The 70,565-nt window shown below is 42.8% G+C and overlaps 1 protein-coding gene across 1 annotated transcript; it reads right to left on the reverse strand.

The window, feature by feature from the left end:
* Window positions 1–1,147: 1,147 nt before the first annotated feature.
* LOC139584414 (metallophosphoesterase MPPED2-like) lies at window positions 1,148–24,126 on the reverse strand. The gene is made up of 7 exons (XM_071416200.1): window positions 23,735–24,126; window positions 22,520–22,779; window positions 21,025–21,206; window positions 18,506–18,731; window positions 3,364–3,479; window positions 2,568–2,681; window positions 1,148–2,353 (listed from the first exon to the last, which is right to left on the reverse strand). Exons 2-7 carry the CDS (start codon window positions 22,699–22,701, stop codon window positions 2,244–2,246), a joined length of 930 nt encoding a protein of 309 aa, XP_071272301.1. The 5' UTR covers window positions 22,702–22,779; window positions 23,735–24,126; the 3' UTR covers window positions 1,148–2,243.
* Between the last annotated feature and the right edge of the window lie 46,439 nt (window positions 24,127–70,565).

The following is a 70,565-nucleotide window of genomic DNA, read 5'->3' on the forward strand; positions in this document are numbered from 1 at the left end:
TTTAAAGCCACAACAACAAAATATGAAAAAATGATTCAGGGACCCTCTCATAAATAGAACAGAACTCGAGTGCGATAAAAACAGGGATTTTGACATCTGCAGCACATGGCTGGATGAACCAAGTCTCAGGTCCGGGAAAGAACATTTAAAATGCCTGCCTCTTGGGAATTGGATAGAAAATGTTGCTGTTTTCAAGCAAATTGGGGCAGGACAAAATGTGTAGAATTGCAGGAAATTAGCTTGAAAACTGCAACATTTTCTCTCCAATTCCCAAGAGGCAGGCCTTTTAAATGGACTTGAGATGTCCAGCTGGTTTCAACAACAATAAAACATATCCACAGTGATGAATGGTAAGTTACAGTATATTTGTAATAGTGAGAGGAAACACCAGAAAGACTAACTTCTGAAAGTAGCCGGTGTGTTAGCGACCACCTACTGGGTGTCTACGAACGGGGGAGAGTCAATATGACATCCATCAGGGCCAGGACCAAGGCCAGCCTGACAAATCTCTCCAATCAATAGGCTGCCAGGACAGCATAGGGTCACAGCCACCCGTATCAATAGCACCTATTATTCCATGGTGTTGTCAGTCAGGGATAATTAATAAGAGTTAATCAGTCTGGCCCAGGGAAGACCGGTGGGGGTGACATATACCTTCACCTCTATCCAAGGGAGAGCGAGAGGGAACGCATTAGCTAAGTCGCTTTGGACAAAAGTGTCTTAAATGTCATATATTATTATTATGTACTGTACTTTCCTTCGTGTGCATGACCACTTCTACAGTATACAAAGTGAGGACAATGTACAGGACACGTGTCAAACTCATTCCACGGAGAGCCGAGTGTCTGCAGGTTTTCCGCTCCTCCCTTGTAATTGATTGCTGAATTATGGTCACTAATTAGTAAGAAACTCCCAACACCTCGTTGTCTAGTGCTTAATTGAAAACCAGCCTGCAGACACTTGGCCCTCTGTGGAATGAGTTTGACACCCCTGGTGTACAGTATTAGGGACTATTTGTCATAATGATAAGCAGACATTTCCCAGACAAGTGATAAAGAGCAATAGGTCCAACTAAGTTTTAGAAATAATTTGGCAAATAAGACTTATTGATGATATAAAGAATTCACTAAGGTAAAACACAAAACAATTCAACAGGTAAAAATCTTGCAATTTTATTTGCATATAAAGGCAACTAAATTCATCAAGTTAAAAAAGTTTCATAAACCAGGAAACTAAACAGGCATTTACAATGACAGAAGACTACCGTTGGCAACTTGTTTTGTGCTAGCAAGATAGCATTTTCACATAGTGCAAAAATCTGAGAAAAAAACAAAACAATTAGCAAAATTGTACTTTAGAGGGCATCCCAAATATTTTACAGCTGTTGAATATCGATACAAATCTTAAAGTGAGATTAAAATGCCTGATTCGTGCATGTTGAAAACTCACACAAGCACTGACTCACATGTACTCCATGGAAGATGGGGTCATTAGGGAATATGCAGCATCTGTTTTCAATTAACATCAAGTGAAAGTGTTCTTTACAGCTGATTATTCATAAGATGGGAATGAACGGTTTGATGTCAAACAGTACCACAAGACTGGCCAGTCAATCAATGACCTTGACTAGACAAAAACACGGTTAAGTTCAGTAGCCAAATGTGGTCGAACGTTGCAGATAGTTCCACATATCATATTTCTCTCTGAACGTTCCAAAACGTTGCGCCCCAGATGAAGGGAGATGATGCACCAGTACACATAAAGCTCCTACACAAGTGTGAGAGCACAAGAGATTCATCTATACTGGGTATATAATAATTGGACCAATTTCATACAAATGTCAACATACAATTTCATTTCAAAGGCTTCATTTTTAACAATACACAGGCCTTTAACAGAGACCAAATAATTTAAGTTACAATGCCAAATGCATGTTCAATCATCATCATGAGGTCAAGTATTGCTTATGTAAAGAGTAATGTTACGGTCAGGCAGTGTACTTGCCTGTGAGGCAAGGCGCTTATCCATCTTTATAGAGGAAACAAAGAAAACAATGATACAGAAAACCAGCCACTTCAGCGAATGCAAACGAATGGAAAATATGGAATATTTTACAAAGATCATTTCATTACCAGAATCCGATTTTCATGCATTTTTACAAGCAGTTTACAAAAGACAAATATCTTGAAGATTAGCATTTCGTACAACTGAATTAAAAAAATGCTGGTTTATTTTACGATGCTCTATGCGTTGGGCAGGTCAAATACGATGGGGGGGTTTGTGGGCTGGAAACTGGCTGTACAGGTGGAAGAGTTGATGAAAGTTGTGCATCCATCCGTCATAATGCCGTACCCTGCAGACAGAGAACAAAGACATTAGACACCAGAGTCAAAACAGAGACAATAACAGGCACAGGTTCAGGATTAACTGATTCAGGATTAACTGTCATTCTTTAGAACAGCATACATGTTAAGAAGCGTTTTGCCTGAAATCTGACGACTTCCTAACATGGATGCTCAGTCCTTTATAGAACCAGGACCATGGAGGTCAGAGCACAGAACACTCACCCTCATGGATGCCCCCAAAGGCGTGGAGCTTGGGTCGGACCCTCTGCTGTACTGTGTTCAGCAGCTCCACACAGCCCACTCTCTGCAGCTCCTTGGGAACCCAGTCCCGGAAACCTGTCCCAAACCACAACAATAGACTAATTAACACACTTGATTAACCTTTGCAAAGACAAATGAACATAGCAGAAATAAATTGAACATTAGCGTCTTCATTCATGAAACAGGTCAGACAAACTAAGGGCGACATTTTCCATATCTTAACGTTGTTGTATAAATGCACAGATAAACGCAAAGTTTTAGACACAATCTGTGAAGTTTGCCATTATCCTCAAGCACTTTATCAGGAAGTGAAACTCTCTGCGAGAGTAAATGGATGGAATATTTCAATAACTCATCTCAATGATTTAATGTAATGAAGGTGTGCTGGAGAATCGGAATTACACTAGAAAACAATGATGCGGTATTATATGTGCTGTGAATGTTTGAATGGATCATATAGGCGATCTCAGTGCTGTAAATGAATTAGAATTTGCTGATGGTCACAAAGAAAACCTGTTCAGTTGGACCTGACGTGACACAGTCAAAAAATACCAAACTCCTCACTGCAGTCTTTGTAGCTTGTTGCTCATTTTAACGTAAGAAAAATTTCACCCTATCTCTGCTTCCATTTCTTCCAGTAGTTCAATGAATGAGTGACAGTAACTATACTGTCAAATTCATAAGTGCAAGCTGTTTTAGCAGTCTTTGGGAAAGGCTGTAGAATGGGGTGTTTTGGGGTTCTATGAAGTCAACTCACCGAGGGGAGGTCCGTGGGTCATGAGAACATCTATGCCCTCCGGAACCTGATTCCACTTGTCCAATAGAGACTGGCCGCGGGGAAGGTTAAAACCCCAGCCATTAAACCACGGTGTCCTGTAGGAACACACAGTAGAAACAGTTAAAAGAAATATACATCACACACACCTGCACAAGAGAGAGATCTAGGGGGGAGAGAGAGAGAGAGGGGGGAGACAGAGCGTGAGGGGAAGAGAGGGAGAGCGCGGGAGCAGGGAGGCAGAGCACCCGAGGGGGGGGGACAAGGAGCACGAGGGGGAGGCAGAGCGCCCGGGGAGGGGGGGGGGGGGACCAGGAGACAGCCAGCCATTGAGGGAGATAGAGGGTTATCGCACGACTAGGTCATTCATTCTGGCCCGTGCCACAGCATAACAGCGGTCATCCAAACACTGGAAATGGATTAAGCTGTCAGCACCAATGAGAAGAAGCATGTTAATAAGAGTTTCATGTCTCCCCTGGGACCCTGGCCTCCTGACACACAGCAGTATGTCTGTCTGACTACTGCCTTTATTTACCGACAGCCAGGGCACATGGAGGTAAAGAGATTGCCCCGGCCGTAATGGACAGACAGAACGGCACACGTCAGGCCAAGGTCACGGCTAATTCTGGCCAGAGCTAACTGGAAGAGGTTGGGGAGACGGGGGGAGGAGGGAGGGGTCGAAGTGGAAGCTATTTGGTCTGGACTAAATGAACGCTGATAGCGTATGACTATATGACTGATATGGCCCGCAGTGCATTCATCAACCTGTCTGAACAGTCTAGGCTATACCGTGATGCAGGGGGAGATCTCTCTGGAGGGTTCAACACAGGGCTGCTGCCTAGGGGGACATTAACCACATACAAACACTGCAGATTGATACTTCCCTTCAGATCAAAGATGGATTTCACGCCAAGAGCCATTCCAGTGCAGGTGAGGCTCTGGGCCAAGTTTGAGACTCACACACTGTCTGATTTAGCATTTTGCACATTTTCTATAGCTTTAATCAAGATGAAAACAAAACTAATACCATGCCACTATTGCCAAGTTCATTTCAAATGTACATAAAGATTTGTATGGTCTTGTGTTACATACAGTATCAGCATTTCTGTTACAGCCTCCACTGTGCGGTAGCAAGGGTCTGACATAGCCATGCACGGAGTAGCTCACAAACAGCCCATTCATATTGACTGCACCTTTATACACTATATATACACAAAAGCATGTGGATACCCATTCAAATATGTGGATTCGGCTATTACAGCCACACCCGTTGCTGACAGGTGTATAAAATCGAGCACACAGCCATGCAATCTCCATAGACAAACATTGGCAGTAGAATGGCTTTACTGAAGAGCTCAGTGACTTTCAAAGTGGCACTGCCATAGGATGCCACCTTTCCACCAAGCCAGCTCATCAAATGTCTGCCCTGTTGGAGCTGCCCCGAACAACTATAAGTGCTGTTATTGTGAAGTGGAAACGTCTAGGAGAAACAACGGCTGAGCCGCAAAGTGGTAGGCCACACAAACTCATAGAACGAGATCCCCAAGTGCTGAAGTGCGCAGAAATCGTCTGTCCTTGGTTGCAACACTCACTAGTGAGTTCCAAACTGCCTCTGGACGCAATGTCATCACAAGAACTGTTCGTTGTGAGCTTCATGAAATGGGTTTCCATGGCCGAGCAGCCGCACACAATCCTAAGAACACTATGTGCAATGCCAAGCATCGGCTGGAGTGGTGTAAAGCTCACCGCCATTGGACTCTGGAGCAGTGGAAACACGTTCTCTGGAGTGATGAATCATGCTTCACCATCTGGCAGTCCGACTGAGAAATCCAGGTTTGGCGGATGCCAGGTGAATGCATAGTGCCAACTGTAAAGTTTGGTTGAGGAGGAATAATGTTCTGGGGCTGTTTTTCATGGTTTGGGCTAGGCCCCTTAGCTCGCCCCTACAGTGAGCCAGGCCTAATCGTCCAACATCAGTGCCCGACCTCACTAATGCTCTTGTGGCTGAATGGAAGCAAGTCCCCGCAACAATGTTCCAACATCTAGTGGAAAGTCTTCCCAGAAGAGTGGAGGCTGTTATAGCAGCAAAGGGGGGAAACCAATTCCATATCAATGCCCTTTATTTTGGAATGAGATGTTCGACTAGCAGGTGGTGTCCACATGCTTTTGGTGATGTAGTGTATTTTCCTCCAGGCTGGGCTACACTGCCTTCTCCAACCCTGTGATTCAAAGCAGAACCTGTTCTGTGTTACACCTGGATCTCAGTGCTGACACCAGCGGGTAGATAAATCCTGCGTTTCCCCGGCGTCTCTCTTGTCGCTCTCCAACCCAGCAGAGCAAACATAGACGAGATATGAACAATGAGCTGTGCTGCTCAATATGGAAGCCAGTAATAGCCAGGATGTGGTGGTGGGGGGGCCTGCTCCCCAGGACCCGAGGGCGCTATTATCTTCCCATGCTGAGAGGGAGGGGGAGTAGGAGCAGAGGGAGCAGGAGGGGGAGTAGGAGCAGAGGGAGCAGAGGGAGCAGGAGAAGTGGGAGCAGGAGAGGGGGGGAGAAGAGGGAGCATGAGAGGGGGGGAGAAGAGGAAGCAGGAGAGGGGGGGAGAAGAGGGAGTAGGAGGGGGTGGAGTATGAGCAGAGGGAGCAGGAGGGGGGGGCAGGAGGGGGGAGGAGGGAGCATAAAAAGTGGGATTAGGAGGGGAGTAGAGGGAGCAGGGGAAGAGGGAGGGGAGGTGGCAGGAGAAGAGGGAGTGGGAGGGGGGTGGAGAAGAGGGAGTAGGGGGGGAGCAGGGAAAGTGGGAGCAGGGCGGAGGATAAGAGGGAGCACAAGGGGGGGAGGGCAGGGGGGAGGAGAAGAGGGAGCAGGAGGGGGAATATTGTGGGTAGGAGATTGTGGTTAGCTTGACCACGTAGACACAAGATTAGCTGTGTCTTCTCCCACCCTGGCTGTCATCACTAGGCTAACTGATTGACTACCTCTGGTCACTGCTGTTATCTCCTGCAGGGAATGATCCATCAGGATGTGGAAGTCTGGTCGCCACTGTCTGCCCTGACTGGGGCAGATAAAAAAATCGAACCCAGGGTTCTACACTAACTTTTATGACAACAATTACACGGTAGCCTGCTCTTCTGTGCTGACACTGACAAACAGATCCTAAAAACGAAGTTGTCTGATCCATATACAGAGCCATCAGAAAGTATTCAGACCCCTTAACTTTTCCCACATTTTGGTAGGTTACAGCCTTATTCTAAAATGGATTAAATCATTTTTTCCCTCATCTCCTCGTCTTCTCTTAACAGATATAGCCATTTGCTTTCCAAACTATGATGAACTATTGTGATATGCCCGGAAGGACCTCTACTTTTCACTGACAGTCGCAACTCAACAATCATGTGGTATTTGCCGTGTGCGCCGCCCAAATTGTGGGCCATTCCGACTGTAGGCATTGTGATTTAAAACATTGTTCTTTTTTAAAGCTAATGATCCTCTGTGACCAAATCATGCTTTCTGGTGTAGTAGCCTATTATGAATTATTTAATTTACTTCTGTATAGACAGGAGTAGGCTAATTAGGGTATACCATTTTTGCAATTTAATTCAATTTAGGCTACTTTAGGGAAAACTTAGCTGATGGACGTGCCACCTATGTTTGTAGAGCAATTGTGATGGTGTTTTCAAAACAAATGGCAAGAGCCCGACCGATAAATCGGTTGACCGATATTAAAAATGAGCCTTCACAGCAATGTTTGTATCGGTCTTTATTCCACCGATAAAGTGCTGATATTATATACATAGAATGAACAAATGTGTGCTCATTTGCAGTCACATTTAGAATTTTTCAATGGTTGCCTGAAGAGGGAGCTCTAAAAGCTGCTCATTGAACATCATTCACGTCGTGACTTACTGAATGGTGAGAGTAAGAGTGGTCATGGTGGTTTAACGTGAGTAGCTTGCCACAGCCAGCGACAGCATATTTGAATAAGTAAATAATCAAAAGTACACTTCACAAAGCAAGCAACCCTGTCCTCATCACACTCTCACTTGGTTAACGTTAGCTGGCTAGCTAACCAGCAATGAAGTAAGGCTCTATCTGGCCAGCAAGGTAGTTAGCAAGCAAGCAATCTGTGCTAGCAACTTACACTACAGTTCAAACGTTTGAGGTCACTTTAGATATGTCCTTGTTTTTGAAAGCAAAGCAAATTTTTTGTCCATTGAAATAACATCAAATTGATCAGAAATACAGTGTAGACATTGTTAATGTTGTAAATGACTATTGTAGCTGGAAACGGCAGATTTTTTATGGAATATCTACATAGGCGTAGAGAGGCCCATTATCAGCAACCATCACTCCTGTGTTCCAATGGCACGTTGTGTTAGCTAATCCAAGTTGATCATTTTAAAAAGGCGAATTGATCATTAGAAAACCCTTTTGCAATTACGTTAGCACAGCTGAAATCTGTTGTGCTGATTAAACAAGCAATACAACTAGCCTTCTTTAGACTAGTTGAGTATCTGGAGCATCAGCTAAGTTTTCCCTAAAGTAGCCTAAATTGAATTAAATTGCAAAAATGGTATTTGTGGGTTCAATTACAGGCTCAAAATGGCCAGAAACAAAGAACCTTCTTCTGAAACTCGTCTGTCTATTCTTGTTCTGAGAAATTAAGGCTATTCCATGCGAGAAATTGCCAAGAAACTGAATATCTCAGACAACGCTGTGTACTACTCCCTTCAAACTGGCTCTAACCAGAATAGAAAGAGTGAGAGGCCCCGGTGCACAACTGAGCAAGAGGACAAGTACATTAGAGTGTCTAGTTTGAGAAACAGACACCTCACAAGTCCTCAACTGGCAGCTTAATTAGTAGTACCCGCAAAACACCAGTCTCAACGTCAACAGTGAAGAGGCGACTCCGGGATGCTGGCCTTCTAGGCAGAGTTCTTCTGTCCAGTGTCTGTGTTCTTTTGCCTATCTTAATCTTTTCTTTTTATTGGCCAGTCTGAGATATGGCTTTTTCTTTGCAACTCTGCCTAGAAGGCCAACATCCCGGAGTCGCCTCTTCACTGTTGATGTTAAGACTGGTGTTTTTTGCGGGTACTACTTAATGAAGCTGCCAGTTGAGGACTTGAGGCATCTGTTTCTCAAAATTTGCTACATAAGTCAGAATCAAGGAGGTCGGTCACATATCGTCAGATATATTGGTGACCAGTGAAGTTTGCATCCCTAAAATTGGTATTGGACCTAAAAATCCTATATCAGTTGGGCTCTACAAATGGCCACTGGATTGATGCAAATAATGATGGTTTTCCCAGGTAGGCACAGGCTACTGGCATTTCCATATACCCGAATAGGATTAGGCTATCAGTAACATCGTTAACGGCTACGCAAATTGTACGGGCACTGCACACACGCAGGGGTATTCCTCTGCCGTTTTTTCCTCTTCAGAAAGTTGGTTTATTTTTGGTCAATTAAATATTACTGTTTGAATAAATAATGATAAACAAAAAATGTGTCGCACTGCCAGGTCAAACAGTCTTGGTCACAGTATCGAACCCTGAAATAATGCTGGGTCCTAATCTGCGTGCCTGGACCTCTTATTTAAGAGGCCAGTGGCAGCTTGATTGTGATTGATAGCAGAGTAAATAAAGCCCAGTGCCTGCTTTAGCACGCAGCGTGTTGGGTTATACACAGGGGTGCAATCTTTCACCATTGCTAGGCTAATGTTTCTGCTGGCTGACTCCCACCCTGACCCCCGCAGCAGGCAGGCAGCAGACATTAAAGCCCTGAAATAACAGCCACTGTCTGGACCTGCTGCTATATGATCATCACCTCTCTCTCTGTCATTACACAAACACACACACCTGTACGTGTGCGCACAACACAACACACACACACAAGCTTAGCTCTGACAAGGTCCTCTTATTCAATATGGCAACCCTGTTCAATGTACACAACAAGCCAGCAAGTCATCTGTTTGATTTGAGCTGTATCAGCACTTGAGCTTGGTGACCTGTCAGCTGAACCTGATACAGAATGCAGACATGGCCCAGACAGTGCCCAGACCTTTTTAACTCTAAAACAGTGCACCAACCACACCCCTAGCTTCAGGATATTTATGAAAGCGGCCAGGTCAGCTACTCTAATGCACTGCCCTGCGAGTACCTCAACTTTCTCCAATCTAAAAGGGCTACTGTAATCTTCAAATATTAATCACCTCAGTCAGGACTATGTGGGGGTTGTACTAGCACTAGACTACAAGAGAAGGGCATATGGCTGTCTGGCTGTAATGTTGAACAACTCAGCTGCAGTAGAAGTAGTACTGAGAGGGAAATGAAGGGCCTGGGGGATTACCGTCTGTCCAGTCTGTCTGTAATGCCATGGGCTGCTACACTACCTAGGAAACACGTGTACTCAGTCACAAATGTCGCAAATGCTGCATTCTGCTGTGCACTGGCCTGGACAGATGTCCTAGCTTCTGGCAGACACGAGTCACCTTACACGTCACCGTGCCATGTACTCAGCCAGGCTTGTTGTGACACTGCACTGGTCCAATCACCCACTCAACACTACTGAGAAGCTGCTATTCTAAAGCACCCTCCTCAGTGTCAATGTCCGTTTTCCTTCCTTCATTACAGCCTGGTAGTGATCATCAGTAGGCTCTACACCAGGGTTCCTTCATTCCAGCCTGGTAGTGATCATCAGTAGGCTATACACCAGGGTTCCTTCATTCCAGCCTGGTAGTGATCATCAGTAGGCTATACACCAGGGTTCCTTCATTCCAGCCTGGTAGTGATCATCAGTAGGCTATACACCAGGGTTCCTTCATTCCAGCCTGGTAGTGATCATCAGTAGGCTATACACCAGGGTTCCTTCATTCCAGCCTGGTAGTGATCATCAGTAGGCTATACACCAGGGTTCCTTCATTCCAGCCTGGTAATGATCATCAGTAGGCTCTACACCAGGATTCCTTCATTCCAGCCTGGTAATGATCATCAGTAGGCTCTACACCAGGGTTCCTTCATTACAGCCTGGTAATGATCATCAGTAGGCTATACACCAGGGTTCCTTCATTCCAGCCTGGTAGTGATCATCAGTAGGCTATACACCAGGGTTCCCCAACTAGCAGGCCGCGGGGCAGTGGTTTCATTTGGCCCCAGAGTTTTTTCATTTTCATTGTTGGACACCAGGAAATTAGCTCCAAGTGATTTTAATTGAAAATAAATATGTTCCCAAGTATTCCCACAAATGTAAGCAAGATTTGCAATGATTATGCTTTAGTCAAACATCATATATATTTGGGCTTCTTGCCGTCAATTTGCAGTCTACAAATTATTTGTAATTATGTTCTGTCCTCTTGACCATGCACTCAACAAAAAAAACTTGGCCCGCGTCTGAATCTAGTTGATGATCTCTGCTATACACAGTTCATACCACATCAGTCATCTCATCCAGGGTATTTTCTCCAGAGATAGCTCAGGATGGGTCTGGTTAGTCAAATTAGCCACTTAATATTCATTCTGGTAAAGGGCATCGCTCTGGTTGGTTATTTCACAGGTCATTACATTGTGGTGCTAGACGGAGGCTAATTAAAGCACTTGTGATGTCCTGTAATAAGCTGTATGGATGATGATGTTGTTGGGGTAACAAGCTCTGGCTGGCTCCTGGGTGGTGGATGTGGTTGGGTAATAGCAAGGCCTCTTACCCCGACTGACACATACATGGACTGAGGAGGGCAGGCTCACGGAAACACACTGCGTGGAGTAATTGGTGTAAGCAGTGGGATTTTTACCTGACCAAAGTGATATAGAGAAAAAGCGAAAAGGTACTGAGTAATATTAAGAAATGCTATAGATGGAAGGACTGTAGTGTGGAAACCTACCAAAAAACAATTAGGCAACAACAAATTCAATCCATTTTAGACAACTTCCTGGACAAAACGTTCCACTGTAATAGTGAAGGTGTAAACGTGGCAGTAGAAAATCTTAACAGTATATCTGACCTCTCAGCTTCCCTATCAAATCTAAAAATTTAAAACAGAAAACCGAAGAATATGAACAATAATGACAAATGGTTTGAAGAAGAATGCAAAAACCTAAGAAAGAAATTGAGAAACCTATCCAACCAAAAACATACGCCTTCACTATGGTGAATCACTAAAACAATACAGAAATACACAACGGAAAAAGAAGGAACAGCACGTCAGAAATCAGCTCAATGTAATTGAAGAATCCATAGACTCCAACCACTTCTGGGAAAATTGTAAAACATTAACAAACAACAGCACAAAGAATGATCAATCCAAAATGGAGATGTATGGGTAAATCACTTCTCCAATCTTTTTGGCTCACAAAGAACAAACAGCAAAAACATATACATGATCAAATACAAATTGTATAATCAACTATTAAAGACTACCAGAACCCACTGGATTCTCCAATTACCTTGAATGAACTACAGGACAAAATAAAAACCCTCCAACCCAAAAAGGCCTGTGGTGTTCATGGTATCCTCAATGAAATGATAAAATATACACAGACAACAAATTCCAATTGGCTATACTAAAACTGTTTACATCATCCTTAGCTCTGGCATCTTCCCCAATATTTGGAACCAAGGACTGACTGATCACCCCAATCCACAAAAGTGGAGACCAATTTAACCCCAATAACTACCGTGGGATATGCATCAACAGCAACCTTGGGAAAATCCTCTGCATTATCATTAACAGCAGACTCGTACATTTCCTCAGTGAAAACAATGTACTGAGCAAATGTCAAATTGGCTTTTTACCAAATTATTGTACGACAGACCACGTATTCACCCTGCACACCCTAATTGACAAACAAACCAAAACAAAGGCAAAGTTTTCTCATGCTTTGTTGATTTAAAAAAAAACTTCAACTCAATTTGGCATGAGGGTCTGCTATACAAATTTATGGAAAAAGTGGTGTTGGGGGAAAAACATATGACATTATAAAATCCATGTACACAAACAACAAGTGTGCGGTTAAAATAGGCAAAAAAACATTTCTTCCCACAGAGCCGTGGGGTAAGACAGAGATGCAGCTTAAGCCCCACCCTCTTCAACATATATATCAACAAATTGGCGAGGGCACTAGAACAGTCTGCAGCACCCGGCCTCACCCTACTAGAATCTGAAGTCAAATGTCTACTGTTTGCTGATGATCTGGTGCTTCTGTCCCCAACCAAGGAGGGCCTACAGAAGCACCTAGATCTTCTGCACAGATTCTGCCAGACCTGGGCCCTGACAGTAAATCTCAGTAAGACCAAAATAATGGTGTTTCAAAAAAGATCCAGTCGCCAGGACAACAAATACAAATTCCATCTAGACACCGTTGCCCAAGAGCACACAAAAAACTATACATACCTTGGCCTAAACATCAGCACCACAGGTAACTTCCACAAAGCTGTGAACGATCTGAGAGACAAAGCAAGAAGGGCATTCTATGCCATCAAAAGGAACATACAATACAACATACCAATTAGGATCTGGATAAAAATACTTGAATCAGTTATGGAACACGTTGCCCTTTATGGTTGTGAGGTTTGGGGTCCGCTCACCAACCAAGAATTCACAAAATGGGACAAACACCAAATTGAGACTGCATGCAGAATTCTGCGAAAATATCCTCTGTGTACAACGTAAAACACCAAATAATGCATGCAGAGCAGAATTAGGCCAATACCCGATAATTATCAAAATCCAGAAAAGAAACGTTAAATTATACAACCACCTAAAAGGAAGTGATTCCCAAACCTTCCTTAACAAAGCCATCACCTACAGAGAGATGAACCTGGAGAAGAACCCCCTAAGCAAGCTGGTTCTGGGGCTCTGTTCAAACACAAACAGACCCCACAGAGCCGCAGGACAGCAACACAATTAGACCCAACCAAATCATTGAAAAATTAAAATATAATTACTTGACACATTGGAAAGAATTTTAAAAAACTGCGCAAACTAGAATGCTATTTGGCCCTAAAAAGAGAGTACAGAGTGGCAGAATACCTGACCACTGTGACTGACCCAAACTTAAGGAAAGCTTTGACTATGTACAGACTCAGTGAGTATAGCCTTGCTATTGAGAAAGGCCGCCAAAGGCAGACCTGGTTCTCAAGAGAAGACAGGCTATGTGCACACTGCACACAAAATGAGGTGGAAACTGAGCTGCACTTCCTAACCTCCTGCCAAATGTATGACCATATTAGAGACACATATTTCCCTTAGATTACACAGATCCACTAAGAATTTGAAAACAAACCCGATTTTGATAAACTCCCATATCTACTGGGTGAAATATCACAGTATGCCATCACAGCAGCAAGATTTGTGACCTGTTGGCACAAGAAAAGGGCAACCAGTGAAGAACACACACCATTGTAAATACAACCCATATGTATGTTTATTTATTTTCCCTCTTGTACATTAACTATTTGCACATTTGTTACAGCACCGTATATATACACATAATGACATTTGCACATCGTTACAACACTGTATATATACACATAATGACATTTGTCCATCGTTACAACACTGTGTATATATACACATAATGACATTTGTAATGTCTTTATTATTTTTGGAACTTCTGTGAGTGTAATGTTTACTGTTCATTTTCAATGTTTAGTTCACTTTGTATATTATCTACTTCACTTGCTTTGCCAATGTTAACATATGCTTCCCATGCCAATAAAGCCACTTGAACTGATACAGACAGAACCACTGGTCTAGTGGTTGTCATAGCTAGTTACTACTGTGTCATAAGCAATTTGATAGGCTTGGCCATTACATTTGACAATTTAATCATCTCGATTGCTAATTTAAAAAAATATATATGAAAGCGGTTTTGCAGATATTTTTTTTTTTGGGGGGGGGGGGCATTGAAACCAGATAAAACCCTAACCATTATTCAACCTGCCAAAGATAGGTCAAAAAGCCTAGCCTTCTGAATCCACTGTGGCCTTGTGGTAGGCTGGAGCTCATCCAAAATGGTAATCCTCTGAATAGAGGGCAGGCATCTCCTCCTCTGAGGGTGTTCATCCCACTCCTAATCTCAACCTCTCCCCTCCTCTACCTCTCCCTGGGCTATGCTTATTGTCTGTCTGACCCGCTCTTCTGCCTGCCCCCTCCCTTTGCCTGCCCCCCTCAGGCAGCCTGGCCTCTCTTCCTGTGCCCCAGTTTGGCCTGCCTGACTGCCTAATGCTGGGTGAGCGTGAAAGCCTCCAGCGCTGCACTGCAGTCAGTCAGTCAGTCAGTCAGTCAGTCAGAGCTGGGGCCAGAGCAGGGCAGTGCAGAGAGATCTGAGAAGTGCAGCACTGGCGACATGAGCAGCTAATTAACACTGACGTGCAGTTTGCACCTCCGGGCCAAAAGTCACTTTTACAATCAGTGATGTCAGCACTCAGCAGGTAAGGCCTCGCAGGGGCCTGTAGGGCAGGGTAGAGTAGAGCCGGGTAGAGCACGGTAGAGTAGAGCAGGGTAGAACACAGTAGAGCGGAGGGTAGAGCAGAGCAGGGTAGAGTAATACACACACACTAGACCGAAAGTAACATGCACATATATTGCGCTGACTGTTGCAAGACACTGGTTGCCACAGTATCGGTGAATCCCAAACCATCGGAGGGCCCTCCGAGTGAGTGATTTGTGATTCAGCCTATGACTTGAGGTCAGTCCCAAGTTGTTGTGACTAGAAAGAGGGTTTTCACACATTGAGCAGTAGTAGGAATTTCCACCAAGTAATGCTGAAACTGGAGCCCTTACCTAGGGAGTTACAACCTCATTTCAGAGTCAGATATGGCCTTATTTATTTCCATAAACAGACAGTTTATTTGTGGCTAAGCTCTCACACTGTTGGCAATTAGTCAGGCAGCTTTCCATTCCTATCTATCTGCTACACAAACAGACAGGAAATCAAAGCTACACATGACAGTGAGACCAGTCTCCCAGTCAATAAAGTACATTACCAGCCCAGCATGGGTGTCCATGTGAGAGATTGGGGGAGATGCAGGCTCAGAGCTATGCTGTCCTCACTGACCCACACACACACAGTGGAAGTGCTTTAATGGCAAACACACACTGAAGCGACACACACACACGACTGCTATGGTTTCCATGGCAACATAGATCCACACTTTCTTTGTGGCTCTGCCTGACGGGCTCTCATCCAATGTAAACCCAAAAGGTCACATGACCAGTGTGTGTCTGCCGCCATAAGAGGATTAGAGGAAGTCTTTGATTTTCTAAAGCCAGACTCAGACTGCCACCCTGCTCTGAGCTAGCCATGCTGTCTATAGTATAACACCTCCCCCTGGTCTGAGCTAGCCATGCTGTACATCCAGATCCTTGCCATCCAGGACCTCTATACCAGGCGTTGTCAGAGGAAGGCCCTAAAATTGTCAAAGACTCCAGCCACCCAAGTCATAGACTGTTCTCTCTCCTACCACACAGCATGCGGTACCGATGCACCAAGTCTGGAACCAAAAGGACATTGAACAGCTTCTTCCCCCCAGCCATAAGACTGCTAAATAGTTAACCAAATAGCTACCCGGACTATCTGCATTGACCCCTTTTTCAATAACTATTTTGAATCATCACATATGCTGCTGCTACTGTTAATTATCTACTGAATTATGTTGCCTAGTTACTTGACCACTATCTATATACAAATATTTACCTAAATTACCTCGTACCCCTGCATATCAACTCGGAACTGGTACCCTATGTATATAGCCAACTTATCGTTACTCATTGTGTATTTATTCCTTATGTTATTATTTTTTAAATGTCTCTCTGCAGTGTTGGGAAGGGCCCATAAGTAAGCATTCCACTGCGTCCTGAGCCCAACTCTCATTCTCAGGGGTTATGAGGTATTAGCTATTCAATTCTACTAGGAGACAAGGAACATTTAATGTAAATGTGAAGCTTAAGTCTGCAGACAGACATGCTATCTGGCTAAAGTCTGTTGCAGTGCTATCAGAAGTGTCTAGAAGTCAAGGTCTTGAATTTCTGGCTTTGACAATCACCCCCCCCCCCACAAAAAAAAAACGATTCATTCAGACGGTGTCAGTCAGTCTTGACTCAGACCTAGAGCAGGCCTGCAGTGTCTGTCAAGCCTAGCTGATCTGTTTGCGGGCGGGGGAAATGACCTCTGATCACTAGGCTCTGAGGTGACAACGGTTACTGTGGCCTCCTGGGAGTGCAGTCCCTAAAGGGGGTGCGGGGGTCAGGCCCAGGGTTTGATCCGTACGCTCCAACAAAAGAACCAGAACGTGTCGGAACAAAAGCCACTTCCTGCTGGAGAGGCTCAGAGATCTGGAAAATAGCCCCTGTAATGACGACCACAGAGCTCTACCACAGACCTCCCATCATGCATCTGGGTAGCTGGTTTGCTCCTCTTCCAAGATAATCATTTGATTCAGCACTACTCTGTGACTGAAAAGCTATGTTTCTGCCTTCATTGTTGCCCTTTCCTTTCTGCCTGCAATGTGAGAAACATTTCTTTATCACCAGGATATCCAGCATCTTTGAAGTGGCAAATATATGATTAAATCATGCTAGAAGAGCTCCCACCTCAAGACGGGAGGGTTAACCCCTGAGAATGAGAGTTGGGCTCAGGACGCAAATATAATATAATAGTGACTGAGCCAGGTTAAGGTATGAAAACCTAAAAGACCAATTCTCTCACTGTCATCATCATTACGTTACACCTGGTCAGACTGTCATTGTCAGGGTAGTCATACCTATTCAGCTGGGACTTGAAGAGACAAAAGCCCCCTAAACCCCTCTCTCTCTCTCCCAGAACACACGTCCAGCGACTGATGAAGAACAACACGGGCAGAGGGGGGCGTGTGGTTCACAGAACATTATTAGATCTGGGATTGGGGGAGAGAGAGCCTGTAAAAGGAGGTGTGTGTGTGTGTGTGTGTGTGTGTGTGTGTGTGTGTGTGTGTGTGTGTGTGTGTGTGTGTGTGTGTGTGTGTGTCAGCCAGCAGGGAGTTGTGGAGGCCAGACTGGGGTCAGTCAGACTGACACACAATGGCCTGATTCCACTGCTCTGGCCTCGACCCTCTCCAGCCACCCAAGGCCTTGGTACAGCTAGCCAGCCAGCCTGCCTGTCCCTGTCCCTGTCCCTGTCCCTGTCCACCCTACTGGGGAGAATACGAAAGAAATACCAGGAATGGGGATAACGTTCGGTTAGCTCTATACATTACGTTACGTTTTGTAACTATAGCCTCAATATCCCCTTTTGAAAAAGTGTCTCACAGGAATAAATATAGAAAATATGTAGCAGACACAGCATTCTAAAACGTATCAAAGCATCATGCGATAGGCCTACATCGAAACTCTTCGCTTGATCTCTTAGAAACCCCTCCGTCTGACTTCCTAATCCAAACAGAGATCACTCATTCAGCAGTGACACCGTAGTACGGAGGGAAACTAGAAAAGCAGTGGGTGAAGGGTTAACTGGGCCCCAGACTCAGCGGTGTGGCTGGCTGAGGATATGGGTGTGTGATGACATAACAGTCTGGAGCCGAGTACACTGTAAGTACATGTCTGTCTCCACGGCAGCCTGTAGCGTGTCAGGACATGCCCCAAGTCTAGGACAGGAGGAGAGGACACGGCTGGCACTGACCCACACCCAACTAACCACAGACGTCTCTCTCTCACGCACTCTGTGTCTAATAAAAGACATGGAGTCCCTGTCAGGACTCAGGACAACACAAGGCAATCCCCTCAATGAGGTATGGAAATGGAAGAAAGCAATAAGGAATGTAGAACTTAGAAGCAGTGAATAGCATGGGGTAGGTCTGCAGTGTTTCATATCCACCATGGACACACACGACTAAGAAAAACTCAACTAGACTCATTCAGGGACTTAATAAGCAAGCAAAGAGAGTGGCCACACAAAGTGTCATGACCTCTACTGTATGTAAATAATATTTGAGCAACCCTGGCAAACTCAGGTACAGTGATCAGTGTCACTGAGGCCATATTATGCAAAAGTCTGTCACTCAGCGATTAGCCTCTATAGTCACTGTATCGTAACACTATCGACTACACGTAAATAAGTCATGATACTTATCTCAAGACAAGAGAGCAACTTACCATGGTGCCCCATATATGCGGAATCCCTTGACTGTGATCTCAGAGTCCTGCAGGTAAGTACAGTTAGAGAGAAGGGCCTGAACATCGTCAAAGTCCTCTGGTCTCAGCTTAGAGACGGAGGGAAAGCGATAGTAATCCTGCTTGACCAGCTCAGCCATGAAGTCCTTGTCAAACGTCAGTTCATGGTTCCCTGCAATCACCACCTTGAATTGATAAGGTAGACTCCCTGCAGGAGAGACAGCAGGAAAGACATGTTGAATATGGATGGGATAGATAGCTTTCTGTTACTGTTCAACATAAGGCAAGTAACATGTACAGAATATAAACACTACATAGCTTTGGCCAGTAGCATGGTTTCTGGGAATACCCCAGTTGGTGAATCAATATTCATTCACTAGAATAGAAACTTGCCTTTGAGATGTTAAGGGAATGGTCCATGAAAGTAAAACGCCACAAATGAAAAGGTTAAGGCTTCTTGACCTCCTCAGACCAGGGTGAACTTTTCTCCCCTCTTACAAAAGAGCAATAACTGCAGATAAAGACCTCAGTTACCCAGCCAACGCACATCTCAGTCAACAAAGGGGAATTTTACAATTTGACCTTTTTACTTTCTTGGAGAGAGGTCCTTTGTCCCAGTTACCTCTTATATTACCGCATCAGCTCTGTATAGGGCTCAAATTGAAAGCTCAACTCAATTTTCTCTCGGCTGTAGGCTAAAATGTATTTGAAACTGAGGAGGATGGCAGTGTTTTAATGTGTGGCCTTCAAGGAAAGTTACTTCTTCCTTTCTGCGGATTCTTAATTTCAAATGTTTAATTTACAGTAGTAAATATTAAATAACGTCAAAGCAGACAATTTTTATGAGGAGAATAGTTTTTGCTTAAATAAGGAAGTCCAAATTATACCAAATACGGTTGGTATAGTAACTTACAGCAAATAACCTTTTTAGTCAAGATAGAGGTTACTGTACAGTATGCTGAGCACGGCCGGCACGCTCATTAGGCAGGATTAGGCCACCGCCTATGGCGGCAGATTGACGAGGGAGACATTTTCTGAGCTAAACTGACCAAGACCTCCAACAACAACAACACATAAAACCTCACATAATTCTGCCATAACCCAATGACAATATATCTCAACCAGTGGCAAAATGGGCTTTTAAGCCCACTGATGCCGCCCTGTGATAAACAGTGCCCACTTTGTCAAAGGCAGGGGCGCAAAATATTTTGCTTGTCCATTCTCAGTTTGTCTCTGCAGGGTGCTGTTGGAGAGACACATCGTTCCGGTGCTCCTCCACGTTACGTCAACAAAATGATCAAACATCAATCATGTAGCAGATACAGGATATAGTGGAAAGAGTATGGGGCCTTCTCTGTAGTCTATAGGCTGGAGATAAAATCTATGACAATATAATGAGACGCACACTTTTTACATCATGCAGGTTTCTCCAATCAAACGAGGGATGGCGCCCAATCAAATAAAAAATGTGCTGTCATGTTAACAAACATATCCTTAAAACAGGCCAAAGTAAAATGGATCATATGGAATGGACAATCAACTGTTGTCCAGGAGTTTCACCCAATTGACATGATCAGTTGCATTTTTTATTTGACCTTTATTTAACGAGGCAAGTCAGTTTAGAAGAAATTCTTATTTTCAATGACGGCCTAGGAACAGTGGGTTATCTGCCTTGTTCAGGGGTAGAACGACAGATTTGTACCTTGTCAGGTCAGGGATTCGAACTTGCAACCTTTCAATTACTAGTCCTACGCTCTAACCACTAGGCTACCCTGCCCCCGCATCAAGCTTGTATCCGTACATTTTTGGACAAGCTGATCATAGCAATAAAAAAAAATACTTCTGCATTTCCCGCTGTGTAAACACATCGCAAATAGGCTCACGATAACTCCTGATAAAGTTGGGCAGCTGATATTCAGAGCTTAAGTAGCCAAATTGATTAGCCACATGAATCAGGCCTAATAAAGCCAATGCAAAAGCATGTTTTACAAATGGTGGGCCTACCATTGCAGCTGACAAAATTCAATTTCAGGCAAAACTGTAGGCTACACCTCAGTAAGCACGGACCGCCGCCAATACCTTTTGGACTTCTCTTTTTGGTTCAGATTTGGTGCAGTCTAGACCGGTCTTCATTTGAATGTCCAGGGACATTGATTTATGGTCCGGACTAAATCTGAACCAAACATAGACGTCTATGATTGGTTCAGATTTAGTCCGGACCATAAATCAATGTCCCTGGACATTCAAATGAAGACCGGTCCGGTCTGGACCAGCCTTGATTTGGGCCAAACATAGACGTCCATAAAATACATAGACGTCCATAAAATACATATTTTCACCTTTCATTCAGAACCTAAATTTAACCTAATTTCAACATCTGGAAAATACATATTTTACACGTCTTTTCAACATCATTTTTGGTCTGGCCTAGGGCGGCAAGGACCGTCCCTGATGCTGAGGGCTCAGAGCAAAAAAACAGCAGTGTGTGTGACTCTCTTTACCTAGCCAGTCATTGAATTTCTTGACCTCAGAGGGTAGGCCCAGTTCAGTGAAGTCCCCAGTATGAAGAAGGACATCCCCGTATGGCATCTGGATCCCATCCGTCCTGGAGTGTGTGTCCGACACGCAGACGAAACGTGTATGACCGGAGGGTTTAGGGGTGTCATAGGGAATGGGCTCCACCCTGTCATCGAAGAGGGACAGCAGAATCAGTGTATGAGTTTGTGTCAAATTATTAAAGCAGCCCTCCATTTGAAAATGTAACCTAGGTTGTCAATGTGTCATGTGCAGCAACCTCCAATAGAAAATAATATTACAAATAAAACAGCCTTCTCTAAAGATGTCTAAGGAATCCCAAACTGGAATTGGCCATCCAACCTTTAAGTTAGTGCAGGTCCCTCATAAAGTCTCACAGTTGCCTTGTCATTGGGAGCCAGGCAGTGATTGTGAACTCATGTGGAATTTTGGGCTGCCAGGGCTGGCCAACTGCCCAGCTGCGATGCATGGAATCATGCTGGCAAATTATAGATTAAGTTGCTAGTTTGAATGAGTCGACCAAAGTGTTTTAATGCAAATCATCACAAAATCCAGGAGGTTATTCATTACTCCCTACTCTTGCCATGTGTCCATCATATATTAATGAATTACCGTACCTATATCTCTATCACTGCTGACTTTGGCTTCTTCCGTTAATTACACTCTCCTGTTCTAAAATGCTCCATCCAATTTGATTACTATAGCTTCAATAAACAATTTAACTGATACAAGGTCCACCTCGCTGTTGTACTGAGACATCTGTCCATGGTCTAAGACAAACAAAGAGAGCGCAGATGTGATTTAAAAACTGCAATTTAAAAAAAGGTTAATCGTGGACTAAGTGAAAAACACTGGTTAACAGAAGTCCTGACTTCTATAAAGACAGCATCTGTCTTACACCTTTGTTTTGTCTCTGCTGGAAAAGCTAGTTTTGTGTGTCAGTCAGCCAGCCAGTCAGCCAGCCAGCCAGCCAGCCAGGAGCGCCTGCCTCCCACTCTGACCACCCCAGGCCCACCCATCCCATCCACAGCAACACTCATTACATCCTAATGATTAGAAGTCAATAGGGAAGTTACTTAGAATTGAGCTGTGACCCAGAGGTCAAAGGAGCATTGTTAAATAGCTTATAAACCCACCTCACCTCTGACCTCCGTTACGTTAATAACATGAAAGGTGGCTTCCGCCTCACACACTTTAACCTCACACACTGTAGGTTATTTGACAGGGCACTGAGGATAACCAAACATGTTTAAGTCATACTCCATCTATTCAAGACGAGCTAATGTGCGCTGAGAATAGAGCACACAGAAGGTATGGTGGTGGATGTTATGAGGCCAGATGTCCATATATTTACTCTTTTGTTTGAACACATTCATCAATCAATCCTCTGTGCACTGTAATGGCCCATCAGATGAAAAAGAGATAGATACAGTGCAGGTCTGCGGCTAGATAGATACTCACATGTGGACATGGGGTGGTTGGAAGCGACTCTGGTTAATGTTGTAGTGGGTGAAGGCCTGTGTGGGGTTGGAGCTGTACTCGTCCACAGTGACAGTCACCTTGCCCTGAGAGGGGGGGTTTCTGTGAGCCATGGCTCTGCTGCTTGGGACATGGGCAGTTAGTTTACCAGGATCCAGAACCATTTTAGGGAGTGGGCATCATTCAGAACAGCCCCGTTCACTAACTCAGACCCACCGGCCCTCTGGACAACTGGCCACAATCTGTACCACCGCAAACAAAAAGAGAGGAGCACACCTCAAAATACAGTAATTGTGCAGCAGACATGATTACAAATAATGTGTTGCTGTAAATGACAGCTTTAAGTGAACCACTTGTGTTGTACAAAAACAACATCAAGAAGACGCCCAGATTATAAGAATTATTCAACCACTAATATCAGAAGAGGTGATACACTTCCATATTTCTCGCTAATGTCTTCTGAAGTGTTGATAGATTTTAACTACAGTAGATAGGATACAAAACAAGCTTGAACATTAAACCTTTAACAATACTGTAACGTCAGTAGAAAATATATAATATCAAACTACTGTAAGCATTGTGTTCCAATCAAAAGGCTTGAAATAACCCAGGCCTACATTTTTTTTACAAATGTAAAAGTGACAGAGTGAATTGATACAATGTAACCACACGAATTGTATTTGCTGTATTGGCCAGATGACAAAACAGTGAACTTAAACCACACCACTTTCGTTCAAGACATTGGAAACTGAAAATTAAAACATAAAAACTACCCAGACGAATTTAACATTAGCCGGTTAGCAGCGGTGCAGAGTGCAGACAGACATTTACTATCAGTCAACTGTAACAAGCTGATTATCTACAAGCTGAACTGTAACAGGATATTTGACATAAAAACATATGTTCCCTCTAATTTTGGTTTCACGCTGCAACATTTGGAAACGGTGATTTTTAAATATATGCACCATTTCTACCAATCAGCCTAAAGACACAGAAGAGACTAAATTGAACCTCTCACCCGATATTACAAGATCGTGTTCTTCCTCATTTATTGTAGGCCTATTCTGCATTACAGAACAAAATACAAACATAAACCAAGCTCTCTCATCTACAATATTACGAATAACAACATTTACAGGCTCGACAGAAACCTCTGTATCCGAATGGCTCGTAAATGACAAATCACCCCTAACCCACCGCTTTGTGCCTCGTTATTTTTTCCCAGCGATGTTCTTGCCAAACGGGTGGCGAGTTCCGTTCATCCGGTAGATATGTTCTCGGGGTTAGCTCTCTGTCTATGTTGTCAAAAACGCGGTCCCATAGATAACGCAGACAACTTGGAGGTCTTGAGAGGTGGAGGTCGTGGCTAGCAGGGCAGAACCTTCGACCCTGGGAGACCCTCGGCTGGCTCTTGAGGAAATGCGACAGAAAGGCAACGAGCGAGATAGGAGCCTCGATGTGAGAAGAGAAGGGGGGGAGCCCGAGAGAGCCGAGCAGTGCAGCGCGAGTCTGCGAGAGGACTGCCACCGGGGTCAGAGAGCACACAGTAGGCTACAGAAGCTCGGAGCCAAGGAGGGGACTGCACTGGGACAACTGTTAGTAGAATTGTAAATAGGATTAAAAGCAAGCTATTTTTGAACCATTTATATTTTTGGATAGCCTACAAATGGGCTCACATAGCCATAGACTACCTTTGTTGCCTAAGAAGTTTGAGGGTATTCTTGCACGTCTGTTTTAAAATAGTCGGTGTTGTATTGCACTATATTTTAATTGTTAAAACGTATTATACAAAATACGACAATAATTAACATTATACAGAATAAAATACACATTTGAACTGTTAAATGTAAGGTCCTACATATCAGTGTAAATTAAAACAATGATGTGCACTTGGAAATGATAAGAAAACAGGCTATACATTTGTGAATCAACTGTTATGACCTGTTGTACTGCATGTTGCTTTCTTAATGCATGTAGTGTCCTCAATCTCAATAGCAGCAAAGGAGAAAAGAAAAAGTAACACTATTCTTCAACTAGTCTATATGTATACATGAACAACAGTGCATAACGTACAGTATGTTGGTGTGCTGTATGCAGAGTCTTGCGATCCTATGCAGTAACAGTTGAGGTGGTCTAATCTCCCAGAGGAAGTGATTAGGTCTAAGTGCTGTTATGTGGCCCTGTTCCTTAATGTAAGGCCCCTTCAGCAAACAAAAGATGCATTATTCTGCTTTTCTACTGACACACGGGTGCATGACCTGACTCCATGCAATTACCTCATACTTATATATTTTTATTTAGTTGTAACGTATTGTAGATGAAAAAATGACCTTTCCTTGTTCTTACAAGTTTTTAAATGTATTTCAGTTTTACCTTAGTGTTGATTCACACTTTAGCACTTCCTAGATAACAATATCTGGTGCTTTTCGATGTAGGTGTGTGTAAGTGTGTATGTGACAGATTGTGTGTGACAGTGTGTGTTTGTGTGAGTCATGCAGTGTGCACAAGGATGGGTATTTCTCTAAGCCTTCATATCCTCTCCTCCTTTTCTCCCTCTTTAACTGTTGTCTTAGTGTGTGAGGATAGGCTGAAGGGAATCAGTTCTATGGCAACCAGACTGGTGAGTATTTCATGCCGTCTGTCCATGTCAAGTGATGGTATGCCACCGTCAATGCTCTTTTGAGTAATTTGTGGTTTCGCCGAGGGGTTGCATGGTTCAGTTGAATCTGTTGATGGCAGAAAATGCTCCTGAAAATGGACAGTACAGTAATTGGGGCGGCAGGTAGCCTAGTGGTTAGAGCGTTGGACTAGTAACCGAAAGGTTGCAAGATCAAATCCCCGAGCCGACAAGGTACAAATCTGTCATTCTGCCCCTGAACAAGGCAGTTAACCCACTGTTCCTAGGCCGTCATTGAAAATAAGAATTTGTTCTAAACTGACTTGCCTAGTTCAATAAAGGTAAAATAAATCTAGAACATAAGGAACAAAACCTGCGATAAAACAGCTTAGCAGAAAAGCCAATCTTAGCCTTGAAACCATGCTACGCCACGTTATATTTCTTCAAAGCTATCTACATCAGTGACAGTACAGTCTCCTGTATGGGAATAGATGACCCTCAGTTGACCTCAAAAATAATAATTAAGTGAACTTATCCATAATGCTAGGTAGAGAAATCAATAGGCTTGCTGCTCACACAATGCAGTGTGGCTCTTTCAAGCAGCAGTGGTCTATGGGTTAAGGAAAGCCCTGGCGGATCCCAGTGAATGCAGCAGCTTGGATTGAGCCCACCCTCTGGAGCCATATTGACTGATTCAGCAACTGAGGTAATCAGTGGAAGGAGATACAAATATCTCCCCACACACACAAGCACACACCAACCAATTTCTCTGCCAGCCCCATATGCTCTCCTCCATTGTCTACCCCACCTCAGTTGTGAAAATCCCAATGTTCAAATAGATGGCAGTATATGTACTCTGGTTTCTTTGCTAAAAACAGCCTATGGATATTGGTTTACTATTGACAAATGGTCAGACATTCTAGTTTGTTTCTTTGCGGCAATTACTTCTACTTTGGGAATGATATCACATCTTAGGAGTGAGGCAGCAGTGCTTTTTCCTTGGCCTTTGTGACCTCACCATCACCTTTTGACTCCTAAGTGGAATTTTTTTGTTGTCAATTTTGACTTGTTCAATAATTAAAGAGGACAGTCCAATACAGTGGCATCATATACTGTACAGCCCCACCTTCAGAGCAGGATGCAGGAAAAGACTAGCTAGCATCACTTTGAAAAATTGCATTGTTTTGAAAAGTCAAGACAAGACACCAAATTAAACAATTGAGTCCAATGTTACTTGTCTCTATAGACTTTGCCTGGACAGAGTTTGTCATTTCAAACCTAGACTATATATTTTCTTACCTGATCAAGGAACCTCACCAATATAAACAGTATATACATTATATATGCTGTTACCAATTTAGCGCAGGTGGAATTAGTAATCACCCTGTGGCACACTGTCATTTTATATTTGTTCAAAGACATAGCCTTTCTAAGGGGGTGCCACTTGATATTTAGTGGCACCAGCCTTGTTTCCCATGTCAGCTTTGTTTCTATCCAGTCTGAGTAAATAGGGCTTTTTTAGGCTGACACATTCCCCACACCAAATCATGGTCCATAAAACAGTATTCCTTGTCCTATTACTTTTCACTGCAATGCTACACATGTACTCTTGCTAGGGACTCTCACAATTGTTGCATGTTTGTACTAGTAGTAATTGTTACGAACAGGGACGTCATGAACCCCAAAAATCGGAGGGGTCACAAAGTACATTAGGATTGCTGGGGGGTGGTCTGTAGGGGGTCTATGCCCCCCCCCCCCCCCCATCGCAAAGTTGAAGAATTTTTCAAACACCTGAAACAGCTTTTTTCCTGCAATCTAGAGACATACTCATTATGCTTAATTAAAGGTAAAACATTTTTTTAATGCGTATCTAAGCATACCTCTTGAGCTATCTGTATCCGGAGGCCAGGTAAGGAGGTCAGGTAATATATCTCTGTGAAAATAAAAGGAGGCCAGGTAATATATTTCTGTGAAAATAAAAGGAGGCCAGGTAATATATCTCTGTGAAGATAAAAGGAGGCCAGGTAATATATCTCTGTGAAGATCAAAGGAGGCCAGGTAATATATCTCTGTGAAAATAAAAGGAGGCCTGGTAATATATCTCTGTGAAAATAAAAGGAGGCCAGGTAATATATCTCTGTGAAGATATCATCAAACAACTTACAAAGATATCATCAAATGGTGTATTTTTTCCTAATTGGGATCCAATTGAAGAATAAAGTACAGAGTAGTTGTGGAAAGTGTTAACCTGTTATGTAAACATACTGAGTAATAAATAAATGGTATATTGCAGTGGTGAAATGGCAGCAGTTGTGTGTTGTAAGGAGGCCAGGTAATATATCTATGTGAAGATAAAAGGAGGCCAGGTAATATATCTCTGTGAAAATAAAAGGAGGCCTTGTAATATATCTCTGTGAAAATAAAAGGAGGCCAGGTAATATATCTCTGTGAAGATTAAAGGAGTCCAGGTAATATATATCTGTGAAGATAAAAGGAGGCCAGGTAATATATCTCTGTGAAAATAAAAGGAGGCCAAGTAATATATCTCTGTGAAGATTAAAGGAGGCCAGGTAATATATCTCTGTGAAGATTAAAGGAGGCCAGGTAATATATCTCTGTGAAAATAAAAGGAGGCCAGGTAATATATCTCCGTGAAGGTTAAAGGAGGCCAGGTAATATATCTCTGTGAAAATAAAAGGAGGCCAGGTAATATATCTTCGTGAAGATGTCATGTAGGACTCAACGTCCAACGCCTGTCTTCATTTGCCCCATGTCTCTCTCAATCCTGGTTCAATGATTTCTCCTTCCATTTACCATTAGTGTTGTCAGGGGATGTTTATCAAAGGTAGAAGGTTAGAAGGGCTACGCATGGTCTCAATTTACCCATGGAAGGAAAGGAGACAAAGGTCTGTCATGAGAGATTTGGTAATGATTTGTCTTTGTGATGTATATGGCTGTCAGATTAGGTAGAAGGATCCCTTTAGCGGGATCATTTTCATCAACAACCGCTGAATTGCAGAGCGGCAAATTAAAAAGAAATTGCTAAAAATATTTATATTCATGAAATCACAAGTGCAATATAGCAAAACACAGCTTAGCTTGTTGTTAATCCACCTGTCGTGTCAGATTTTGAAAATATGCTTTACAGCGAAAGCAATCCAAGCGTTTGTGTGAGTTTATCGATCACTAGACAAAACATTACAAACACCTAGCAGCAATGTAGATTGGTCACGAAAGTCAGAAAAGCAATAAAATTAATTGCTTACCTTTGATGATCTTCGGACTCCCAGTTACACAATAAATGTTCCTTTTGTTCGATAAAGATTATTTTTATATAAAAAAACCTCCGTTTGTTTGGCGCGTTATGTTCAGTATTCCACAGCCTTAGGCAGGTCATCAAGGGTTGACGAAAATTCCAAATAGTATCCGTAAAGTTCGTAGAAACATGTCAAACGTTTTTAATAATCAATTGTTAAATTGGTTGTTTTTAACATAAATAATCGATAATATTTCAACCGGACGGTAAACTATTCAATAACAGAGATAAAGAAAATGTCGAGCTACAACTTTCGCGCGCATGAACTAATGGAAGGACATTCAGCTATCCACTGACACGATTTGATAAATCTCGCTCATTTTTCAGAATAAAAGCTTGAAACTATGTCTAAAGACTGTTCACACCTTGAGGAAGCCATAGGAAAAGGAGTATGGTTGATATCCCTTTAAATGGACGAAAGGCAGCCAATGGAACAGTGATTTTTCTAAATAAGAGTCACTTCCGGGTTGGATTTCCTCAGGTTTTCGCCTGCAAAATCAGTTCTGTTATACTCACAGACAATATTTTTGAGAACTTGTGTTTATCCTACTCTGTCAATTATATGCATATTCTAGCATCTGGACCTGAGGAATAGGCAGCTTACATTGGGAACGTTATTTTTCCAAACATAAAAATTCTGCCCCCTAGCTTCAAGAGGTTTTAAGGCGGAAGGTTCTGTCATAGACAGTGGAATTGGCAGTTTGTTGTACAGTGTGAGCCTACATGTACCAATTGTGGTGAAGGTCACAGAGGATGGTCGATGGTTGAACAAAGGTTTGTGGATGCGGTATGCGTCACTGTGACTGAATGCACATTATTTCCAGATAGCCCACTCACTGGCCTAGTGTAAATACACATACTCCTCTCTGGAAAGAGCATTAATTAAATATTTACTTTGGGAATAATAAACAATTAATTTGGTCCCAGCATGATTTACGTTGTACATACCTATATCAAAGAACAGATGCTGACTGGACGTTAATCATTTTAATCTGATGTAATTATATTCTAATTAGAGTGTGCTACACATCCAAAGCAAGCTAAAATAAGTAAAATTTATTTTTTAAGGAAATGATTAAATCCATGGAATATGTATAAGATTAAATGGCCAGATAATGGGAACTGAGAAAGGGATGTTTTTTAAAGATGGATTAAGCTGAAAGTATTTACATACAGTACTGGTTAAAAGTTTGGACACCTACTCATTCAAGTTATTTTTTTTAATACTATTTTCTACATTGTAGAATAATAGTGAAGACATCAAACTATTAAATAACACATATGGAATCATGTAGTAAGCCAAAAAGTGTGAAAAAATATATATCTTTTAGGTTTTAGATTTTTCAAAGTAGCCACCCTTTGCCTTGATGACAGCTTTGTACACTCTTGGCATTCTCTCAACCAGCTTCATGAGGTAGTCACCTGGAATGCTTTTCCAACAGTCTTGAAGGAGTTCCCACATATGCTGAGCACTTGTTGGCTGCTTTTCCTTCACTCTGCAGTCCAACTCATCGCAAACCATCTCAATTGGGTTGAGGTCTGGTGACTGTGGAGGCCAGGTCATCTGATGCAGCATTCCTTCACTCTCCTTCTTAGTCAAATAGCCCTTACATAGCCTGAAGGTGTGTTGGGTGAATGTCCTGTTGAAAAACGAATGATAGTCCCACTAAGCGCAAACCAGATGGGATGGCGTTGCGCTGCAGAATGCTGTGGTAGCCATGCTGGTTGTGTGCCTTGAATTCTAAATAAATCACCGACAGTATCACCAGAAAAGCACCCCCACACCATCACACCTCCTCCTCCATACTTCACGGTGGGAACCACACATGCGGAGATCATCTGTTCACCTACTCTCTGTCTCACAAAGATACGGCGGTTGGGACCAAAAAAATCTAATTTGGACTCATCTGGCCAAAGGACACATTTCTAATGTCCATTGCTCATTTCTTGGCCCAAGCAAGTCAGTTAAGAACACATTCTTATTTTAAATGATGGCCTAGGAACAGTGGCTTGACTGCCTTGTTCAGGGGCAGAATGACAGATTTTTACCTTGTCAGCTTGGGGATTTGATCTTGCAACCTTCCGGTTACTAGTCTAATGCTCTAACCACTAGGCTACCTGGCACCCCAGGTGTGCTTTAGTAGTGGTTTCTTTGAAGCAATTCGACCATGAAGGTCTGAACAGTTGATGTTGAGATGTGTCTGTTACTTGAACTCTGTGAAGCATTTATTTGGGCTACAATCTGAGGTGCAGTTAATTGCCGATTTCTGAGGCTGGTAACTCTAATGAACTTATCCTCTGCAGCAGAGATAACTCTGGGTCTTCCTTTCCTGTGGCAGTCCTCATGAGAGCCAGTTTCATCATAGTGCTTGATGGTTTTTGTGACTGCACTTGAAGAAACTTTCAAAGTTATTGAAATTATCCTGATTGACTGACCTTCATGTCTTAAAGTAATGATGGACTGTCATTTATCTTTGCTTATTTGAGCTGTTCTTGCCATAATATGGACTTGGGCTTTTACCAAATAGGGCTATCTTCTTTATACCACCCCTACCCTACCTTGTCACAACATAACTGATTGTCCCAAATGCATTAAGAAGGAAAGAAATTCCACAAATTAACATTTAACAAGGCACACCTGTTAATTGAAATGCATTCCAGTTGACTACCTCATGAAGCTGGTTGAGAGAATGCCAGGAGTGTTCAAACAAGTCAAAGGGTGGCTACTTCAAATATATAATATATTGTGATTGGTTTAACACTTTTTTGGTTACTACATGATTCCATATGTGCTATGTCATAGTTTTGATGTCTTCACTATTATTCTACAATGTAGAAAATAGTAAAAATAAAGAAAAACCCTTGAATGAGTAGGTGTATCCAAACTTTTGACTGGTACAGTATACACAAAAGCTCTCTAGAGAGCACACAGTATAGCTTGCAGTGGGATCTGAGTGCTTCTGAGGCTATAGTCTGTTGGGTCTAGTGAAAGTAGCACAGCACACACTGGTTGAATCAACCTAGTTTCCTACTAATTTAAATGAAATTGCATTGAACCAACATGGAATAGATGTTGAATTGACGTCTGTGCCCAGTGGGCAGGTTCATAAATTGTAGAAGACATCCAATCAAATATCCCCTGCACTCTATGAAATCAATTTCTCTGAAGCTCCTAGTTAAATCCTCATTATGTGTTACCTCTCTGTGTCCCAACTCACACCCGGATGCTTTATAAACACTGAAGCATGTAAATATACAGCTCCAGGAAACAATGCCTGAATTAAACCCAGATCTCACTCAGGGATTTTTGTTTTCTAATGTACTTCCAAGATGCATCCCATATAGCTGGGGGCACTTACTGCAGGGATATCCATCTTTTGTAACAAAGACAGAGGCCCGAGACTGTAAATGATCATGCAGGGCTGACAACTGTTAAAACTATTACAATATTGCATTGGCAGAGCGTAGAATGAGTCCTGTAGTGAAGCGGGAGGTGTTGTTAAAAAAATAAAAAATAAATAAATAGAGTAACTACATTAACTAAGAAGAATGCTGATTGTGACACATTACTCCCAAAAAGGAGTTTATAAACTTTATCTCCACTATAAAAAGTATCTAGACATTATCTCACATTTCTTTTAGACTAACGTTTTATTTTCAACAGCAGAGATTTGTATAAATCTTACTGTTTGTCTCTGACATTTGCAACATTGTTTCAATATTCAAATTGAAACTCCAGCTGTCCTACAGTAACGAACGTGTCGGGAGTCGGGACGAGAGGCAGGCAGGCAGCTTTTCTCAACCAGTCGAAATCATGAATCAGCAAGCATCATTTTTATGGATATTTTCAAAGAAATGTCAATTGAAAAAAGGTCAAACGAAATGAAGTGCAGCTAGTTTGCAGTCTTTCCAGCTTCAGTTTGAAGTGATTGTCTTACCTGTGTTGTTGGCTAGCAGCTCTTAACAACAATGTCCTGATTAGTGAGCACATTTTCTATGCCAGGCGAAATCGCGCTTCATTAGCTCATTGTTATGGATGTGTCCAAATAAATGTCTCTAGAAAACAGCTTAAACAAATGCAGCTACTTTGCTGTTATTCTGGGTGCACTTTTTGACGTGACTGTAAATTAGCTGTAGTTGGCTAGCTAGCTAGCAAGCAAGGGATAAGAAAGTTGCCAGGCAGCATGGTAATGAACATTTAAAATGAACGACTGGGTCGCATCTATAGATACAGAGCAAAAAGACTGAACGACTGGGTCGCATCTATAGATACAGAGCAAAAAGACTGAACGACTGGGTCGCATCTATAGATACAGAGCAAAAAGACTGAACGACTGGGTCGCATCTATAGATACAGAGCAAAAAGACTGAACGACTGGGTCGCATCTATAGATACAGAGCAAAAAGACTGAACGACTGGGTCGCATCTATAGATACAGAGCAAAAAGACTGAACGACTGGGTCGCATCTATAGATACAGAGCAAAAAGACTGAACGACTGGGTCGCATCTATAGATACAGAGCAAAAAGACTGAACGACTGGGTTGCATCTCTATCAATAGCAGACAAACCGATAGAATGAACAACCAGCCGGCTTGGGTAGCAACCCTAGATTTGTGTCAGGACTATATCTTGCGGAAGGATAAAATGGTATGAATAAATTCATCAAAATAAGGTTTTTAATGAAAATATGTCAATAATTATTTGAATATGTTGGTAAGCCATTGTATAAAGGGGATAATGCCCTCGAAACTGATGTTTGGAGGATATATTGGCACGGTTTGCCAATATTGGCACGGTTTGCCAATATATCCTCCAAACACCGGCTTCTCTGGCATTATCAGTTAATTAAGATACCGATACCAATTATCAGTGGACCAAAAAAAGCCAATACCGATTAATCGCCTGATTTTTTAATATATATTTGTAATAATGACAATTACAACAATACTGAATGAACAATGAACCCTTTTATTTTAACTTAATATAATACATAAATAAAATCTATTTAGTCTCAAATAAGTAATGAAACATGTTCAATTTGGTTTAAATAATGCAAAACACCAGTGTTGGAGAAGAAAGTAAAAGTGCAATATGTGCCATGTAAAAAAGCTAACATTTAAGTTCCTTGCTCAGAACATGAGAACATATGAAAGCTGGTGGTTCAATATTCCCATGTTTTTCAATATTCCCAGTTAAGAAGTTTTAGGTTGTAGTTATTGCGTCGACTATTTCTCTCTATACCATTTGTATTTCGTATACCTTTGACTATTGGATGTTCTTATAAACACTTTAGTATTGCCAGCCTAATCTCGGGAGTTGATAGGCTTGAAGTCATAAACAGTGCTGTGCTTAAAGCATTGCTAAGAGCTGCTCGCAAACGCAGTAAAGTGCTGTTTGAATGAATGTTTACGAGCCTGCTGTTGCCTACCACCTCTGTCAGACTGCTCTATCAAATATCAAATCATAGACTTAATTATAATAAACACACAGAAATACAAGCCTTTGGTCATTAATATGGTGAAATCCGGAAACTATAATTTCAAAAACAAAACGTTTATTCTTTCAGTGAAATATGGAACCATTCCGTATTTTGTAGAACGAGTTGCAACCCCAAGTCTAATAATTGCTGTTACATTGCACAACCTTCAATGTTATGTCATAATTATGTAAAATTCTGGCAAATTAATTACGGTCTTTGTTAGGAAGAAACACAGTTCGCAACGAGCCAGGCGGCTCAAACTGTTGCATATACCCTGACTCTGCTTGCACTGAACGCAAGAGAAGTGACACAATTTCCCTAGTTAATATTGCCTGCTAACATGCATTTATTTTAACTAAATAGGCAGGTTAAAAAAATATATACTTCTGTGTATTGATTTTAAGAAAGGCATTGATGTTTATGGTTAAGTACATTTGTGCATCGAATGTGCTTTTTTTGCGAATGCGCTTTTGTTAAATCATCACCCGTTTGGCAAAGTTGAAGTAGGCTGTGATTGGATGATAAATTAACAGGCACCGCATGGATTATATGCAATGCAGGACAAGCTAGTTAACCTAGTAATATCATCAACCATGTGTAGTTAACTAGTGATTATGTGAAGATTGATTGTTTTTTATAAGATAAGTTTAATGCTAGCTAGCAACTTACTTGGCTCATTGCAGCCACAAGGTCCTTCTGACACTGCACTCCCATAACAGGTGGTCAGCCTGTTTCCTCATGGATTCAATGTAATCGTCCATAATCAGCGTCCAAAAAGGCTGATTACCGATTGTTATGAAAACTTGAAATCGGCCCTAATTCATCGGCCATGCCGATTAATCGGTCGACCTCTAATTTTTACCCACAAGGCTATTGTAAGAAAGTGCAGACACATGAAGCTCTTTTGCTGGTATGCATTTTAAATCCTTTTGCATTAACACCATGGTCATTTCTCTCCAACTAAGCAATTCAAATGAAATTAAATCACATCTTATCACATGCTTCATAGACCACAGGTGTAGACTAACAGTGAAATGCTTACTTACGGGTTATTTTCCAACAATACAGAGTTTAAGATGAAATATGGAAATAGTGACACAAGGAAAAAGAGAGAAACTAGATTCTAGAGACATCCTACATTTTATTGATCTCCAATTGATTCCAACATTTCTATTGATCATGCAGTTTCCAGTGGTGTAAATTACTTAAGTAAAAATACTTTATAGTACTACTTAAGAAGTTTTTTGGGGTATATGTACCTTACTATTTATATTTTTGACAACTTTTACTTCACTACATTCTTAAAGAAAATAATGTACTTTTTACTGTGTACATTTTCCCTGACACCCAAAAGTACTCGTTACATTTAGAATGCTTAAAAGGACAGGAAAATGGTCCAATTCACACACTTATCAAGAGAACATCTCTGGTCATCCCTACTGCCTCTGATGTGGCAGACTCACTAAACACACATGCTTAGTTTGTAAATGATGTCTGAGTGTTGGATTGTGCCCCTGGCTGACCGTAAATTTAAAAAAGCACAAACATTCGCTCTCTGGTTTTAAATAATTTATACTTTTGATACTTAAGTATATTTCAGCAATTAAATTTACTTTTGATACTTAAGTATATTTTTACCCAAATACTTTTAGACTTTTACTCATATTTTACTGGGTGACCTTCACTTTTACTTGAGTCATCTTCTATTAAGGTATCTTTACTTTTACTCAAGTATGACAATTGGGTACTTTTTCCACCACTGGCAGTTTCTGTCCCAACACTGTGATAAATTGTCACATGGACACGTGGTAAGCCCGTCGATGTCCATGGCCACGTGGTAAGCCCGTCGATGTCCATGGCCAGGACCTCAAAGCCGATAGCCCACAACAGAGGACCCAGAGGCAATAGAAAGGAAAGTGGTGAAAACAAGCCAATAGAATCATTAAAAGTCATGGAAGGCAGGCCAGCAGAGTGGTAAAGGCCTAATGTCCTGTCTATATTAATTAGGCTGTGTAGAGTCAGTCTAAGGTGCAGCAAGGCAGGTAGTTGTGCAGCATAGCCAGGCTGTCTCACTATGTAGCAGCCAGCTGCTCTCCTCAGGCCTCTCCTGGCTGGACTTCTCCATCTACATTCAGCTTCATTAGAATTGATCACATTAACATTGGGGCTAATTAGGTGGGGATCCCTTCCTTAACGTCACACAGGTGTATTGTAGATGTAAAGCATTTCCCCAGGGAAGAACCAGGACAAGGATGAAAGTCTTCTCTGTGTTTTCACCTAGCCAGGTCCCAGATATCTTTGTACTGTTTTGGTAAGCCTTATGGCTCCCAGAGTGGCAGCCCCCCAAAATCTATATATATGCCTTTTGGAGTGGTTGGGTTAAAAGCAGAAGTCAAATTTCGGTTGGACCTTGTGTGCAATTGACCAATAAAGTGATCTTAATCTTGATTTTAATGAGTTGGCAAGACAGCACCAACAGATCTGAGACCAAGCCACCATTCACCTGCTTGCAAGTCTGAAGTATGCCAGTTTGGAGGGGATCAACTGACTTGACATTGTATGTACAGTACCCTCTCTGCTTTCATTGGTTGGTGGGATTAAAGGTTTCGACAGCAGCATACCACCCTGTATCCCACTACTGGCTTGCTTTTGAAGCTAAGCAGGGTTGGTCCTGGTCAGTCCCTAGATGGGAGACCAGATGTTGCTGGAAGTGGTGTTGGATGGCCAGTAGGAGGCACCTTTTCCTCTGGTCTAAAAAAATATCCCAATGCCTCCAGGGCAATGATTGCCCTGGGTAGGGGGACGTTAAACGAGTGTCTGACTCTCTGTGGTCACTAAAGATCCCATTACACTTTTGTAATTGATTTTTTAATTTCACCTTTATTTAACCTGGTAGGCCAGTTGAGAACAAGTTCTCATTTACAACTGCTACCTGGCCAAGATAAAGCAAAGCAGTGCGACACAAACAACACAGAGTTACACATGGGACAAACAAATGTACAGTCAATAACACAATATAAAATTCTATATACAGTGTGTGAAAATGTAGTAAGATTAGGGAGGTAAGGGAATAAATAGGCCATAGTGGCGAAATAATGACAATTTAGCAATTTAACACTACAGTAATAGATAGTGCAGTAGATGAATGTGCAAGTAGAGATACCTGGGTGCAAAGAAGCAAAAAATAAATAACAATATGGGGATGAGGTAGTTGGGTGGGCTATTTACAGATGCAATGATTGGTAAGCTGCTCTGACAGCTGATGCTTAAAGTTAGTGAGGGAGATATATAAGACTCCAGTTTCAGTGATTTTTGCAATTCGTTCCAGTCATTGGCAGCAGAGAACTGGAAGGAAAGGCGGCCAAAGTAAGTGTTGGCTTTGGGGCAAAGACTTATAGATGACCTGGAGCCAGTGGGTTTGGTGACGAATATGAAGCGAGGGCCAGCCAACGAGAGCATACAGGTCACAGTGGTGGGTAGTATATGGGGCTTTGGTGACAAAACGTATGGCACTGTGACTACATCAAATTTGCTGAGTAGAGTGTTGGAGGCTATTTTGTAAATGACATCGCCGAAGTCAAGGATCGGTAGGATAGTCAGTTTTACGAGGGTATGTTTGGCAGCATTTTTTTATTTTTTTTATTTCACCTTTATTTAACCAGGTAGGCAAATTGAGAACACGTTCTCATTTACAATTGCGACCTGGCCAAGATAAAGCAAAGCAGTTCGACACATACAACAACACATAGTTACACATGGAGTAAAACAAACATACAGTCAATAATACAGTGAAAAATAAGTCTATATACAATGTGAGCAAGTGAGGTGAGATAAGGGAGGTGAAGGCAAACAAAATATATATATAAATAAATAAAAATATAAAAAGGCCATGGTGGCGAAGTAAAGACAATATAGCAAGTAAAAAACAACAACACTGGAATGGTTGGTTTGCAGTGGAAGAAAGTGTAAAGTAGAGATAGAAATAATGGGGTGCAAAGGAGCAAAATAAATAAATAAATACAGTAGGTAAAGAGGTAGTTGTTTGGGCTAAATTATAGATGGGCTATGTACAGGTGCAGTAATCTATGAGCTGCTCTGACAGCTGGTGCTTAAAGCTAGTGAGGGAGATAAGTGTTTCCAGTTTCAGAGATTTTTGTAGTTCGTTCCAGTCATTGGCAGCAGAGAACTGGAAGGAGAGGCGGCCAAAGGAAGAATTGGTTTTGGGGGTGACCAGAGAGATATACCTGCTGGAGCGCGTGCTACAGGTAGGTGCTGCTATGGTGACCAGCGAGCTGAGATAAGGGGGGACTTTACCTAGCAGGGTCTTGTAGATGACCTGGAGCCAGTGGGTTTGGCGACGAGTATGAAGCGAGGGCCAGCCAACGAGAGTGTACAGGTCGCAGTGGTGGGTAGTATATGGGGCTTTGGTGACAAAACGGATGGCACTGTGATAGACTACATCCAATTTATTGAGTAGGGTTTTGGAGGCTATTTTGTAAATGACATCACCGAAGTCGAGGATTGGTAGGATGGTCAGTTTTACAAGGGTATGTTTGGCAGCATGAGTGAAGGATGCTTTGTTGCGGAATAGGAAGCCGATTCTAGATTTAATTTTGGATTGGAGATGCTTAATGTGAGTCTGGAAGGAGAGTTTACAGTCTAACCAGACCCCTAGGTATTTGTAGTTGTCCACATATTCAGAGTCAGAACCGTCCAGAGTAGTGATGCTAGATGGGCGGGCGGGTGCGGGCAGCGATCGGTTGAAGAGCATGCATTTACTTTTACTTGCATTTAAGAGCAGTTGGAGGCCACGGAAGGAGTGTTGTATGGCATTGATGCTCGTCTGGACGTTTGTTAACACAGTTAACACTTATTGTAAGAGTAGGGGTGTTAACCCCAAATCTGTCTCTAATACCATCATGGTCACCTAATCATCCCGTTTACAATTGGCTGTTTCCTCTTCCCTGTAACTATTCCCCAGGTCGTTGCTGTAAATGAGAACGTGTTCTCTGTCAAATTACCTGGTAAAATAAGGGTTAAATAAAATAAATACAAATTCTTCCAGATTATGCAACTGTTGTCCTGATTGTGATTAAGTAGAGCCAGCATTAATCCAAACCTGGCCAATGGCACCAAGGTCATCGTGCCTGCACCTGCTCTATGAAATCAAATGTATTTTATAAAGCCCTTTTTACATCAGCAGTTACAGATACCCAGCCGAAAACCCCAAAGAACAAGTATTCCAGATGCAGGAGCATAGTGGCTAGGAAAAACTCCATAGAAGGCAGAAACTTAATAAGAAACCTAGAGAGGAAGCAGGCACCGAGGGGTGGCCAGGCCTACCTAAACTGATGCTTTAACTGATGGTCTCCAAGTGATTACAGCAGAAATCCAAGTGAAATGTTCACCTCAGGAAATCAGGAGTAACAATATCAACTGTGGGGTTGGAACAGTCAGTACTGGTGGTAGGTGACATAGAGGTGCAAAGGGTACACAACTGGACTCAATGGTCATCGTAACGTCCAACTAAAACGCCTATTACATCATACTGTACAACAGCTGAAAATAAATTGCATGTGTCTGCAATATCAACACGTTAAGATCTCAATCTAAACTGTCATTTAAGCAGTATTTAATGAATCCAAACCATGAAAGAACATTTTAATCTTTGAGATTTAAAGTAATTAAATAGAGAGACAGCACCTGAATCAAAAATGTGAGGAATTACTTTGAAGAACACTCCCAATTATCTGAGATTGTTTGCTAAATAACATATAAAGCAGATGATCATCTAAGCCCAGAGTAAAGCTGGGGTAAACAGTCCACTTCTGTTCTCTCTCAACACTCTAATCCTCCAATTACCAGCCCTAAACCTCCAAACGGGCCTTTTCTTAATTGGAACTGCTCAACTCCTGCGTCCTCTCTCTTCCGTCCTCTCTCGCCTCCTTTTGAAAATCGAGGAGAGGCGAAGAGAGGCGGCGAGGAGAGGGAACGTGGACAAAAATGCATTTGTATGAAATGAGACTCTCATTTTTGTGCGACTTCATTCGTAGGAAAAGACAGTGTTTTGGGGGCAAACTTCGGAAACAATCTTTTGTAAGTTATTAGAGCAATGCATGGTGGGCAATGGTGTTCTACACTGCCTTTTTTAGTGTCCCACATTTATTTATACAAACAAACAAACGTGTTAACAACCCAATATTGTTTCATGAAATAATTTTTTATTAATGCCAATACTGTTTCTATGCTTGTTTTCACATAATACTTTGGGATACTGGTGCAGGTTTTTCATGTAGGCAACAGTAGGCCTAAATAATTTTCTTCATAATGTATTTCATATTTTGTGGAGCATACATTACACCATTTTCTTCATAGTGCATTTTATACAAGGCTATGTCGAAATCTATGAGGGTTGCCAGATTGAAGAAAAAATACTGATTCTTCTTTTCTTTTTTTTGGTATTGACGAAGGAATTTGATTGGGGATTGGGGATACATTTTTATGATGGGAAATTATAATACACACCATCTGAAATGAATGAAATACCCTAACCCTAAGCTATGTTCAATGTCAGCAGCAATTTCCAGTGAGAAATGTTCCGTCTGAAGCCATTTGGCTATGGGTTTCACAGCCCTATAACAATGATACAAGTTATATCACCTTAAAAAGGGTTTATTTACAACCTCTGGGATATAACATGTTGGGCAAAATGGTATAGGAGAGTCACAGGTAATCCCTAACTTGAGTTCAGTCATCGCCAATGAGAACCAAGAGGGGCCTAGCTTTGTCCTTCATGATTGGGAAAGGCCTTGATTCTAGGCTGTAGAAAATCCTCCCTCCATCTCATTAGATCAGAACAGGATGAATCAACAGTGATTCATATTACTGGTTTGCATCCTAAATAAATGATAGTTGTGTTTTGCTGCATAACACACATTATTTGTCTACCCATATGATGTGGATCATTGTCAGGTTATTAGATATATACGTTTCAGTAACAACAGAACACCATGGTTGTCATAACAATTTAAACAGGTAGTTTGTAAATAGGTAGAATGTGTTTGTTATCAGTCCACATTGGTAAAGGAACTGATGTAAATTAGACAGTCACACAGTATTTTCTTCTGAATAACTGGTCAGGCAATAGCACTTTCCATTCAGCTTCAGGCTACTTTGATGTAAGGCTTGATCACACCTGTAGTGACTACTTCTATCCGTCATGCCCAATGCTGCTTATCCATTGTTCACTAGATATATCAATGTAGTTACACACAGCACAGTGTGGAAAAACCACTAGATCACATAACTAGACGTGAGCTGGATGTGATCCCACCGCTGCCACCAATGTAGAGGAAGAAAGTGAAATCTGCAACAGGGACTCTAACCAGGGTTCATACATTGCAAAGTGAACTCTAACGGCTGTTGTCATGAAAGCCTAGTGGGCCTCTGGGCAGAGGCAGTAGGTCTACAATGCTGGCATATGCCTTGTGCCTAAATACTGCATATAACATGATTCACAGGACCGTAATAATCATTATGAAACGGCCTTGGAAGTGCCATAAGTGTAAGCCAACATAATTCATTATTTACATGAACCTGTTTAACTGCATTGATATGGCTTAATTGATCATAGCCTAGACTTGTTATAGTTGCAAATACCATACAGTTGCACCTAGGGAATTTAAACCAAACAGACTTCTGTTTTCCCCAAAGTATTAAGTGAAAACAAGCATAGAAAACATCATTGGCATTAATAACAATAAAAAACATAAGGCTACTATCATAAGTATTTCAGTAACAACCTGGTTGATAACTGTCAGGACCCGGTGCGAGAAACAGTCACTTAATAATTGGCAGAACCCAGAAGATGAGGCAGACACAGCAGTACTAGAGATGGTGGTTTAATGAAAAATGGATATCCTCCAAAATACAACGAAAAATCCACAAAGTGGTAAAAAACAGCAGGGAAAAACAAACCTCAAAAGACTACTCAAATAATAAACAAGAACAAAACCAGAGAACCTCTGGAAAATCCAACAAGAGAAAAGTCTATATAAAACAAGGCTTGGGCTGGGGCTGGGTGCTAACTTACAAACACTGAGCAAGGAACTAAGGAACACACAGGGTTTAAATACTAACAAGGGAATGACTTACAGGTGCAAACAATAATTGGAGCAAGAAAAACAAAAGGTACAAAAAAGGTGCAAGGGGGACATCTAGTGAACAAAACCTAAACAGTCCTGGCCAAAACCTGACAATAACAATATTTTTTGATTTTTTTTTATATAAATAAATGTGGGACATGCAAAAAAGGCCCAAAATGCATTGCTCCAATGACTTTCAAAATATTGTTCTGAAGTTTTCCCTCCAAAAATGTATTTTCCTAGGAATGAAGTCGCACAAAAACGTGTGTATTTTCACACAAATTAAGCCACACAAAACCTGCTGAATTACTTTCTGTACACATTTGCACAAATTGAGATTGTGTTGTTTACAGGTGTGGATCCCTAAATAAATGTGTAAAGTGATAAAAACAAATTCAGTTAGTTGTGGAAGACATTTATAGACAAAACAATAAGTAGCATATTGTTTTTAAATGTGTGCATGCTTTTCTCCTCTGACAAAATAAAAGCTGATTTCAAGGGGAGTGGCAGATTTCAAAACACTTCTGTGAAGGACTCAGGTAAAAGGATACAGATGACTATCCTCAATGAAAGGTGGCTCTCGAGGAGGGGAGGACACTCTTCCGTTCGCCTACTAATGAACTGACTCAATCACGTATCGGTTTCAGGGGTCACGGAGGAGAGAGGGTGGAGGACGGACTTTTGCTCAAATGAGAAAAGGCAAGGGACACCATTACCCACAATGCCACCAGCAGCAGTCACAGCTTTTTAACTGCTGTTGGTTGTTTAAAATCACAAGTTTACAGAGATGGGCAGCAATAAAGGCTACTGGGGTACACATATGCAACTCTGTTGCATTAGCGCCATCTGCTGGTCGTTTGAAGCACCGGCTGACATGCATTGTAACATAAGAGATGCATTCCAACCAAAGGCCACACCCACTTTTGTATAGTATGTAGGTGTATCCATATAGAATGACAGAGGCCTCTAGTGGCCAAAAGGCTGTATTAGCATGGGCAGCGCCATTGAGGGCCATTTTAATGTAGTTTACTTTACTTTATTAATTTGACCATTTTAAAAAACAAGCACACATAAAACTTAAAGGGCATACATGCACATTAATAGACAAGATGGCTAGACAAGATCGAACACAGTATGGCAGAGAAATAATAAAACAAAAACATTAAAGAAGAACATCTATCATCATTCCAGTTACATCATAGGGGTTATTCATATGGGTACAGAGGACATCAAACATATTATTACTTTATTTTTTAAAGCTATCCAGAGAGGACGTTGTTTTTATAGTCAGAGGCAACTCATTCCATTCTGAGGCTCCAGTATACAAGAAAGTACCTTTCCCAGCATTACTGCTGAACCTGTATAAGCACACATCAGCAACACCTGATCTGGTGCTGTGATTGTGTGCATCCCTAACACAAGGAAAGTAATCACTTAGATATCTGGGCGCAGGACCATAAATACTCCTGTAAACCAAACCTAGTCTAATCTGGGACACCCTAGCCTCAACAGTTCCTGAAAGTAGCTCCTGCCTATGTGAATACGTGGACTCATGTTCAATACTACCCTGATCAGCTAATTCTGGGCTATCTGGAGCTTCCCCTTCATAAGTTTAGATAAGCCCCCAAACCAGGAAGTACTAGCATAGTCAAAATGGCATTGAATGAGGGCAGTAGCTAGCACTTTCATGGAGTCCTTATCAAGCAGCTTGTACTTTCTAGCCAAAAACTTAGTCCTGGCATTAACCTTCCCTAGCACCTTATTGGCCATGCTCACACCTCCAAAGCTTCCATCAAGGATACATCCCACGTAGGTAACAGAGGTTTTAGTAGTCAGCACCTCACCCCCTAACTCCACTCTGATTTCAGACGACCTACACAATTTAGGTCTGGATCCAAAAATAATTGCTTCAGTTTTCCCTAAGTGCAGAGATAGCTTATTATCTCCAAGCCATTTGCTAATGTTAGTAAGCTCTGTGCTAAGTATGCTCTCTAACATAGTTTTACTTTTGTGAGACACCAGAAGTGTAGAGTCATCCGCATAAAGAAAAAGACGGCAAGAACAAGCATCTTTCATATCATTAATATACAATAAAAACAGCAGAGGCCCAAGCACGCTCCCCTGCGGAACGCCACAACTCATTGGTTTTGCCTGAGACAGTGAACCATTAACCTCTACTACTTGCTCCCTTCCTGATAAATAGGACTTTACCCAGCCTAGAGGGATACTGCTTAACCCCAGTGCCTCCAGTTTGGAGATTAGGAGACAGTGGTTAACTGTATCAAAGGCCTTCTGTAGGTCAAGCAGTACCATTCCACACAGATTTCCCTCATCAATCTCTTTCCTGATGAAGTCAGTCAAGTAAAGTAGACATGAATCAGTGGAGTATGTTTTTCTAAAACCCGACTGAAAATCATACATTAGACCCTGTTTGTTAACATATTCATACATTTGCTCATGTACAACTGGATGGGACTTCCACCTTCATTGGCTGATCATTCCTGGTGATCCTGTTGGAGTCATGTCCAACCTGGTCATCAGGAGGGATCAGCCAATCATGAAGAAGAAAATGGAGTACTTCAAAATGGAGATAGCCTTAATGGCTCTGCCCATGCTGTCAGATGCTATATTTGCACATATACAAAGATGAGTCCGCTATCTAGCTCTATGGGTGTATGAAATAGTGTTCCTCCTTTAGATAAAGTGCCTTTAGGGGCGCTGTTGAGGCACTATCCAATCATACAGCAATCAGCAGTTCACGTCAGATGCGATTTGAAATCAGCTCAAGCTTACAGAAGAATATATGGATCATATACAGTCAATTCATTTAATAAAATCTGAACAGAAGACAAATCATACATTATTCCTCTTTGGTTCTGAATAGTGTTCAGACTATTATTGTTCATATTCAATTTTAATACATTTTTAATATTTTAGTCATTTAGCAGATGCTCTTATCCAGAGCTATTTAAAGGAGAAAATAGGGTAAGTGCCTTACTCAAGGGCACATCAACAGATTTTTCACCTAGTCGTCTCGGGAATTCGAACCAGCGACCTTTCAGTTACTGGCCCAACGCTCTTAACCTCTAGGCTACCTACCAATGCTAGGATACCTATCATCATCATAAATATAATCATAACAAACAGACTTCAAGATTTCTTAGCCAAGGTCAATGATTCACAGACACACAGCAGACTTTGAATGCATCCTATATGACTGGCTCACACCACTGCTTCCCTCTAGTGGTGAATATATAACATCACACACTGTATCCCATCCTGGGGATTTGCTTGACCATAGGGACAGAAACACAGTATATGATAGCTATCTTGATCAGGCAGAACACAGTTGTTTTATATCAGGTATTTTATTCTGCAGTCCGAAGAGAGACAGTCAGCCACCTGGAATTTAAAAAAGACAGTACACAAATATGAATAATCTTGACAAACATTAGCAGCATTATCCCCTAGGACAGTTATCCCCTCTCCTCTTACTGTGGAAGTCAGGAGCTCCTTTGGTCCCGTCTGTTGTTGTACAATCATGGTCTCGAGATCTCGTCACTCAAGCATAGCTGGCTCTCATCTCAATCTTTTCCTTTCAATCTGGAAAGGAGAAATGCTTATACAAATATATCTGTTGGCAAATGTACCGCAGAATCCACAGTTCACTTTCTTTCTGTAAATAAAAACATCAGAATAACTCCTGCTCTATTTTTGACAGCCAGTTGATGTAGGGCTCTCCTGATGACACACACAGTAGTATGTCCTCCCTGGAGATCAGAGGCCTGCCGTCTGCAGCGTACAGCCTGGAGGTGGACCGGGATAGGCCCAGCCTCACGGTACAGAGATCTGCCGTCTGCAGCGTACAGCCTGGAAGCGGACCGGGACAGGCCCAGCCTCATGGTACAGAGGCCTGCCGTCTGCAGCTTACAGCCTGGAGGTGGACCGGGATAGGCCCAGCCTCACGGTACAGAGATCTGCCGTCTGCAGCGTACAGCCTGGAAGCGGACCGGGACAGGCCCAGCCTCACGGTACAGAGGCCTGCCGTCTGCAGCGTACAGCCTGGAAGCGGACCGGGACAGGCCCAGCCTCACGGTACAGAGGCCTGCCGTCTGCAGCGTACAGCCTGGAAGCGGACCGGGATAGGCCCAGCCTCACGGTACAGAGATCTGCCGTCTGCAGCGTACAGCCTGGAAGCGGACCGGGATAGGCCCAGCCTCACGGTACAGAGGTCTGCCGTCTGCAGCGTACAGCCTGGAAGCGGACCGGGATAGGCCCAGCCTCACGGTACAGAGGCCTGCCGTCTGCAGCGTACAGCCTGGAGGTGGACCGGGACAGGCCCAGCCTCATGGTACAGAGATCTGCCGTCTGCAGCGTACAGCCTGGAAGCGGACCAGGACAGGCCCAGCCTCACGGTACAGAGATCTGCCGTCTGCAGCGTACAGCCTGGAAGCGGACCGGGACAGGCCCAGCCTCATGGTACAGAGGTCTGCCGTCTGCAGCGTACAGCCTGGAAGCGGACCGGGACAGGCCCAGCCTCATGGTACAGAGGTCTGCCGTCTGCAGCGTACAGCCTGGAAGCGGACCGGGACAGTCCCAGCCTCACGTTACTGCAGCTGCAACATTCAGTAACACACAGTTACCACTTACTGAGGAGATCTATCAGGGTTCTGTTTGAAAAATAAATTCTGTGGCAGGAAATTCATCTTTAGCACAAAATATAGCATGTTACTAATGGTGCCCCATAGAGAATCCAGACTGGATATTGATATCAGACTCATACCTTTTTTGTCAATTTGGAGGAAGTATCTCTTCAATGCTTTTCCCCCAGACGTGGATAGATATATGCCTGTCTCCATTGGGGTACAGCTTAACTCTTGACATCAGGCTGATGGTACAGTTCCTGGAAGTTACCAGTGGCCTTTCTCTGGTACGGTCTCCATCTCAGCTAGTAGAGTCTGGAGAGAAAAAACTAAAAGTGATTATCAATGTCACATGATAATAAGGTTACTATGTCACCTCTGAAGGATCAAAACCTTGCTCCTATTATGCTCCTCTATAGCATGCTTATGTCAGCAGAGTGCTCTCAGAGTCTCTACCAGGGATGCAGTACAACTACACGCTTAGAAAAAGGTTCCCATAGCATAGGACAATTATTTTTTAGTTCCAGGTAGAACCCTTTTTGGTTTCAGGGTGGGTGGACCCAAGAGTATAGAAGGTACATTCTACACCTAAGATCAAACTCATGTATCCACAGATGATGCAGACTCTATTGCACTCCACACTGCCCTTTCCCACCTGGACAAAAGGAACACCTATGTGAGAATGCTATTCATTGACTACAGCTCAGCGTTCAACACCACTGGGACTAAACACCTCCCTCTGCAACTGGATCCTGGACTTCCTGACGGGCGCCCCCAGGTGGTAAGGGTAGGTAACAACACATCTGCCACACTGATCCTCAACACTGGAGCTCCACAGGGGTGTGTGCTCAGTCCCCTCCTGTACTCCCTGTTCACCCACGACTGCACGGCCAGGCACGACTCCAACATCATCATTAAATTTGCCGATGACACAACAGTGGTAGACCTGATCACCGACAACGACGAGACAACCTATAGGGAGGAGGTCAGAGACCTGGCCGTGTGGTGCTAGGACAACAACCTCTCCCTCAACGTGATCAAGACAAAGGAGATGATTGTGGACTATAGGAAAAAGAGGACCGAGCACGCCCCCATTCTCATCGACGGGGCTGCAGTGGAGCAGGTTGAGAGCTTCAAGTTCCTTGGTGTCCACATCACCAACAAACTAACATAGTTTAAGCACACCATGACAGCCATGAAGCGGGCACGGTAAAACCTATTCCCCCTCAGGAGACTGAAAAGATTTGACATGGGTCCTGAGATCCTCAAAAGGTTCTACAGCTGCACCATCGAGAGCATCCTGACTGGTTGCATCACTGCCTGGTATGGCAACTGCTCGGCCTCCGAACGCAAGGCACTACAGAGGGTAGTGCGTACGGCCCAGTACATCACTGGGGCCAAGCTTCCTGCCATGCAGGACCTCTATACCAGGCGGTGTCAGAGGAAGTCCCTAAAAATTGTCAAAGACTTCAGCCACCCTAGTCATAGACTGTTCTCTCTGCTACCACACAGCAAGCTAGGTCTAGGTCCAAGAGGCTTCTTAACAGCTTCTACCCCCAAGCCATAAGACTCTTTAACATCTAGTCAAATGGCTACCCAGACTATTCACATTGCCCTCCCCCCTCCCCACACCACTGCCACTCTGTTGTCATCTATGCATAGTCACTTTAATTAACTCTACCTACATGTATATACTACCTTAAACCAGTGCCAGTATATATTGTTATTTTTTACTGCTGAACTTTAATTACTTGTTACTTTTATCTCTTATTCTTATCCATATTTTTTTAAACTGCACTGTCGGTGAGGGGCTCGTAAGTAAGCATTTCACTGTAAGGTAGTGAATACCTGTTGTATTCGGTGCATGTGACTAATACAATTTGATTTTATGTGTAGGAAGAAGAACACTGACAATACTAACTGAGATGCAATGTCATTGAATGAGCAAATCTAGTTCATTCAATGCACTATTCATAATAGTTTATTCCCCATAGTACATGATGTGGCCACACAATAGCCTCGTACGACCATCCTGAAGTCGCGAGATTACATTCTGTTACGCTACATGGATACAGAACAGTTAGGTCAGGTTAGCCACACAATACTATATTTTCAAATGTTACAGAATTGAAACACGTTTACTAAAATGTCATCAAAAATGCATTATTGTCCTGTATTCCATTAAGCCCCAGTAGCCATGGTGGATAGAGAGCAGAACATATCTTTCAGGTACCTCATCTTGTCTCTCTTTATCTCCAGATCAGTCAGTCAGTACCACAGTGTCACGTTCTGACCTTAGTTCTTTTGTATTTTCTTTGTTTTAGTATGGTCAGGGCGTGAGTTGGGTGGGTTATCTATGTTTTGTGTTTCTATGTTGTTGTTTTTTGTTTGGCCTGATATGGTTCTCAATCAGAGGCAGGTGTTAGTCATTGTCTCTGATTGGGAACCATATTTAGGTAGCCTGTTTTCTGTTGTGTTTTGTGGATGGTTGTCTTTCGTGGCGTTGTGTTCCACACGGAACTGTTTCGGTTTTCAGTAGTTCACTTTATTGTTTTGTATCTCAGTGTTCAGTTTGTTCTATTAAAGATTCATTATGAACACTTACCACGCATTGGTCCGACCTTTCTTACTCCTCGTCAGATGAGGCGGACGGATTCCGTTACACACAGGAGGTTGGTGGCAGCTTAATTGGGGAGGACGGGCTCGTGGTAATGGCTGGAGCAGAATAGGTGGAATGATATCAAATACATCAAACACATGGGTTCCATGTGTTTGATGCCATTCCATTAGCTCCATTCCCGGCCGTTATTATGAGCCGTCCTCCCCTCAGAAGCCTCCACTGGACTCTCGCCTTCTGTAGCCACAGAACCCACTGCAGCTTCTCTCTTCTGCTAACTGATGCAACATAACGCACACACCATGTTTATGTGTATAGGAATATGCAGTGATTTACAAACCCCTAATTGCTGCTCGAGTCCATACAAGGGAACATTATCTGCAAAGTCATCACCCAGGCAGCAAAACACACGTCTCATTAGCATCTGGCCGTTACAGGCCATGCATGAAATGTGTTATTAAATGAAGCAGCATCTCATCTGGGTCGGGCCTCCCCAGGGCAATGCTGCTAGGATTCACCCACAGGCAAGAACTGAACAAGAATAACCAGGATGGAACATGTGCTGTAGTAGCAAAAGAGACATTACTGTATGTGTATTTATGTACAATTTCCTAATATGAATTCCCCATTAGCACATGCACGCACCACTGTGTTTGTCTCACCATCTAAGGGGAGGTAGGGCTCTCCACAGGACAACCAGACATGGATGGGGACCTCAGTATCAGCGCCAGTAGACACTTATCTACAGAGCACTCACCTGGAACACACGTCTCTGAACCTGGGGATAGGGGAGAGGTCAGTGGTAAAGGTCAAAGATGAGCAAATACTGCCCAAATGTCATCATTAAGGTCATCTGAGTGGTGTGTGTGTAATCAGATATATAATCAGACACCAGAGCATATGAATGCAAGTCTCATTCAAAGGAAGTGGGGGAAGCTGTCAAGTCTGGACATGACCCTCCACTCCTCTGTCCCGTCCCGTCCCGTCCCGTCCCGTCCCGTCCCGTCCCGTCCGTCCGTCCGTCCGTCCGTCCGTCCGTCCGTCTGTCTGTCTGTCTGTCTGTCTGTCTGTGTGTGTGTGAGATCGGTAGCAGGATATTTAAGTCCAGGGGTATGTGTATCTGGGTCTGGGTTCTGCAGACAGTCATTGAGTCCCACGCTTTGAGCTGTGGTAGGGTGAAGATCTGGGTGCCGTCTGTAGTGTAGAGGAGTTGAGCAGCCCTGGGGAGCTGAAGCTGGTGCATTCTGACAGGAACTACAGACACACAGAAACTCATACTGTATACCTGTGTAACAACAAAGTAATACACATACTTGTACTGTTTATGCTGCTATAGTATACTGCTAAAGTATAGATGTAGTTACTGTAGCTACACAAGTTAATACAGTATTAGGAGATGACAGTGTGTCTGTCTGTTTTAGTGGCCCTGTGGTGTCTCACCAGGGGCTTTGTTGCCACGGTGATCAGCTGGCCCTCTTCTATGTCCCCCTGGCCATTCCTGTGATCCAGGATCTTAACACTCGGCTGCGTCCGGGCTGCGCTGCACACCTCTGGGGACTGCGTCTGCTCCTGCAGCACTACAGCCTCCGTCCTCAGTGACTCTAGACGATGCAGAATGGCCTCTGCTGCAGACTCACTGAGCTCCATCTGCAGGAGGACACAGCTGGAATCTTAGTCTCTCACACACAGAAATGAAGACACACACATACACACACTCTCCTGGGGGTTCATGAGGAGAACATCCTCACTCCAATGCAGCCATCTGCACCACCTTGGATTTCATAATAAACTTCCCACCAACTTGATTTCAGGGAATGCTGTAGGGGATACTGGATGTACCACTACCTTGTGGACCTTGAGGACCCTGAAGGGTCCAATTGGGCTGAGCTGGTGGTTGTAGAGCAGGAGGAGGAGGATTCTGGGGGAAGCTTCTGGAAAACTCTGCTCTCTCTCAGTCCAATGGAACAGCTGGGACACACATCCATCCTGTCCCCACAGATCACCTGGCCTGGTGAAGGAGAAACCCTGTTCCCACAGATCACCTGGCCTGGTGAAGGAGAAACCCTGTCCCCACAGATCACCTGGCCTGGTGAAGGAGAAACCCTGTCCCCACAGAACACCTGGCTTGGTGAAGGAGAAACCTTGTCCCCACAGATCACCTGGCTTGGTGAAGGAGAAACCCTGTCCCCACAGATCACCTGGCCTGGTGAAGGAGAAACCCCGTCCCCACAGATCACCTGGCCTGGTGAAGGAGAAGCCCTGTCCCCACAGATCACCTGGCTTGGTGAAGGAGAAACCCTGTCCCCACAGATCACCTGGCCGGGTGAAGGAGAAAACCTGTCCTCACAGAACACCTGGCCTGGTGAAGGAGAAACCCTGTCCTCACAGAACACCTGGCCTGGTGAAGGAGAAACCCCGTCCCCACAGATCACCTGGCTTGGTGAAGGAGAAACCCTGTCCTCACAGATCACCTGGCCTGGTGAAGGAGAAACCCCGTCCCCACAGATCACCTGGCTTGGTGAAGGAGAAGCCCTGCCTCCACAGAGTACAGTATCAGACACAGCATTATTCAGAAAGAGACTAGGTGTAGAACACACTCAGAACCCTGAGCTCTGGTAACCAGCCCCACTTCTGGTTGGCTGCTTCATAACGGTTTGGCTTGTACATCTGAAGATCTTTGACCCTGTCGTTGTGTCCGTTGCTAGTACAGTGTACTAGACAGGGTCACAAGGGGGTCATCTCCAACATCAGTGTGACATGGGAGGACAGACAGACAGGGTTACGCTCTGACATCAGTACAAATTCACATGGGGTCCATTCTCCTACTCTCTCCCTCATTCAGTGTCCAGCATTGGGTTAAGTCGTAGGGGTTCCGCCACACTAACTGGAAAGGTGACCCTGCTTGTACCCCACGTTGCCCATCGGCCCCAGTGACTCCCACAGCCAGTCAGTGGTATCTGCAGCTCACTACCTGGTTCTTACTGAACTCAAACTGTTGTCTGTGAGCCTGTGTGATGCTCCTACCGCGCTGCTGCATCCTAGAGAGAAACAAGACAGAGAGAGAGCAGAAATAAGTGATACGCAATGCAGAAAATACAGAACAATAGACAACACAAATGCTGTATGTTTGTTTAAAGCAACCTAACCTGGTCTAAGCTGGTTGGTCAGTCTTATGCGGTGAGCTGTTGAGTCCCCACTGAAAAGAAAGAACACATGATGTCAAGACTCAAATAACATCGAAAAAGGGACTTATTTTCATGAAGGTAAACACATTTACAAGACATTAATGGAAGGACATATTACATATATATGTTTGGTGTGGAGGATCAGACCTGACTGGCTTTCTTATTTGATACTGACAGACTCACATAAGACTGTTGAGGTGATCATAATCAGTGCTATCCAGAGGTGGGACCAAGTCATTGTTTTACAAGTCACAAGTAAGTCTCAAGTCTTAGCACTCAAGTCCCAAGTCAGGACAGGCAAGTCACAAGTAAGTCTCAAGTCTTAGCACTCAAGTCCCAAGTCAAGTCCCAAGTCAGGACAGGCAAGTCCGAGTCAAGTCTCAAGTCAAGAACGTCAAGTATCAAGTCAAGTCTCAAGTCCTAAACGTTGAGTTTCGAGTCCTAAACAAGTCATAATGTGCTCTTCACCAAATGTAATACCATTTCATATTTTTAACAAGAGTAATAGTTAGTATATTACATTTACGCAAATCATGAATGCTTTTAAAAATATCTATATATTTATTACTTTCCAAATAAACGTTATATTTCCATGGAAACAGTGATCGACTATTGAGGATCGCTATGGAGCGCAATCGGGCGATGTAGGCTTGTACACTGAAAGAGCTGCTTCCTGTGCTCGGCCCTCCTATGTTGAACATAATAAACGGATCTCTATCCACCGGATGTGTACCAAACTCACTAAAAGTGGCAGTAATAAAGCCTCTCTTGAAAAAGCCAAACCATGACCCAGAAAATATAAAAAACTATGGGCCTATATCGAATCTTCCATTCCTCTCAAAAAATAAAAAAAAGCTGTTGCACAGCAAATCACTGCCTTCCTGAAGACAAACAATGTTTACGAAATGCTTCAGTCTGGTTTTAGACCCCATCATAGCACTGAGACTGCACTTGTGAAGGTGGTAAATGACCTTTTAACCTTTTGTCAATACAGGGGGTGCTGTTTCCACTTTGGAAAATATCGTCTCCAAATTAAACTGCCTCATACTCAATTCTTGCTCGTACAATATGCATATTATTATTACTATTGGATAGAAAACAATCTCTAGTTTCTAAAACCGTTTGAATTATGTCTGTGGGTGAACCAGAACTCTTTCTACAGCGAAACTCATGACAGGACATGCGAAGCTCTGAAAAATAGTCTCTGATCTCGGATCAGTTTTAAGCTCTGTGTATGCCCTATGGATCGAAATGAACTGCACCCGCCTTCCCCTGGATGTCAGTAACCAATGAGAAGTGGAATGGTGTCTCTAGGTGGTTCTCAGAGTTTATAAAAGGGAATGGAGTGAGATGACCCTTCTTTTTGACGCTCGCCAGGACGCAAGGGAGGACATCAGAATCGCATGCTCAAAAGCTCTCGTTATTGATCAAAGATATATCCGTCTGTGATTTAATTCGATATAGGTGTTAGAAACATCATAACGAAGTTATTTGAAACCGATTTATATCAGTTTATGCGAGTATATTGCTATTTTTCTGAATTTCCTTAGTATTGCGTTTGACGATTTGGGCATGTGTGTGCCGTGTAGCTATCGTTAGCTGCTAGTTCTGAAGTTGAGGAGGTCGTTTTACAACAAAGCAACGATACTTTTGGACAAAGGACACATTGCCCAAGATACTGATGGAAGCTCGTCCAAAAGTAAGAGTTATTTATGATTTTATTCCGTATTTATGTGGGAAAATGTAAACGCAGTTGTCAGCCATTTTTTGCGGCACTAGTCTGGCTGTAACTCACAATGTATGTCTAGTAACGTAAATTTTAAAAATCTAAATCAGCGGTTGCATTAATAACCAATGCATCTTTCATTAGCTGTCCAACCTGTATTTTTTTAGTCAATCTAATCAATAAATAATCGTAAACATAGGTGCCTTTCCAAGATGGCGCTGGCCCGAATGCATGCCTTGTTTTGACAGTTTACATTGCATAACCACGATTTGTGATGCTAAATATGCACATTTTCGAACAAACTCTATATGCATTGTGTAATATGATGTTACAGGACTGTCATCTGAAGAATTCTGAGAAGGTTAGTGAAAAAATTTATATATTTTGGTGGCGATAACGTTATCGCCCCCTTTGCCTTGATTTAATGCTGGTGTGATGTTAGCTCATGTGGTATGCTAATATAACGATATATTGTGTTTTCGCTGTAAAACACTTAGAAAATCTGAAATATTGTCTGGATTCACAAGATCTGTGTCTTTCGATTGCTGTAGGCTGTGTATTTTTCAGAAATGTTTTAGGATGAGTATTTTGGTAATTGACGTCGGTCTCTGTAATTATTCCGGCTGCTTCCAACGCTATTTCAGATTGCAGCTGCAATGTACAACTGTGATTTATACCTGAAAAATGCACATTTTTCTAAAAAAACATATCCTATACCATAAATATGTTATCAGACTGTCATCTTATGAAGTTGTTTCTTGGTTAGTGGCTATATATATCTTTATTTAGTCGAATTAGTGATAGCTACTGATGCAGGAAAAAAATGGTGGAGAAAAAAAGTTGTGTCTTTTGCTATCGTGGTTAGCTAATAGATTTACATATTGTGTCTTCCCTGTAAAACACTTAGAAAATCAGAAATATTGTCTGGATTCACAAGATCTTTGTCTTTCAATTGCTGTAGGCTGTGTATTTTTCAGAAATGTTTTAGGATGAGTATTTTGTTAATTGCGTCGGTCTCTGTAATTATTCCGGCTGCTTCCAACGCTATTTCAGATTGCAGCTGCAATGTACAACTGTGATTTATACCTGAAAAATGCACATTTTTCTAAAAAAACATATCCTATACCATAAATATGTTATCAGACTGTCATCTTATGAAGTTGTTTCTTGGTTAGTGGCTATATATATCTTTATTTAGTCGAATTAGTGATAGCTACTGATGCAGGAAAAAAATGGTGGAGAAAAAAAGTTGTGTCTTTTGCTATCGTGGTTAGCTAATAGATTTACATATTGTGTCTTCCCTGTAAAACACTTAGAAAATCAGAAATATTGTCTGGATTCACAAGATCTTTGTCTTTCAATTGCTGTAGGCTGTGTATTTTTCAGAAATGTTTTAGGATGAGTATTTTGTTAATTGACGTCGGTCTCTGTAATTATTCCGGCTGCTTCCAACGCTATTTCAGATTGCAGCTGCAATGTACAACTGTGATTTATACCTGAAAAATGCACATTTTTCTAAAAAAACATATCCTATACCATAAATATGTTATCAGACTGTCATCTTATGAAGTTGTTTCTTGGTTAGTGGCTATATATATCTTTATTTAGTCAAATTAGTGATAGCTACTGATGGAGTAAAAAACTGGTGGAGTAAAAAAAGTGGTGTCTTTTGCTAACGTGGTTAGCTAATAGATTTACATATTGTGTCTTCCCTGTAAAACATTTTAAAAATCAGAAATGATGGCTGGATTCACAAGATCTGTATCTTTCATCTGGTGTCTTGGACTTGTGATTTAATGATATTTAGATGCTTGTATTTACTTGTGACGCTATGCTAGGCTATGCTAGTCAGCTTTTTTACTGTGGGGGGTGCTCCCGGATCCGGGTTTGGTAGCAAGTAGAAGTTAATCGCGTCAGACCGAGGCTCTGCATCTGTCCTCGTGCTCCTAGACCTTAGTGCTGCCTTTGATACCATCGATCACCACATTCTTTTGGAGAGATTGGAAACCCAAATTGGTCTACACGGACAAGTTCTGGCCTGGTTTAGATCTTATCTGTTGGAAAGATATCAGTTCGTCTCTGTGAATGGTTTGTCCTCTGACAAATCAACTGTAAATTTCGGTGTTCCTCAAGGTTCCGTTTTGGGACCACTATTGTTTTCACTATATATTTTACCTCTTGGGGATGTCATTTGAAAACATAATGTTAACTTTCACTGCTCTGCGGATGACACACAGCTGTACATTTCAATGAAACATGGTGAAGCCCCAAAATTGCCCTCGCTAGAAGCCTGTGTTTCAGACATAAGGAAGTGGATGGCTGCAAACTTTCTACTTTTAAACTCGGACAAAACAGAGATGCTTGTTCTAGGTCCCAAGAAACAAAGAGATCTTCTGTTGAATCTGACAATTAATCTTGATGGTTGTAAAGTCGTCTCAAATAAAACTGTGAAGGACCTCGGCGTTACTCTGAACCCTGATCTCTCTTTTGACGAACATATCAAGACTGTTTCAAGGACAGATTTTTTCCATCTACGTAACATTGCAGAATCAGAAACTTTCTGTCCAAAAAGGATGCAGAAAAATTAATCCATGCTTTTGTTACTTCTTGGTTAGACTACTGCAATGCTCTACTTTCCGGCTACCCGGATAAAGCACTAAATACGGCTGCTAGAATCCTGACTAGAACCCCCCAAAAATGTGATCATATTACTCCAGTGCTAGCCTCCCTACACTGGCTTCCTGTTAAGGCAAGGGCTGATTTCAAGGTTTTACTGCTAACCTACAAAGCATTACATGGGCTTGCTCCTACCTATCTTTCCGATTTGGTCCTGCCGTACATACCTACACGTACGCTACGGTCACAAGACGCAGGCCTCCTAATTGTCCATGGAATTTCTAAGCAAACAGCTGGAGGCAGGGCTTTCTCCTATGGAGCTCAATTTTTATGGAATGGTCTGCCTACCCATGTGAGAGACGCAGTCTCGGTCTCAACCTTTAAGTCTTTACTGAAGACTCATCTCTTCAGTGGGTCATATGATTGAGTGTAGTCTGGCCCAGGAGTGTGAAGGTGAACGGAAAGGCTCTGGAGCAACGAACCGCCCTTGCTGTCTCTGCCTGGCCGGTTCCCCTCTCTCCACTGGGATTCTCTGCCTCTAACCCTATTACAGCGGCTGAGTCACTGGCTTACTGGTGCTCTTCCATGCCGTCCCTAGGAGGGGTGCGTCACTTGAGTGAGTTGAGTCACTGACGTGATCTTCCTGTCTGGGTTGGCGCCCCCCCTTGGGTTGTGCCGTGGCGGAGATCTTTGTGGGCTATACTCGGCCTTGTCTCAGGATGGTACGTTTGTGGTTGAAGATATCCCTCTAGTGGTGTGGGGGCTGTGCTTTGGCAAAGTGGGTGGGGTTATATCCTTCCTGTTTGGCCCTGTCCGGGGGTATCATCGGATGGGGCCACAGTGTCTCCTGACCCCTCCTGTCTTAGCCTCCAGTATTTATGCTGCAGTAGTTTATGTGTCGGGGGGCTAGGGTCAGTTTGTTATATCTGGAGTACTTCTCTTGTCTTATCCGGTGTCCTGTGTGAATTTAAATATGCTCTCTCTAATTCTCTCTTTCTCTCTTTCTTGGAGGACCTGAGCCCTAGGACCATGCCTCAGGACTAGCTGGCATGATGACTCCTTGCTGTCCTCAGTCCACCTGGCCATGCTGCTGCTCCAGTTTCAACTGTTCTGCCTGCGGCTATGGAACCCTGACCTGTTCACCGGACGTGCTACCCTTCCCAGACCTGCTGTTTTCAACTCTCTAGAGACAGCAGGAGCAGTAGAGATACTCTGAATGATCGGCTATGAAAAGCCAACTGACATTTACTCCTGAGGTGCTGAGCTGTTGCTCCCTCGACAACCACTGTGATTATTATTATTTGACTCTGCTGGTCATCTATGAACATTTGAGCATCTTGGCCATGTTCTATTATAATCTCCACCCGGCACAGCCAGAAGAGGACTGGCCACCCCTCATAGTCTGGTTCCTCTCTAGGTTTCTTCCTAGGTTTTGGCCTTTCTAGGGAGTTTTTCCTAGCCACCGTGCTTCTACACCTGCATTGCTTGCTGTTTGGGGTTTTAGGCTGGGTTTCTGTACAGCACTGAGATATCAGCTGATGTAAGAAGGGCTATATAAATACATTTGATTTGATTTGATGATACACAATCGATGTAGGCTTGTACACAATCGCCCAACCTTAACACACACACACACACACTCTCTCTGTGTGGTTACAGTAGGCTAACGTATGTCAATGGTTTTAATAACAGCAGTATCATCAGGCAGGATTTAGGCTACCAACTGCCTAGCCAGTTGTAGCTCAATCTTGGGTGCAATGATCACGTTCCTGCACTGACTGACTGTGTGGAGGCTCATTGATTTAACGTTACGCTAGCCTACATGATACACTAGTAAAGTAATAAAATATATAGCTGTTGGCTATATTAGCCACGACTTACCGTTCTTTGTGCAGCTTCAAATGTCGAACAAAGTTGGAAATTGTTGCGCCTCCGTCTGTAATTTTCTTCCCGCATGTTTTGCAAGTTGCAATCCTTTTTTTGTTGATACAGCGTTGTCTTTCTATCCGAAACGAATAATTTTGGGTATCATCTTTCCAAGGGCTCCATCTGAATTCCCCCGCTGACGTTCCTCTGCACTGCCACGCACAACTTTTTCTCAGCTGGAACAATTTGATTGGCTGCTGTCTGATTCAAACTGTAATCCGTTAAATGAAGAGTTGACATGCTGCACACTTTTTTTAACAGCATCATTTTTTATATTTGGGCTTGGGGAGGGTATCAAGTCAGGTCTAGTCATAAGGCTCAAGTCCAAGTCAAGTCACAAGTCATTGGTGTTAAAGTCAAAGTCGAGTTGCAAATCATCATATTTGTGACTCGAGTCTGACTAGTGGCCAAGTCATGTGACTCGAGTCCACACCTCTGGTGCTATCCTCCTGGGGCATTGACTCTTGCCTCCGCTCTACATAGAAAACACTACAGGGGGCCTCAGTGAGCAGAGAGCCCTCCTGTAACTCATCTCTAACCTCCAGTACCATTTCTGGGGAGACAGCCAGGAAACCCAAGATTCTACTGCACACATCACATATACACAGAAAAAGAGAGTAGAAATGTTTTTCAATCCTTCTCCAGGTGGAGAAGGTCGCGCTGTTTGATGACCTTACCCCGGCTGAGATGAGGGTTAACCCACGGCTTCACACGACACACCTCAATGACAGAGAGGAAAGAATACAGGAGTTCAAACTTAAAAGACCAATGCAGCCGTTTTTATCTCAATATTAAATCATTTCTGAGTAACAATTAAGTACCTTACTGTGCTAGTTTTCAATTAAAATGGTCAAAAATGAATTAAAATATCATTTTCGCAATAGCAATTTCTCAAGCAAGAATTTTTCTAGGACTGTCTGGGAGTGGTCTGAGTGGGGAGGGGAAAACTGAAAACTATTGTCAGAGAGGTTTGCAACTCTTTTTCTTATTGGTCTATTAACTAATTTACCACCTGGTAATGTCACCAGGCAGGCCAAAACTCCATCCCACCAAAACATTCAGATATTTCAGGCAGTCTTTTCCAACAAGTCTTATACTAAAATGGCATTATCATCATTTTCACACTATTATTCCAACCTCAGTGTCGAAAAATATATAAAAGACAGGAAATCACATTGTCTTTAAGTTCAAAAAATGGTGTCTTGTGTGTTAAATTTGAATTCATAAGTTAAAAGTTGTAAAAGTTTATTCAAAAGTATAATTGCAATACCAGCTGGTGTGGAGTCAGGTCTTGAAGTAGAGTTATCTCCCTGCTGTCTGTGAGGTAGAGCCTGCGAGCAACTTGGGAAAGATGCAGAGACTGTGCTCCTGAGGAGAAAACATTACAGGAGAGATTTACTGTACTGTTCCACCCTTCCCAATGAAGAGGGATTTTTTTCTTCATGAATATATTTCAATTCAACTTGAGCTTTTACCTCTCAGGGAACTCCTGAAACTCAAGGCTGTGAATTTCTTTTTTCATTCTCCCTGCTGGCACCACTCTCAGCTTTGAGTCTCTATGCTGTGCTGCCGAGAGGCTTCCTACTGCACAGATGAATGGAGGGAAACATAATCATAATCAGTTCTATTCCCTGGCCTTGCACGGCTGCGAGGGGGATCGTAACGAGAAATTAACTTATGCAAATGACGCCCCAGATTCTAGGCCTGAGCCCGTAATGAAGGAGAGCGGCTGACGCAGACAGAAAGGTCTAAGGTCAGTCAGGCTGCATGAGCTCATCTGTAAACGGGAACCCAGGGCAGCTTTATTTACTTTACTCCAAAGATGGGGAACTGATGGAGTTAATTAGGAGGTACAAATGATATTCCTGGATCAGAAACTCCAATTTCAGGCTTGACTTTACCTTGAGCAAATTAATGTTCATTGGTGGGTTGTGGGGGGGCAGAAGACTATGCATTCTTTCCAAATTATTGGTGAATAGTAGTCCTCTTATTGCTGAATCAGGCCTAATGCACTAATACATCTGTGATCTGGAGCTAAATTAATACATAGACATAAATCATCTCAAGGTCTGTACACTATCTGCATAGGCTACGCTGAGAGCATCAGTAGGCCTCCACCAGAACCATATTATGCACCCTACTAAATGTGCATCTGTCTATATCATCGTATATCACTTTCTGGGGTTGGCAGATGCTTTATGCTTTTGACTGACGCTACTGTACTATACAATAATGGAAGCCTACATGACAATATTGTGTTGCCTGCAGTGGATGTAAAATGACATGTATTGATGTGGTTGTCAGAGAGCAGGGATGTAGAAGAGCTGATTGGATACTGTCCTCACCGAGTGTTCAGTATGTTGGTGAGGTTAGGTGCTGCAACAGTTATGACTTTTGCCTTTTCTTTCCCCTGTCCGTTTCTCAGTACCCACAGTCGCAGTGGTGTAGAGCTAAAACAGTGCCCTCTGCTGTTGGATTCAGTCAGTGGTGGAGCACAGGGGACTTGTAAGTTCAAGTCCTGCAGGGGAATTTAAACAGCAGCATGATAAATTAGCCTGGTTATCTCTCGTGTCCCAACACTGTCAGTGCAAAGGAAATAGCAAATGAAATAGCAAACTATGCTACCAATGCAATTTAAGGTTGCTGCGAGAAAGCTAACTCTGTGCTTCCTCACCAGTCCCATTTCACAGTATACATGGTGATATAATTGCTTCATCACCTCACCAAATATTCATTTTTGGTTTAGTGGGTTACCTGTGTTTGACAGAAGACATGAGCCGTCAGTAATGGTGTTAGTTATGTTGCTAGTCTAAAGCAGTACTTACACATGTTTGTGTGAGATCTGTCTTGTAGCATGTAAAGGGGCGTGGCCACCAAGCGTCTGCTCATTAATTAAGGGACACTCTCTTACTAATTGGGGGGAAAGAGTTTATATTCTAGTCCAGCTCTTTAAAAGTATTATATATATTTTTGTATCGTACTGGTTATAGTATATAAACTGTTATTGTAGAGTTGTTTACTTTGCTAAGTGTTTATTGGCTTAGTTTGACAAAGTGCTTTCTATTCATACAAGTGTTTCCTGTCACCTGGTCTCCGCCAGGGTATTTATGCTCAGGTGCAGAGCTTTATGGGAGTTGAGGATGGCTGCCTGGGTTTGCAGGGGTTAGTTAGGGTTGGTCTGAGCCCGAGGGGCTAGTCAGACTGATCTTCAGTCTTTTTTTTCATTTGACAATAATTTTTTTAAATCAGTTTATTTTTTTACTTTGAGCCTGATCCAGCATCTTGTTGGTAGTGATTCGGAAACAAAGATTCCTGAAGCATTGAGCACTTCCAGCCAATTGTGTCGAAATAGGTTCATTATTACTCAAGGCTTTGATCAACATAGTGCACACTAGTGGCACCTGCTGGTCAAAATAATTTATAACAGCCAAATTATTATAGATGACGTCGCACGCACTAGCCTTTTTGTCTTCTACTGAAACCAATGCCAAACCAATCAGGTTGTTGTTCGACGAAACGAAGCTTCGGACATCATTGATCACGTGCTTCTGATTAAGCGATACACGCATGGGCACACTGCTTCTAAATAAACTGCTTACGCCTTGATCACACCAACAGCGTCATTGCGCAAAATGGGATGCAGCATCATCTGGATATGTGTGAAACACAAATTCATCAGTCACCTTCTGCCACCATTTCTGTCAAGCCGTCTACACATACAGTTTGACACATACGTTTGATAAATCCAACGCATGCACCACACAGAACGCACTGCAACGCAACGCTGCAAGGCATACGCAGCGTTCCATTGGAAATGGACCAAAAATGCAATACCAAAATTCAATGACTGTCGATGTGATCAAGGCGTTAGTGATTTTGACGGATGCCCCGGAGCTCCGGTATCAAACATACCATCACTACTTGTTGGATGATTTGTATTGTTTGTAAATACCTGTACCTGCTCAAAGAGCCTTCAAATAAAAACGATGCACTGGATCTTCTGCTTCCTGCCTCTTCTTGCTCACCAACACCAGCCAGCTCCAACAAACCAGGGCAAGTAAGAGGCCTACCATTCACCCTTAGAATTGCACAAAAGCTGAAAAACACAGGATATAATTATAATCGTCCCCTACATTGGGCCCAAGACATTCCAACACACACGCAGCTGTCATATCACTTATGATTATTCCATTACACGATTTCATGATTAAACAACCTGCTTAACATTTGCTAGGCATCTCTATTTATTGAGTGTAAGATGTAAAAATGTCAGTCAGCGGTTGTGCTCAGTAGACTGATTAATTCCTAACAAGCCTGTTATGTTCCTGTCTGCTATGTCTCATCTGATCCTGCAGACAAACAGACAGACAGAGGAGATATGCCATGGTATAACCACAACCTAGATCCACTCTGACAGCCAGTCAGCATGTAACTAATCATTCTAACAGCCTGGGTTCTTTGAGAGACCTTCCTGTATTGAATTTCTCAGCCAATACACCCAAATATTATCTAGTGTAGTGTACTGTGGTGTGGACCATTTACAACGGCTGTCTGGGTTGTTTTGATATAGGCCTCAGGGACCTAGCACTCACTGGACTGAATGTAATACATCTCTGGACCAGTACCAGAGGTACCAGAAGAACCAGGGCTCTCATTCTGGCCCATAGAGGAACCAGGACTCTCATTCTGGCCCATAGATGAACAGGGCTCTCATTCTGGCCCATAGAGGAACCAGGACTCTCATTCTGTCCCACAGAGGAACAGGACTCTCATTCTGGCCCATAGAGGAACAGGACTCTCATTCTGGCCCATAGAGGAACCAGGACTCTCATTCTGGCCCATAGAGGAACAGGACTCTCATTCTGGCTCACGACTCACTTGGTTGAGCTCTCCACTGGGCAGAAAGGGCCACATGTAGGTCAGCTTGTTCCACTCTCGGTTCTGTACCCTGGACTGTTTCCATTGGCCTGCTCTCCTCAGCCCCTCCTGCTTGAAGGCATATCTGACAGAGAGGAACAGACTTAGGGACATTCACAGAACCTTATCTAACACATTGTGTAAATCCTGGAGACTGTATATTTACCACGTTCAAGACTAAATTAATCACAATTTTTTTGACATTGGAATCTGAATTCATGAAGCTCTATTCTTTTCCATAAATGAATCCCCAAACATAACATGCAATCATCCATTCTTCCCTCAATCTACTGTATTGCTGAGGCATGAACTATTTTGGCTGTGGGACACATTACCTATTGTGCTCTTGCGAGACATTATTCTGTCCCCAAGGCATTCACAACCCTGGCAACAACGCAAATGCCTAATTTCAGATCAGTCCTTACAATGAAGATTGTCATTACAGTTAAATGCATCTGAAAAACATTTTTAGAGTGGCAAAAACCCAAGTTTAGAGGCCACTGGTCATGTGACAGGTGCACAGATGGTATCTAGGCTGGACGCTGGGGGTGGAGTGGTGGGTGGTCGAAATGGACCAGCCTTACGGAGAGGACCTTAAACCATAGAGCCATCACATGCTGCTCATTTCACTTTCACTTTCATTGACAGGCAGACCAAACACAACACCCCCCGGCATTCACACACACACACACACACACACACACACACACACACACACACACACACACACACACACACACACACACACACACACACACACACACACACACACACACACACACACACACACACACACACACACACACACACACACACACACACACACACACACACACACACAGGGACTCGGATGGAGTGGAGGGTCATGTCCAGACTTGACAGCTTCCAACACTTCCTTTGAATGAGACTTGCATTCATAAGCTCTGGTGTCTGATTATATACAGTATGCAAAATACTAAGTAGCTCTCAGAGAATGTGATGTGTGTTTGCTACGACTCAAAACAAAGCTGTGCTATTTCTATCATTGTCCACTAGGTGGAGACCACACTCTATGGTTTATACGACACTTGCCATCCCCCAACAAAAGTTCTCTCTACCTAGCTAAAATACATATGTCTATTACTTCCTCATCCTCCATGTGTCTCTCCTTTGCACTCTGTCTATTGGTTTATATGTAAACTTTGCTTCAGGGGGAAGTTACCTCTTAGAATGACTACAGTATCACCAAGGCCATTAACCTGGAATGTTGATCTGGTTTGACACATTGTGGTATCTACATTAATACTTATACCCTTGTCAATTCAGACATCCTGTCTATAGTGAGTAGGGAGGGACACTAAGCACCCAAACCGGCTCTGCTATCCTGTAAATTAGAACACAATTTGGAAATGGCTAACATCTGTGCTAACTGCCATGAGGAAAGTGATGGGAAAGCTATGGGAAAGCTATGGGAAAGCTATAGGAAAACTATGGGAAAGCTATAGGAAAACTATGGGAAAGCAATAGGAAAACTATGAGAAAGCTATAGGAAAGCTATAGGGAAAGCTATAGGGAAAGCTATAGGGAAAGCTATAGGGAAACTATTGGAAAGCTATGGGAAAGCTATAGGGAAAGCTATAGGAAAGCTATAGGGAAAACTATAGGAAAGCTATAGGAAAGCTATAGGGAAAAATATAGGAAAGCTATAGGGAAAGCTATAGGAAAACTATGGGAAAGCTATGGGAAAGCTATGGGAAAGCTATAGGGAAAACTATAGGAAAGCTATAGGAAAGCTATTGGGAAAAATATAGGAAAGCTATAGGGAAAGCTATAGGAAAACTATGGGAAAGCTATGGCAAAGCTATGGGAAAGCTATCGGAAAACTATAGGAAAACTATGGGAAAGCAATAGGAAAACTATGAGAATGCTATAGGAAAGCTATAGGGAAAGCTATAGGGAAAGCTATGGGAAATCTATAGGAAAGCTATAGGGAAAGCTACAGGGAAAGCTATAGGAAAGCTATAGGGAAACTATGAGAAAGCAATGGGAAAGCTATAGGGAAAGCTATAGGAAAACTATAGGAAAGATATAGGGAAAGCTATAGGGAAAGCTATGGGAAAGCTATAGGAAAGCTATAGGGAAAGCTATAGGGAAAGCTGTAGGAAAGCTATAGGGAAACTATGAGAAAGCAATGGGAAAGCTATAGGGAAACTATGGGAAAGCTATAGGGAAAGCTATAGGAAAACTATAGGGAAAGCTATAGGGAAACTATGAGAAAGCTATAGGGAAAACTATAGGGAAAGCTATAGGGAAACTATGAGAAAGCTATAGGGAAAGCTATAGGAAAAATATAGGGAAAGCTATAGGGAAACTATGAGAAAGCTATAGGGAAAGCTATAGGAAAGCTATAGGGAAAACTATAGGAAAGCTATAGGGAAAACTATAGGAAAGCTATAAGGAAAGCTATATGAAAACTATAGGAAAGCTATAGGAAAGCTATAGGAAAGCTATGGGAAAGCTATAGGAAAGCTGTGGGAAAACTATAGGAAAGCTATAGGAAACCTATAGGAAAGCTATGGGAAAGCTATGGGAAAGCTATAGGAAAGCTATAGGAAAGCTATAGGAAAGCTATGGGAAAGCTATAGGGAAACTATGGGAAAGCTATGGGAAAAATATAGGAAAGCTATAGGGTAAGTTATAGGAAAGCTATGGGAAAACTATAGGGAAAGCTATAGGAAAGCTATGGGAAAGCTATGGGAAAGCTATGGGAAAGCTATAGGAAAGCTATAGGGAAAGCTATAGGAAAGCTATGGGGAAACTATAGGGAAAGCTATAGGAAAGCTATGGGAAAGCTCTGGGAAAGCTATGGGAAAGCTATAGGAAAACTTTGAGAAAGCTATAGGAAAGCTATGGGAAAACTATAGGGAAAGCCATAGGAAAGCTATGGGAAAGCTCTGGGAAAGCTATGGGAAAGCTATAGGAAAACTATGAGAAAGCTATGGGAAAGCTATGCTGATGTAACTATACAGTTTGATGTGTTGTTGATATCGGACAGAATATGATTTTGTCGTTCTCTGGTGAATAGTAGGGTCACAAAAATGTCATTGTACTCCTCAGGCCCTCATGTCTCTGTTTGTATGTGCGTGTGCGCGTGTGCGTGTGCGTGTGCGTGTGTGTGTGTGTGTGTGTGTGTGTGTGTGTGTGTGTGTGTGTGTGTGTGTGTGTGTGTGTGTGTGTGTGTGTAATACAAGTACGTGAGTAGAAGGAAGCGGTGTTCTGCACCCCATGACTCCCAGCTGTAAATTATTCAACAAGGACAACCTTTCTTTAAATTTCTCCTGCTTCTTGAAAGTTGTGTTGCCTGTTCTCTGTCTGTCTGTCACATGGTCTCCTGACTGTCACATTTAGGGAGAATATGCCTGCCTTGGTGGACGCATGGACACATGATGGACAACCTCAGCAGCACTGTCGAATAATGTTGACCTCCACATGGCTGCGGTCTGCTTTCTTATCTAATGGGACCATCCAAATAGGCATGTTCTGATACATTTGAAGAGATGCGTATATACATGTGTATCCCAGTCTTTGATACTACACAGAGACACTGTGTTTCCCCTCTGTTAGACAGTTTGAGCTGCCTGCACTTAAACCACATATTGTAAACTCTCCTCAACCTTCTAATAAGCTATTTGGATTTTCTATAATGAAATCCACTGGCATACTTTCCCTCCACGCTCCAATCTACGCGCACTTCCTTGCCGAGACTTTTCTCATCCCGAAAATAGCTTTCAAATTACAGGCCTCGCATTTGTTGTGTGTGTGACCAAAACAATTATGAAAGTCTAAAGAATTGGGTAATTGAAAGGTAATTTCTACTCATCAGATCACCTTTTTTGGTGGCGGGGAGCTGTTCCACTATCTCTGCCGGGTCTTTACGTCCTCGTCGGTTTTCTGCAGGCATAGCAACCCATCAAGGCTGACATTTAAATGGGCTGGTGTTCAACACAAACATAATGACAGGACTGCATCCGATGGAGGCCCCTGCTGGGATGATTACTGCTGAACACCGGCCTCTGCTTTCCCTCCATCAGACACAGAGAGGGGGGGACACACAGAGAGAACGCTGCTTTCCCTCCATCAGACACGGGACACACACACACACGGAGAGAACACTTGCCATTTACATTCCCAGCACCATGATTAACTTTTATGCAAAGGAGGGTTCTGATCTCAGCTTCTATCTCACCTGCATCATCAAAGGCAAACAAAAAAAATACGCCATGAAGACCCCCCCCCCCCCACACACACACACACACACACACACACACACACACACACACACACACACACACACACACACACACACACACACACACACACACACACACACACACACACACACACACACACACACACACACACACACACACACACAATTACAGAAAGAGGTGGCAAGCCCTCACATTTATTGAAACCACCAACTCCCCTCAATGTACTCTGAACATTTCATGACTTTAGGACCAAGACAATGTATTCAAAATAGCTTCTGAAGTTTCATCATTGTACATTATATTCGTTAATGGGAAAATATGGTCACCTTTTCAATTTCCTGAAAAATGTATTTTGTGGAGATTAAATGTATCCATCAAACAGCGACGATGTCAAAAATACTAAATAGTATACAATATAATATACTACTACATGCATAATAAAATATAAATAGAGTAGTATGAGAGAGAGAGAGAGAGAGAGAGAGAGAGAGAGAGAGAGAGAGAGAGAGAGAGAAAGAAAGAAAGAAAGAAAGAAAGAAAGAGAAAAAGAGAGAGAGAGAGAGAGAAAGAGAGAGTTAGAGAGAGAGAGAGAGAGCAAGAAAGAGAGAGAGAGAGAAAGAAAGAGAGAGAGAAAGAGAGAGAGAGAGAGAGAAAGAAAGAAAGAAAGTGAGAGAGAGAGAGAAAGAAAGAAAGAGAGAGAAAGAAAGAAAGAAAGAAAGAAAGAAAGAAAGAAGGAAAGAAAGAAAGAAAGAAAGAAAGAAAGCGAGAGAGAGAGAGGGGGGATGGCAGTAGAATGTAGTGGGCAGGTTTCCCCCCCTCCTCTCCTCTATTGGTCCTCAAGGGTCTTGGTCACCTCGTCAGTGAACAGATGACTTTGCCACCCGCGCTCCCCCTCTCTCTCTCTGCAGAAACACACCGGGACAGAGAATGGGCCCTGGGACAGACCCCCAACCTGAGGGGCCCAGCTGGCACAACTGGCCCCGCGTGACCTCCACAAGGTCAGGCCACACTGTCTTTCCTGTAGGCCCCAGTGACATCATCACAGTGGCTGAGTGACACTGTGTGACTTTAGTAGACTGTAGGGTAAACAGAAGACCTAACTGTAAACCCATCCGAGAGACAATAAGATAGCAATGAAACGTGTGACAGTGGAATAGTGACTAAGCCTAAAGTAGTAGGATCCATCCTACGGTACACCTGCTGCTCTTAGAGAAGGCATGCGTAGAGCCCTCTAGTTGTGGGATCAGAAGCATGTTTAGCTAAACACACAATCACATTGCGTGAACTAACACACTCTCCCCCTGACCCTGAGTCCCTCGGCCATGTTGGCAGGGTGCGTTCAGTCACCTAGCCTCCTTGCTCTTCTCTCTAGTATAAACCCTGCCACCATCTCTGTGCTATGGATCATTATGGCCATGGGACCTACAGGGGTCTCACTTTCTCTACCCCATCATGACTTTTTCTATTGTTTTATTGCCTGTATGTTTGTTTATTCCACGTGTAACTCTGTGTTGTTGTTTGTGTTGCACTGCTTTGCTTTATCTTGGCCAGGTCGCAGTTGTAAATGAGAACTTGTTCTCAACTAGCCTACCTGGTTAAATAAAGGTGAAAAAACAATAACCAAACAGCTGGACACAAATGCCACACAGCAGACAAACTCCAACAGATTGTTCCTGACACTAGATATATGTCTATGTCCCTCCTAACAGGGTAATCAAAGGCAGGGGCTGTTTCGTTTAGCTACGTGTGTGTGTTTGTACAATGTCGAGCACACATCCTGGATGACAAGTCCCTCTGTGGGTTGAAGCATTGCAGGGTGACTAAACGCTGTCTACTTCACTTGCTTTGGCAATGATAACATATGTTTCCCATGCCAATAAAGCCCTTAAATTGAAATTGAATTGAATTGAGAGAAAGAGAGAGAATACGAATGAGAGAAAGAAAAAAAAACAAGAAAGAAAGAGATAGTCAGCATTGGGTCGGGTCCTGGGGGAGAACATCTGTCTGGAACTCTCAGATGTCTGGACCAAAACAGCAATCACAGGAAAAATACATTTATGTAGAGCCATAAAAGCTCAGGTCAGCTTAACAATTGTTGTTATTATCTTGCGGCTTACGTCTACTGCATACTGTGATAGTAGTTTTCACCATAGACTGTTTTGAATTACCACAAACAAATGTTAAACAGCTCTCCGTCCTTGAGAGTTGTGTTGATTAACATGGCCCGGTCGCTGATTGTTATTGAGTGTTGTGACCTGGACAAGGGGTAAATGTGAAAGCCATGTCTGTGGTGTCTACCATATTGATGGAGGTGCCTTAATGGACGCCACTGTGTTGCCAAAGTGACAGAGAGGTCATAGCGAACACGGAATCCCGTTGCTTACCTAATGCTAAAATCCAACTGTGGAGGGCTAAATGCAACACTAATGTGGTACTACTGCTGGCAACTTAATTACAGGGAACACTCAATAAGGAAAGAAAATGTCACCGCCAAATTGTGACAAGGTCAAACTAGAGAGAGCGAGGGGACAGAGAGCGAGAGAAAGAAAGAAATAGAGAGTAGTGGCCATATGAGCTGATTATGAACCC

The sequence above is a fragment of the Salvelinus alpinus genome, chromosome 9 (genome assembly GCF_045679555.1).
Source record: "Salvelinus alpinus chromosome 9, SLU_Salpinus.1, whole genome shotgun sequence".
Lineage (NCBI taxonomy): Eukaryota > Metazoa > Chordata > Actinopteri > Salmoniformes > Salmonidae > Salvelinus > Salvelinus alpinus.

Bases quoted from the DNA above. Each gene is read 5' to 3' on its own strand.
- LOC139584414 (XM_071416200.1), bottom strand. From the start codon at position 22,701: ATGGTTCTGGATCCTGGTAAACTAACTGCCCATGTCCCAAGCAGCAGA. The intron at 3,480-18,505 runs GTAAGTTGCTCT...GTGTTCCTACAG, and splicing joins CGCATATATGGGGCACCATG to GACACCGTGGTTTAATGGCT. The intron at 2,682-3,363 runs GTGAGTTGACTT...GGTTTGGGACAG, and splicing joins GACCCACGGACCTCCCCTCG to GTTTCCGGGACTGGGTTCCC.